Genomic DNA, 72089 nt, shown 5'->3' on the forward strand with positions numbered 1-72089 from the left:
GTGTCGTGAAAAGATCTTAGGACCTCATTTGCGGTTGTTGCGAGGTGCGTGGGCCCAGACTACGTACTGATGGACGATAATTCTCGACCTCATAGAGCACAGGTGGTTGATGTCTTCTTGGAAACGGAAGATATTGCCTGATCAATTTGAATCCCATAGATCAGGTCTGGGATGCACTAGGGAGACGGCGTGCATCACCTCAGCATCCACCAACCACTTTCCAAGAGTGCGAGCAGCTCTGCAGAAAAAAGACGTTATCGCCTCAACGTGAGACTGATGGCATCTTTCACAGCATACCCCGTCGTTTTGAGGCCTGTAATGCTGCCAGAGGTGATCACATCTCATACTGAGCACATTAAATAGTGGTCAGGATGTGTGTGCAAGCAACACACACATCCATGCCCGAGGGAGGACTCGAACCTCCGCCGGGACCAGCCGCACAAAATGGTTCAAATGGCTCTGAGCACTATGGGACTCAACATCTTAGGTCATAAGTCCCCTAGAACTTAGAACTACTTAAACCTAACTAACCTAAAGACATCACACACACCCATGCCCGAGGCAGGATTCGAACCTGCGACCGTAGCAGTCCCGCGGTTCCGGACTGCAGCGCCAGAACCGCACGGCCACCGCGGCCGGCCCAGCCGCACAGTCCATGACTGCAGCGCCTTAGACCGCTCGGCTATGCAATAGACATTTCAAGTCAGTAATGGAACATTACTGGAATAAACCCTACTCAACATTCTCCCACATGAAGGCGAGTATTTTGGAACGTTTAAACACCACAGTAGAAAACCGTAAGTAGATGAATTTAAACTTCAAGGCTCGTACAAGTGTCCTAGTCGAACTGGACATAGTACAATTAAGATGAAGCCCATTGATGTATATAATAATGCAATGACAAATACCTGCTTAAAAGTAATGCCATTATTTACTCTTTTCTCAGTATCGGCTGAGGTATTACATGCAATGCATACTACTCACTCTGTGGACTTCACTGCTTTGCTGACGGAATTTACAGCCCTCTGCCCCTAGAGAACTCCGAATGGTAGCATGTAACAGGGCTGTATATAACGTAGCTATGTCAGCGCATGAGAAACAGTGTGGTGTAATCGAGTTACTAATAGCAGAAAACGTGCTACCAATTGAAATCGGTAAAGGAAGAAATTTGTGTACGGCGATGATTGTATTGTCATCAACAACATGCGAAGTAATGAAGGAAACGGCAGTGTTAACCTGAAAATATGTGACAAAGTTGGAGTTTTTCCGAAAATTAAAGAACACTTTCGAGGATTTCACTTTGATAGTAATGAATGTTTTAAACAGAGACTAGGTTGTGTTCCCATCACGAAAATCAAATGTTCTACAGTGACGGTATCAACAGACTGGTCTCTGGTGGGAGAAATGTGTTCGTTGCCAGGGTTACTGTGTTGAGAAATATATATGTAGACATGATGTATACAGAACTCGTAGTAAGACGGTGGATCTGTGCAAGCAGAAATGCTATGTCTGAGAAGTCTCACCTGCCGAAATGGCCAACAGACATATTCACATTTTTCAAGGTGGAGTGCACAAACCCGAGAACTTACATCTTAAAGAGCAGCGATAGCGAAGAAATAGCCAAAAGATTTTACACAGACGAATTACAGAATATATATATAAGAAGTGAGACGAGGCATTGGTGTGGGGAGAACAGATATGGAAACTCGCTAACGTTCGAGTCGCTTTCACGCCAAACATTTTTTTTTTCAGTTAAAGCATAAAATTTTAATCCAGTTTACACCTGCGCAAGCCGGTATATCGTGTATTTTTTTCTGTTACTATTACCTTTAGTTAAATATTGAGACATAACATGAACTTTGTACAGACGTAAATGACCACTTTGCTTCATCCATGACACAAATAAAGTCAACAGGTAATAACAATGGATACGGTAACATCGTCTCTACTCAGTGAAGTACAAAGAGCACGAAAGGTAGGCAACACTCGATTGGACATTATGCTTCACACAATAATTCCATTATGTACGTCAAAGCCTATCTTCATAGTGCTGGCACGTAAACATACAAGCAACGTTCACTTTAGAGAAGGTGTTCAAAGCGACCACCTTGCATTTTCAAACACTCCACCGTTGGCTGGATCATACTTTGCTGGACCCCACGCATGCAACACATCAGCACAAAGCACTGCCTAAATGGCATGCCGTGAGCTATTATGACGTGTAAATACATTGTTGAAGTACTATAAACGTGTTCCTTTAAGTGTCCCCACAAATAAAACTCTAGTGGATTAAGTTCTGGGGGCCGTAGAAGTCAGAACGCTGGACCTCCGTAATCAATTAATTCCCCTTGAAACGCTTCATTCAAATAGTTACACCTGTTCACTCCAAAGATTGGACGTGTATCATCATGTGAAACCATAGTTGTCGCTGAACATCCAATGCCAAGTTTTCTAATGCGCCAGGTAAGGCATTGCAAAGAAACATGTGATACATGGGCACATCCAACTTGTCCACCTATAGGTAAGGGCTCAAACGTAATCCTCCCACGATTCAAACCCAAAGCGTGCCTGAAAGTCACGTCCGCAAGGTAACATGTGGGTTGTGCTCCGACCAATAATGGCTGTTGTGGAGGTCGAAAATACCTTCACGAATGCATCTAAATTCGCCAGCTCATGTCACGTTATTTATAACATGTTCGTTGTCTTCCACTTGGCGCAAAAACCATTCACAAAACTGCACTATTCGAATGCTGTCTTATTGCCTCTAGTGTTGAGTTAACGTGTAATTATATGGATGCAGGTCTTGATTGTACAAAACTTCAACAGCCAGTCTTTGAGGTATCTGGAGCTCCCCGGCTGTCTCACGGATACTTCTTCGAGATGGGTGGTGAACGATTTTAAGACTCGCGTCCTCTGTTTGTAGAGTACGTGTAATACTTGTTCGACTTCTATTCGTAACTTGTGGACGAAAATTACTAGTTTCCCGAAGGTGTGGCTCCAGGTAAAGGAAAACATTCTTATCGGGATGGTGCGTTTGAGGGTATCGTGTACCATATACATGAGCAGTGGCAGCGGCTTGGTTATCGGATGCACCCAGCCCCAAAATTATCTCGACGTATTTATTGTTTGTGTACTCTATCTCGAAGCCACCCTACAAGAACTTGACAGGACCAGTTATGGTTGTGCTCTGCATGGCTAGTAGACGCTTGCATGCAGTTTAATGGATCCCATTGTCATGTGATAGGCTATTGTCATGCTTACAAATAACGAAAACTAGACACCAGACGTCTAAAAAATAAAAGAAATGAATATCATAGTCCATGGTGCAATAATGGCTGGTACAGTAGTGAGGCGTGATACACGTTCCTCTGTAGATTCTGATGCACATGTGTTATCAAAATGCACCCAATCCTATTTTGTTACATAAATTTTATCTTGAATCTGGATGAGTAATCGCATCCTGACCTCAAAGTGCGGCATTTTTATTCACCCTGCATGTAATGTTACAGCCACAAAGTTTAATGTGCTTTTGTGGCCGAAACAGAAGCATAACAGCGGCAAATGAGGTAATCAGTCCCCTATACAAATATTTTCATTAAAACTTAGATAAAAATGTCAAAATATTGTTCCTTTTCCGTGATGTTGCCGCTGGGCGAAACAAAAATCTTACTATGGTTGCATTTCTTACATCTTTAATAAAAATGGGGAGATTCAAAGGCAGCTCACACATTTCCTATAAAGGGACACAGTTTTCAGCCCTGTAATAGACTTTTGGGCTAATAGAGAAAACGAAGAGAGAGAAGGAAGAAGTGCAGCACCACATGGAATGGGTAAATAGATCAAGGATAAGTCTTATTGTGTTGTTTTAATGAAAGCTCTTGACATTACAGATTTGAAAACGCAGCTGTCTAGGTTCTTTAAAAAATCCGTTGTCACAAATGGATATGAATCTCAAAATTTCTAATATTATTCTTTCACATAGAGTTCTGACATTTAAGTGAAGTACAGGTTTCAGGAACAATGTCAGGCATACTAACTTCATATTCTAGACTTATAAAACCTAATTCTGTATCACATGAATCTTTGTACATGTCTGTAGTTCCTGTAAACCTACCAAAACTACAGGATTTAAACAAGCTAAGAATACTTTTAGGACGAGAAATGCCTTGAAAGGGTACAGTACCGCCCGACATTGAAAATAGGTACAACATTCTTCGTTATTCTTGTCCGAACAACATATTTTTTGTAATAATAACTAGTTTCACGTAATACGCCGAAGCCGGATACAAGTGTAGGAAAGAATGACAACTGCACTCCCACAAAATAAATCCCTACATCCAATTTGGTGATACCTGTGAAATGAATGAACGTATGGTCGTCTGCTAACCGCAGATAGTGAATGTGCAATATATGGTCATCATTGAGACGGTCCTTTGGTGGAACCAAAGAGATGAAATGTACATGAGGTTTGAGCGCCTGAAATGTGGCTGACCAATATGGTAGCAAGGCGCTCCCCCACCTCGACCGAGTTGCGAGATGACCTGAAGAACGGCTATGTTTCAGCACTCTGGCGCTGGATCTTGTGTTGGTAAGACCTGTCTTAGAGTGGAGAGAATGGTATGCATGTGGAATACTTAAGAGTAGTTTGGAATAATTATTTCTCTATTTCAGGAACTTTTGGGGGGAGAATTAAACGACAAGCAGGTAATGTTAAGGGGATCGTAGTAATCTTCGGAAGCGACCAACAGGCACAATGAAACCACGTGTAGAAATAAGTTGAAATACTTGCGAGTGTTAGTAATAAGTGCTAAAGTTAAGCTGAATTACTGCAATGTGTACTTTAAGTTGGAAATAATTAAAAAATGGCGTGTGCAGGACTTGAAATTAGAGACGAGTACTTCCACGTGGTGAGTACTATGTGAGTCTCTGTATATGAGACAAAGGATAAAGAGAAGTACTCGTCCATGGTATCAGTTGAGGACTCGCGTGTGTGACGAATATGTTCTTAATATTACTTTGCGTGTTATGTTTCTGTGTGACGCTAGATTCAAAGTCTAATACTCTGAGAGAGAAGCAAGGTGAGTCAGCCGTCTAACCAGCAACGCCACTTGGCTTGCATTGCACAGGAAGACGTGCATATGTCCTCCAGAGTTCGTAGTAGGAAAGAAAAGTTACGAAGTGGGGCAGTGTCGTGTGAAACAGGGATGAATACTAATTGAAATGGGAAAGCTGAAAGTGAAGTGATTCTAACGTTGTGACTATTCTTTGTGATGTATTGTATGTTGCCAGTGTGATGTATTTCATGTAATTTAGGAATGTGTGGTTTGCATGGGAGAGTAGCAAGATAGGTTCACAGGCAGTTGGTTATGAATGTTCCTTTTTGTACCGCTCGGTCTGGAGGAAATTTTCGTGATGATGGGTGTGAGAGTCGAAGTGTGAGATATAGCAAAAGACCCACCATCCTATCCGGAAAGTGCACTGTAGCGTTAGATAAATACGAGACTACAAGATAGAGAATCACCAATGTAAAACCATGCCAACTGGGCGGAGTTTCTCATGTGTAATTGTTGTATAAAATGTAATGGTGTGTTTAGGTTATCTGTGAATCATAATAGAATTTATAGTAATAAAAAAGATATTGAAAAGGAGAAGATTGGTGGCCTTGTTCTTCGAACAGTGTGTAGTCATGATACCCGGAATTTATAATGTGTACGCCATTCATATTCAGTGCGATGGCCACGTGTTGGTCACAGCCGTTGGGTAAGAAAGAAAATGTGATATTGCCAGAGCGTAGTGAACAATCAGAGTTGTGTAAATTAGTAATAGTCAGAGGTGCGTTATCCGTTTCCGTTGCGTAATATTCAAACAGGACAATAATTTGTAGCTTAACTGTGGGTACTAGTGCTCATGATCAGTCATTGATGTTTTTGCGATAAATAAGAATGAATCCACTCGCTTGGCAGACCACTCATCTTGCAGGCCTGACTGCTTGATGCCACAGTATGAGCAAGGCATGTGGGTGCCTCTCAGCCTGAATAAACAGAAACACTTCAATCTGAAGAAAACGTTAAATTTGAGGTTGAAGAGGAGAAATACGTAATAAAACCACAAGCTGTTCAGTTCACAGAATCTGTCAACTGTCAAAAATGTATATAACAATAAATATTGCATGTAAAATGAAATTATAGTAAATTTTCATTATTCTGTAAGTTGTTTTAGAGTTTTATTTACTGCCAAAAATTACTTGATTATTCTATAAATACTGTTGTTTCAAACTAATTTTGTTTGCTGTGGTATCATATTCGTAGAAGTACCCAAAATTTTTATTTTCAAAAATTCATTTAAACTATGAAAATTCATTTCAAATTCGTTTAAGTTGATATATGAATCATAAATATTAAAATGTTTGTTGAGAATTGTTCTTCAATTTTGTAATACGGACTTTTACATTTTTTAAAGTTTTTCTGGATTTCCCACAAAAATTGTCTCATGGAGTTGGATCTGTCTTCAAATCGAGGATTCGGTTGAGATCTATATGTGATGTCATACAGTCTTAGTTTAAACGAGCAGTCATTGATGTTAAGAGTGAACTATTTTCCCCAACAAATCTAAGCAAGAGGGAGTTAAATTTTGCATTGCACAGTCTGGAAAACTATACTTATCATCACTAAGGTAAATTACAAAGTACATCTTGGAATGGTAGTGTTATGTTAATACTTCCTCGTTCATACGATACTGATGATTTATCCGTGTAAATAAAGTGACCTGTACAAGGCTTTAAGTTACATGCAAACGTTAATCCACTTAAAAAAAGGGATAAAAATAACAACACAACAATATCCTTTAGCCATAAAGGTTCAATAGGATCACTTTTAGGTTTCTCAGGGGGCCAAGTGTTGCCTATAATACTGATGTAATTTATGAGTCGAATCAAATTGTGAATATTCTACCTGTTGGCACGACCCATGTTGAAAGTAATGTCGCAAGAAATTTATTCCTTAATAGCAGATGAATTCACGCTATCTATGATTTTTCCCCACAGGGGGCCCACGTTAAAAATTTCTAGAGGTGCCTGGCAATCCAGTATATCTCCCAATGACTGTTCAGATATAAGATCAACTCCAACATGATATCATAGATCAGAACGGGAGTCTAACAGATTCTTGCAATGAATAAATTATAACACTTCTTCATTTGAGGCTGCACCATGGCTTTAAAGTTTAAATACAGCACACACACCCATCGGAAGACCACTTCCTAGTGGAAACATCGCGCGATATCACTTTACAATTGCTAGTTTCTTAAATCGATAGGCCCGAAGCCTCACAATGACATTACTCAAACTACAGTGACAACTCCGTTCACTATGCTCGTTGCATCATTGATCAGAAAAGTTCTCTCATTTCTTCAACAACTTTCATATTTTTATGAAACAGCGTTTCCTTTCCTTCAGCTATCAAATTTTGGTTTCTTTTAGAGGACACCGAACTAGCCACTTCTGCCATCTAAAATACATGTAATCTTCCATCTAAAATACATGTAATAGTTGTCTATCCTGACTTCCCAGTGTTGAACGTACCTACAGTGTGATACGCTTATAAGTGTAACCTCCATATTGGAGACTGCTCACGTCCTCTTTTGGTAAGTGGGCGGATTACCAGGAAATATTCCATGACTGCACGGTATATATTATTAAAGATGCTGTGTACAAAATTGAACCCAAGTGAAAAATATGTGCTGGATCGAGACTCGTATCCGAATATGTACCTTTGAAGGGCAATGCGCGACGTACTGCGGCATCAGACCAGGCAACAAGGAATTAAGCGAAGCGTCAGCTTGCTAGTAACTCATCTCCACTGTTTCGTTACTCAGTTTGACGCTACGAGTAAGAATGAGAGCCTGTAGAAGCTATCTCACGAAAGGGGTGGTTTCGGACTGAAGTAAGTTGCTGATGAAAATGCATAGATAGATAACTTATGTTGTAATTCCATGTGAAATTAATTTTCCCCAACGGTTTCAACAAAAGTCGGTGCTACTGCTCTTGGAAAATCGGTTGCTCAAGTTACTTTTACTTAACAAAAGTATATTTCATTAGCTGCGAGGAAAAAGGGGAAAAGCCAAAGGGATATTTAGAACCAGAGGTAACTGGCTGTCTCTACACAGAAATGGAATGCAGTAAGCATATACAGTTAAACGTGAGTTGATAAAATGGACTATCAGGACGTAATGTTATCCGATGTCTTATCCAGCTGAGAGAAAGTGAGAGCAAACAAGTGTGCACATTTAAAAGCTGAAATTTTTAATTGGAACTATTCATCACTTACTGTCCTAATGGAGCCGGACGCAGTGTAGACATTTTGATAAATAACAGCTGTGCTTGTGAGTTGACTAACACGAATTAACTGCATTCACTCTGCAGGGACCAACACGTATTCTGAAAACAACAGCTGTGTGAAACACAGCTCACTCTGATCGTACACGAGACCCAGAAAGCAGTAGAATCAGGCGCCTAGGTGGAGGCCGTGATCCTTGACTTCCAGAAGGCATTAGATACAGTTCTGCGCTGCAACCTAATGAACAAAATACGAGCGTACGGAATATGACGAAGTGCGTGATGGTATAGAAGAGTTTCTGGCTAACAGCATGTTAACGTGAAGAGAGGGTGCTTTCAGAAGTAAAAGTAATTTCGAGCGTGCCCTGGGGCAATGTTATATTAGCATTACTTTTACCAAAGATAGAGATGACGTAGTAGATAACGTCAAAAATTTCATGAGGACATTTCGTGGATGATGCTGTTGTATAAAAAGAAATCGTGGCATCATGCCCAAACGCAGACCGCAGACCGGTGGACGCAGTTCACACACATAGGTAGCTTCAGGAGAATGAAAGAAACACATTTTAGAGCAGAAATTAATCATTAACTTTCACCTGGAGTGACTGTAAGGTGTTAACTGGCTAATAGCCAGACAAAGACTTTTACACACAAATGTTCGCGTGTTAATTATTGGGTTCTAAGCAACTGAATCGTGCTATAGACAGACGGTACGAGGGTACGAGTAGCAGTTGTACTTGATTAAAACGTTTTAGTTTATAACGAGATAATCGTCAAAATTAGCTACAATGGAATCACAGTACGCCAAGTAGTAATCAAGTTTAAATATGCTATAGGTAGCTGGGACGACTATATTTGATAATATCATTAATATCATGTAAACGTCCGCGGGTGTTCCTTTTCGAACCAAGTTAAACTAATTTACCTAAGTTTCTGTAGAATAATTAACAAACTTGCATGCTTTCTGAGATTAAGTGGACATATCTGCAATCATCAAAACTAGAGTTAGAAAACCAAGTAACTATATTCTGGAAATTAGCAATAGTTCAGGATGGAACATTGTAGACAACGGAAAATTTTGTTTTTATTAACTTTTGGAATATTTGGTTTTTGAAAATGATAATGTGCTTATTGAAAAGAGAGCAGGAGTGATGAGGCCGGAGGGGGGGGGGGGGGGGGGGAAAGGGGACATTTGAGCCATTTATTAGCACGCTCCATTTTCTGTTCCCATGTACATTTGACTCCTACATCTTGAATATCTATTCATGCAAATTGTCTTCAAGTAATCATGTTGTATGTTGTTCTCAGTAATTGAGAAATTATGCCGTGAATAATACGAGATTATTAGATTAATCTTAAATATGAAATTTCTTGTTTTATGAAAATTCGTATATGCGTCAGATATGATATGAGATAAAATAAAGAAAAATAATACAATATTATAAGGAATAAAATAACAGAACAAGCGGACGGTTACTGTTTGCTTTGTTTCTAGCTCATCACGATGATGTATCCGAATAAACGCGATCAGAAAAGTGGTAAGACATAAGTTATTACTTAGAAAAATAGTTGCAGAAATAGAAATCAGAAAAGTTACGTCATTTTCTTACTTGCCAGAACGGTGGTGTGTGAAGTTAATAAAATGAAGTCATAGACCTAGTTCAGGGCTATCAGACTTCTTAAACCGGATGTATTCTATATTTACAGTATCTATACAATCACAATATTTTTGTGTTTTCTATTTTCATTCTTTGTATTGTGATATAGTATTTTAGTGAATCAGGGGAATTGATATCAGATTAGAGGTGGTCCAGTGATGCAGTCGGCTACAGTAATCTGTTAAATGTTTCACATCTTTCAAGCGGAAGCGCTTTTGTCGCGCTGTAGGCCTCCAACTCTCCTTCCGCTTTTCCGCTTCTTTTCAATTGTAAAAGTACGGATACAATTAAAAGTTTTCACGCGCACAATGGCAGAATGTCACAACCAGCGCCTTCTTAATACAGTGTTACAATTTCTTTCCAGACTTGTTAATTATTCATTTACTGCGTCGACGACGTTCTGTACAGTTTAAATAGCTTGTAGTACTGTTAGTATTTGTCCCCCTTCCTTGTTCAAGTCATGACTATTACACGGTAAGAAAGTCGGCATGTACATCTTATGTATAGACTGCAGTATTCGTTACATCATGAATACGCTCTCAGCGTGGTCCCTGCTAAGCGAGGGAATTATATATTTGTATAACATTGCATGTAAACAATTTCTCGATATTGAGAGGATATTCAGGGGAACCAACAAAATATCTATGTGACACTCGTATACCAGCTAAATAAGGGTCACAAATCGTGCAGATATACTTAAAAGTTTATTTTTCGATATTTTCACTCAATCTCTTCATATAACGGTCCCAGGAAAACGAACAAGACAGCGCACTGATTTGATACGACACCAAGGATCGTGGACCACTTTCTTCATTCCTAAGTCAACGCTGCTTACGATAACCATGTTTTGACGGTTTCATTTCTTACTATTAGAGTCTCGAGTTCATCTCCGCTTCCGACAGTCTAAGAAGGATGAAATTTTAATGAAAGAAATTATCAGTTTTACCCTTTATCGCATTGAGGATGCTCTGTTACTGAATAAACTGTACAAGCAACTAGTTTACGTTCCGTTATGAAGTAAATTTTATTGTTACAGTTTGAAAATGTGATGTCATTCCATACTATCCTCGCAGTCTGATTATCAAAACAAAATAAACACAGTCAAATATCGCTCCATCAAAAATTTCATAAGTGACCACGAGAAAATACTCTGATCACACCGCTGACGCCAACAACATTGAAAAATTCAATGTTTCAAGTTAAATTGTTCAGTGTTAATGGCACGATCTGTTGGATCAGTAGATCACGCATTCTGATTGGATACTCCTTTCAAATTATACAAGTACATGTAAGACGCCTACTCCGTTTCCTTTCGTGTCTTTCCGGTAGGAAATGGAGATGAGAAATTTTTCGTGTAACGAAACTTTCGTGAAGTATAAAAAGGTAAAGTCTGTCGCACACAGCCCCTGAACGAGCTTCTGGCTTGACTGCGGTTACAGTGCAGTCTGTCGTTCGCGGTGGCTATAGAGAGCGGGGGAGGGGGGGGGGGGGGGTTGGTTGGCGAGCCCTTCGTCTGGTGACCGCCTTTCACCCAAGGGAAAGATCTCCAGCCGGCGGAGTGGACCCGGAGCCGTTCTAGAGGGACTAGAACGAGTCAAAATGCACGCTGTGTCCCGGGATTCTACGTGGGATCTCCTGAGCCACAGTCTTATGCTCTACCTGCTAGACCACAGTGACCTCGTGAAGTATGTGGTTTGGTAACTTTAAAGACTACTCGCTCACGCACTGCACTTGTCACACACGTTCTTAAGTGTATATACGTCGATTTAAAACGGTGTCTAAGATCCAAACTGCTCAGTAATCCAAGGAATTTTGGGTCAGCGAAAATATGTTGGTTCAAATCGCCTATGCCGCGAATGGAAGTCTTTGCATTTAGCTACGTGTAATTATTTGATTACTTTTGATCAAATATGTTTGTGACTTTCACGCAGGTCTTGCCGTTATGAGTAGATGTTGTAGATGACATTTTTAACAGTTGCTTGTCGAGATAGAGTACTGAAGGAGCTTGAACTGAATTCTGAACCACTTGAGTGCCATCTTTGACACAGTTTGGACGTAGACAACACATTCGTACCAGAAGTACACTGACTGCAAAAACCGTCGCATTACCAAGAATGAGGTGTGCGACATAAACGAAAGTTGGTAGGCGTATTTATACATCTGAAAGATGATATATTTTAAAATTTCACGGCAGTCACCTAAGAGTGGCGCTTTTAGTGCCACTATGGGGATGCAAAACATGTTTGCTCTAAATACGCTCTGTAACGGCCGTGAGCGTTAGCTAACTTCGAGATTGAAAGTGGTGAGTTGATGTTAGTCAAGAATGCCCTTAAGGCTACAATGGCGCCATTAGCAACACCTCGCTGGGTGTGAACTAGGTCGTGTAATAGGGCTACGAAGAGCTTCATGTTCCTTCTGCGACACTTTAGACACTTCAGAAAGACTTGGCAACAATGCAGCCACTGTTGGCAGCGGTGGCCACGAGAGCGTACGGTCGCAAGAAGACCGGGCTCCTAATGGCCATGTGGCACTACGAAGACGGACGTGTTCGGCTTATAGCTCTGTCGCATCGTACTGCATCTGCAACAACAACTTCAGCAGCAGTTGGCACCACAGTGACACAGAAAACTGCTACAAATCGATTACTTCAAGGAGACATCCGAGCCACACGCTTTTTAGGGTGCGTTCCAGTGACCCCACACCACCACCACTTAAGACTTCAGTGATGTCAAGGGAGAGCTCATTGGAGGGCAGAGTGGAGGTTTGTTGTGTTTTCTGATCAAAGCTGGTTCTGCTTTGGTGCCAGTGATAGCTGCCTGTCGATTTGACAGCGACCAGTTGAGGATCTGCATTCAGCCTGTCTGCATGCTAAACGCACTGGGCCTACACCTGGAGTTATGGTTAGGGTTGTGGTTTCGTACGACAGCAGGAGCAGTTATCCCACGCACGCTGAATTCAAAATTGCACGTCTGTCTTACGATTCGACCTGTTGTACTGTCATTCTCGAACAGCATTCCAATTGGTGTTTTACATCGGGATACGCTCACTCACATACTGCTCTTGTAACCCAACATGCACTACAGAGTATCAACATTTTGCCTTGGCCTGCTCGCTCACCAGATCTGTCTCCAGTCGAGCAAATATGGAACATCATCGGACGACGACTCCAGCGTCTTTCACAAACAGCATTAAGCACCTCTGTATTACACCTGTTACTTATGTACCAGCATTTCACATTTGCAATGCCTTTTCTAGCGTTTAAAGTAACCTGTGATCCTGCGATGTTAATCTCTTAAATATGTTACCTAGAGATATCTATTCCACAAATATCATTACTCTACATTAATTATACTTTTGTATTGTGATTTTTTCCGTCAGTGTATATGGATGTCATATGATAACCGTGAGCAGTTATTGTAAATCACAAGAAAAACGTACAAACAAAGATGGGTTTCATCAGACTTCATACATCTTCTACGTTAGAGTTATCATTAATAAAGTCCATTACACTGTGTTAGTAGAAGAGTATAATGTCATGTGCACGTTCTTAATTATTTTCTTTTTGCCGACGTTTTAGCTGCTAATAGCTGCTTGTAGTAGATGAAATACAAGGGTAAGTCAATTATCATCCGCAAAGTAGTTACAAAATTATTTTGTAATCAAATAGGAAACTTATAAGAACATAATTTTTCGACATAGTCTCCTTGCATTTCAACGCACTTTTTCCATCGTTGTAGAAGCTTCCTGATGCCCTCATAAAAGAAGGTTCTCGCTTGAGCTGCGAGGCAGGAATGCACCGCTTCTTTCACTGCTTTGTCCGAGGCAAATCGACGGCCCATTAATCCCTGTTTGAGTGGACCAAACAAGTGATAGTCAGAAGGGATAAAATCGGGACTATATGGAGGATGATCCAGTACTTCTGATTTGAGTTTCTGCAGCGTTTCAGCAGTGTGGGCAGCAGTATGCGGACGGGCATTGTCATGCAACAACACAACACTTTCTGACAGCAACCATCGGCGTTTGCTTCGAATTGCAAGCTTTACCCTGGCAGTAAGTATCTCACTGTAACGTACACTGGTTATTGTTGTGTCCCTTTCCGTTCCAGTACTGGACCTTGTGCGTCCCAAAAATCCGTAAGCATCAGTTTTCCTGCGGACGGTTGGGTCTTGAACTTTTTCTTGCATGGCGAATTTGGATGTTTCAATTCCTTACTCTGCGTTTACTCTTCGGATCGTAATGATGGATCCATGTTTCGTCACCAGTGATGATCCTGTCTAAGACGTTGTCTCCTTCGTTACCACAGCGATCCAAATATTTTTGCTGCTGCCCAAGCGCGTTTGTTTATGCTACTGTGTGAGTGGTTTTGGGACCCATCTTGCACAAGCTTTGTGAAATCCAAGTCTGACGTGGATGGTTTCGTAGGCAGAACCGTGAGTAATTTGCAGACGATGCGCCACTTCGCCAATAGTTAATCGTCTGTGTAGGAGAATCATTTCACGAGAACGCTCAATGGTTTCTTCATTTGTGGCGGTAAACAGTCGCCCGGCTCCTTCATCGTGCGTAACACTTGTACGACGATTTCGGAATTTTTCAACCCATTCGTAGACACTCCGTTGAGGCAAAACACTCTTTCCGTACTGTACCGAAAGTTTTTGATACATTTCGGCCCCTGATACGCTTTCCGACCACAAAAAACGGATCACTGAACGTTGCTCTTCTTTGGTGCAAATAGACAGCGAAGTAGGCATGATTAACAGCACGGCAGCGTTAACGAAACAACCTAGGAACTTGAAAATCGCAAAGATATAAAAACAAATAAACAAAGCATGCTTCATCAAAGTAAAGCGACAGTACTACCAAAATAAACAAAAATATAACTAAATTGCGGATAATAATTGATTTACCCTCGTAAAATAGAATACAAAAAAAAATGGTTCAAATGGCTCTGAGCACTATGGGACTCAACTGCTGAGGTCATTAGTCCCCTAGAACTTAGAACTAGTTAAACCTAACTAACCTAAGGACATCACAAACATCCATGCCCGAGGCAGGATTCGAACCTGCGACCGTAGCGGTCTTGCGGTTCCAGACTGCAGCGCCTTTAACAGCACGGCCACTTCGTCCGGCAATAGAATATATTTTACGAACGCGATCACGTAGGACGTACGCTTATTTCTGATCGAATGTGAAAAACTGGGATAGTATTCGAAACTGATTACCACTCATTACAGCTAAAGTAAGTAAGTCAGAAGTCTTATACCAATGTTTGATGCATCATACTTCCATTATAACAGGGAAACGTGCCGCTTCAGTCGTCGTACTGCATGTCAGTCATTAATCGAGATTTGAGGAACGTCTTGTACGTGGAAAACTGAAAGCGCTTTCACTCGCTGGGGAACAGAGCTGTAGGCGCTAATTCGCAGCTGTCACCGACACCCGTGCGTTTTGGGCCGAGTTCTCCTATGCTTCATCCCTTAGAGAGATCTAATTTTACATCAGTCTCCCAGGCAGTCTCAATGCCGTTATAACTAGTATCACTCCTTTGAACCACACCTAAATTAATCTTTATTACGCTACTCGACGTTAATATGAAGCCTTTTCGCCCTATTTTCACTCCATGATTCCCCGTGTACCTTGCCTGCAAAGTTTTCTTATTTATTTTATTTTTATTTATTTTTTGTTAAACATCGCGTTGGTATTATAGCTTTAAATGTTTCTTTCACATGAAGACGTCAGCGTTGGGAGAAGACCGTTGTCGTCTTTGTTGATTCAATGACAGCCGAATTGGACGTGATGGTAATCAACCTAAACACAGTTCATAGCCATACAACTTGTGTTCCACCACTGTCATCATATTAAAGTTCATGTGAACACTCCGTGTGATACAGGATTTAAAGAAATTGGAAAACAACCTGAAGATCGCAATCAGAAGGTTTATCAGTTCTCTTTAATGTTGGTGAACGACATTTCTTGGCACCCACTCAGCAATAGTCTCCGGAACACTTAAGTGAGTAGCCAGAATATAGCAAAAATCTGAAGGCCAGCGATGTGATACCCACTGGCTGATAACTTAGTTAATGTGCGGAAAAGTAATTACGTTAGAGCCGAAATCTACTTTAGGATAACTAAAACCATCCAGCTGAATTAACAAAGAGTTATCAACTAAACAAATGTGTTTTGATTCAAAATGTTCCACATGCGGACAAACTCCTCGTAAACTTCTAAAGCTCAGAAGCTATGATACTTCTTTTGCACAATATATCGACCTTTATCGGCAGTTAACTTCATTTTAAGATTACTGGCCATAAATGATGTTTCGTCTTATTTAAGTTCCACTAGCAACGTGGTAAGCCACGCAAGTAGCAGACAATAAATTACACAAAGTCTCAAATATCTGAGAGGCTCTTAATTGAAACACTTCCGTAACGCTTTTCCTCTGTTAATTCACTTTGAAGTTTCTTACAAATCCTCACGCAACACGAAACTTTTCTAATACTGTCATACGAAGAAAGCAGACCTCTCTCAAAGGCTAATAGTCACGACTGAGACGACTCTCTGCAGTGCGCACAGCGTAAGGAATACCTATCTGAAGTCAGCGCAGATCCTTCACGCGCATCTAGATCTTCATTTGAGCGCTTATAGTTTCCTCGTTAGGGTGTTCCTACAGTGATACATTATATTTCTAATGCTGATCTTTTTCCACCGAAACCGGAAAGATACCAGCCCCTTCTTCCATAAATTTGATTACAAGAAATAACATTACCACAGTATGTTTCGCATCAACTGTACACTGATATAATATAGATACAAATGTATAGTTTTGTACAGATTTAGTAATTCTTAAACTGAAAGCTGTTCTGATATTTATAAATTGTAGGTGATCTGTCAAGAGTTTACCTTTTATGTTAGAAAATAATACTTTCTCAATAAATTGAAAATTGATGAAAAAATTCCTTAATAGCCTTTAGGGCTATTGTTTCACGTTACAGCACACGTGGTCTGGAAATTTCAAGTTCTTAGCTGTTTCTTGCAGTGACTCTCAAATTAACGACAAAAGCAAAAGCCTTCGAAAATAATGTTAGAAAATAAGGCAAATTGGGTATCATATATTTGATCATAGAGTTGCATTCACTGTGATAAAAATGTCTGTCGGTCACGCACGAATCGTTTTGACGACCTGTTGCTGCACAGTAAACGGCTCGCTGTGTCTACTGCAAGCAGTCCAGGCCAAAGTGCTCAAGGCTAATTAGCTCCTCCAGCGCGTGTAACAAGCCGTAATTGTTTCTGCTAAACCTCGCAGAATACGTGTTACGATTAAAAATAGAATAGCACTGCCCAGGAGGGACTGTGGTGCACAAAGGCCTGTAATGTACTACAACGTTTCAGAAGGAAAATTTTTGATATAGATGGGCAGTATTAGCTGTGTTTCGTAAATTATACTCTAAACACCTCCCGAACTGGCCATAAAGGCCCATACCTATTGAATTCGCATGCCTATTCCAGTTTCTATGGCGCTTGAGTGTATGTCCTCCTCTTTGGGGAGCTATTGCTGGATTGAGCATCAATGTTAATTGAAGCTCTGCATCAGACATGAATTGCTGCTGATGTGTCGACCCTCTAATAAATTGCCTTTACACTTTATTTAGTTGACAAAAATGGCTCAAATTCTTACAGCTTCCCAGGGAACGATTTTTGGACGCGCCCATTTCACGCTGCTGACTGTAAGGCACAAATTAAAAAAAAATTGTCTATGTATGATGTATTTTCATTCAAATAACCTCCATTCCAAACCTCTGCATGAGAACATCAGTAAAATAAAGAATTACTTGTCATCATTTTACAACATACACAGATCACCCAGAACATCACGACCATCTACGTAATAGCTGCTACGTCCATCTCTGGCACGGATACAGTCTGGAACCGCGCGATCGCTAGGTCGCAGGTTTGAATCTTGCCTCAGGCATGGATGTGTGTGATGTCCTTAGGTTGGTTAGGTTTAAGTAGTTCTAAGTTCTAGGGGACTGATGCCCTCAGAAGTTAAGTCCCATAGTGCTCAGACCCATTTGAACCATTTTTTTTCCTGCACGGATAATAGCGGAGTCACATCGTGGCATGAAAGCAGTGAGACCATGGTAACTCGCTGGAGTGAGCTGGGACCACATCTGCACGCATAGGTCGCCTAACTGCCGCAAATTCCGGGTGGAACATTAATCTGCTGAAATATGCCACTACTCTCGGGAAACATGAACACCATTAAGGGGTATACGTGGTTCGCAACTGGTGTAGATACTCCTTGGACGCCATGGTGGCTCTCACGAGCTACACTGGACCAGTGGATGACAACGAGAATGTTTCCCAGAGCATAATGGAGCGGCTACCCTGCTTGTCTCCGTCCTGCAGTACAAGAGTCAAGGAACTGTTCCGCTGGAAGACGACGAATTCGCGTCTTCCCATTGGCATGATGAAGAAGGCACCGGTATCTGGATTCATGAGATCGTGCAACGCTGTGTTAATACGCCTACGTCCGGTGGTGATGGTCACGTGCCCATTTCAGTCGTAGTTTTCCGATGACGTGGTGCTAAAATTGTCACATGCATGGGTCGTCGGCTGCGGAGGCCCACCGTTCGGAGTGTTGCTTGTGTCTGACTAGCAGTTATTCCTCACCAGATGACGCTGCTAACGCCTGGACGGGTTTATATCGATAGCAGGTCGGTTTTCATAATTTTCTGGCAAATGAGTGTGAATCCCCTGTCAGCACACATTACTATTTTTACAGTGAAATATACGGCAGAAACCAACAAACTGTCTATCATTATAAAATGTTACATTTTAATTACCAAATTTTACATTTTCAGTCTCTCTATAAGTCATTTCTCCCGTATATCAGATTACACTTTACGGTTTACCACAGTACTAAGTATGACTTTATTTTCCTAATGCAGAAGGTATTTACTAGTGTAGAGTTGGAAATCACAACGATACATCCTTCTGATAACTTTAAAACTTTTTACGTATTCACTTTTAAGTACACGTTTTATCGAGAAATGTTTGCTTTTATTCCAGAAGTTCACTTGATAGTCTTGTGTTAATGAACGATTTTTCTTCCATTTATAGCAGTGTTTTGGGGTATTTAATATACTGTGGGGGGAAAAAAATTCTATGGTTGTGTCAGAGAATGCAAGAGATTTATATGCATGTAATTCTAGTCTGTATTCGTAAATATTTGTTGTAGTTTTTTACTTCTTTTTATTATTTCTGTAATACGCTGTCATATTGCATATCAGTAGCTGATCATGATCCACTGAAAAACTTAACCATAGAGGTTGCTGTATGATTGTCCAGTATGGATGTATATACAAACATGTTATTACTGATACTGATACCCATAACCATAAATGAAGATTGTAAGGCGGAGGGTACTCTGCTCATAATTACAATACATTCTGGAACAGCTCAAGAACGGCTATACTCCATAAAATATAAATGTGGGTACCTATTGGTTACTACTGAGTACTGTCTAGAAGTAAATGAGCTTAATAAAAAATTTTACTTTTTTCATAGATAGCTCTAACCATCCAACTGAAATCTCGTATACTGCGAATTAATATGCTAATTTTTCACGACTGTTGCACTTGGTTAGAACGAGCTTGGTGAATCGACAAGCGTCTCGCGTGGATCTTCACGGAGATAACTTGTTCTCCGATGTGTGATGGAGTTCGCGGCAGTTGTTGCTTTGCCTCCCATGCACGCTGATGTAATGCGTCCTCACGTGTTGATTGCCTTCAGGGGTGTTTCCTCAGCACAGTCCTGCAGTGCTAGCTAGGCAGCTAGTAGGTGTGGCCATCTGGTGGTGACGCTGTGCGGCAGTTTGCGGCCCAGCGTCCGGATTTGGTTGTTGTCTGACCGACCAGCACGTTCGTAAAAGGTGCGGGCGGTCGTCTTGAAGAGGCCACGGAGCAGAGGTACTTCCGCGATGTCGTGAAGATGAGTGCTTGGGAAGTCGTAAGGCAGGTGTAAGGCCAGCCGTAGTGTGCGATTCTGCAGTGCCTCCAGCTTCTTCAGGTTGGTGTCGGCGGCGTTTCCCCAGACGACGGCGGCGTATTGTAGTACAGGGTGGAGCAGCGCCCTGTACAGAGTGATGACCAGCCGTGGTGGCAGTTGGGAACTGGAGTTCAGCACCGGGAAGAGTTTGCGGAGCCTGTTCCACACTTTGTTCTTCACTTCATGGATGTGGGGACGCCACGTGAGTCGGCGGTCGATGGTGACGCCGAGGTAATGCGCCGTTGGACGCCACGGGACAGTGCTTCCACCGACGGTGAGCGATCGCAGGCCTGCAGGAACGAGTCTTCTGGTGACGATCAGGAGCTGTGTCTTTGCCCCATTGAACTGTAGACGTCACTTGACTGCCAGGCTGCCAGGGTGTCAACGGCGAGCTGCAGACGGCGGCGCATGACGGTGGCGTTGAGGCTTCTCGTATATAGAGCCGTGTCATCCGCGTACAAGGCGAGCCGCATACGGTCGATCTTCGGTGCATCAGAAGTGTACAGCGAGTACAGGAGTGGCCCCAATACCGTGCCCTGTGGCACACCGGCGTTGATGCGGCGTACGGTGGACAAACCAAGGTCCGATCTCCAAGATAGGAACGGATGAGACGGACGTGCGACCCCGGCACCCCAAATTCAAAAAGTTTGAATAAGAGGCCACGGTGCCACACACTGTCGAAAGCACGCGACACGTCCAGGAACACCGGGCCGAAGAACTAGCGCTGCTCGAGTGCAACGAACGCATCTTCCACCAGCCGAAGTAGTTGGTGAACTGCCGAGTGGCCCCTGCGAAATCCGAACTGCTCTTCGAGCAGGAGGCCTTCCTCGTCAACGTGGCGCTGCAGTCGCCTGATGTACGTCCGTTCAATGACCTTGGAGACGGCCAGCAGTAAACTAATAGGCATGTAGTTCGCGGCCCGGCGCAGATCTTTCCCCATCTTCAGAATCACCACGATCTCTGCATGCTTCCAGGGCTGAGGAAAACAGCAGGACCGGAGGATTTCCTTAAAGATGTTGGCTAGATGAGTAACAACCACTGGCGGCAACTTCTTGGGAAGGGCGTTGGAAACTTCGTCAGGGCCAGCAGCCTTCCTGGGGTGGAGGGCGCGCAGGATGGACGAGACCTCTGCCGCCGTCGTCTCTTCAGTGACGTCATCGTCGTCGCGTGCCTCCAAGTAGCGCGGGAGCCGGTCAGCAACCAGATCGTCTTGTACAGCATCAGTCGGGTCTTCTATCGGCGTAAACGCAGCCTCGAAGGCGTCTGCTAGGGCATCCGCTTTCGCAGCTGGATCGCAGACAGCCTGACCATTGACCATCAGCGGGGGGATACGTTGTGTGCGGCGTAGGAAACGCTTCATCGTTCGCCAGGCCTTGCCGTCGTGGTGACCTAGTTATTCCAATCGCGATGGCGATGGTTATCAATGGCGGCTCGGACGTCCCGACGCATCCTGTTGAAGAGGCGCTTGGTGTTGGCATTTTGTGTCCTCTGCCACTCCCTGTAGATCCGGTTCTTCTCAGTGATGACCGCAAGGATGTCCGGCGGCAGCTGTCGGGAGTAGTCAGGCGGAGTCCGTGGTAGGGGCGGCGTTGCTGCCTTGGCCGCGTCTACCGTGGTGGCCGCGAAGTGCAGTAGTGCTGCGTCCGCTCCAGCGTCCGCAGGGGGCTGGGCGGCGGCGAGCGAGTCCGTCACGACTGCTTGAAACCTGTCCCAGTTGATGCCAGCAAGCGAGATGCCTCTCCTGGGCTGTTGGAGGGCGTCCAGATCTTTGTCAAAAACCACGGGGACATGATCAGAAGACAGTGCCGTCCTCGTCGTGGAAGTTATCTGATGAGGAATGCCCTTGACGACCGCGATGTCTATTATGTCCGGTTGGCCACGGGCAGGGAAGATAGTCGGGTCGTACGGCCCCACCACAAGCCTGTGGTGACGTTCTGCCATCCTGAGCAGGCAGCGTCCAGTGGCATTGGTGATCCTGGAGTTCCAGGCGACATGTCTGCTATTGAGGTCCCCAGCAACGAACACCTGCCCGCTCAGGGAGAGCAGAGCATCGACGTCAGCAGGGTCCAGCGGACGGGACGGCGGTCTATAGGCAGTGACGAACGTGATGGCGCCTGCCGAGGTATGAACGACGACACCAGTGGCCCCCAGCGTTGCCAGTGGTGGAAGTTGTATCACGTGATGACGAACGCCATTGCGGACGTAAACGGCTGTCCCTCCGGCCGCCGCCAGTCGATCGGTGCGGTAGCTGGAGTAGTTCGCCGCCCTGACGTCGACCCCAGGCGTCAGGTGCGTTTCATTGATAAGACAGATGTCGACGGCTTCGTCGCGAAGAAATTGGCGGATTAACTGGCTTGGGTGCGGATGCCATTGGCATTCCATGCGACGACCGTAAGCCCTCTAACGCTTCCCATGGTGCACCTGTGGCGGGTTGACAGCGGTAGTGGCCGGTGTGGCCGTCGGCAATGCAGTGATGAGTTGCTGCGACAGGACCTCGATCAACTTCGTGGCGCTGGTCACGAGGGCAGTGAGCTGTGCGACGAGGTTGGCCAGGTCAGCAGTGGAGGCAGCAGGCGCGGCCCCGTCGCTGGAAGGGGGAGGCGCGGCTGCCTCGCTGTGAGAGGCCACCTGGGGCTGCCCGACTGACGTTGCCGATCGCTGGGTACTCACGGGGGCGTGGCCTGGTCGACGCCGTGGGTGAGGCAGTTCTCGGTTCCGCCACTGTCGTCTGCAGTGGAGGCGCAGTGGCCTCAGGTGTCGGCACGGCCTCGGAGGCGGCGGGAGTAGAAGCGTCCGACGCTGTCGGGAGGGAGGAGGGCACCTCCGACGCTGCCGCTGCGAATGAGACGCCAGGCCGTCTCGTTGCTGGCTTCTTCGGACGCGGCGCGGGTGTTTGGCCACGTTGGCGAGCTATGGCATGCTTCCACACCTCACACCCACGATAACTGGCCACCGTCACAGAGTGCACATGTCGGTTTCTCAGTGGGTGGACGGGGGCACGCTCGTCCTGCGTGGGCGCCGGCGCATTTAACACACCTGTCGGGCATAGAGCAGTGGCGCCCGACGTGATTTATCCCCTGGCAGCGAAAGCACTGCACTGGGCCTCTCCTGGAGCGAAGATCTTGGGTCCGAACCTGGACGTCGGCGACCCGTTGCAATTGGTAGAGCTAGCGGTTCTCCACGGTGTGGGAGCAGACGGCCAGGAAGAGCGGCATATCATCATGTGATTTAGGGGACTTCATCTTCACGACTGCCCGAATGTAGAAGCCCAGGTCAGCGAGTTCGCGATGCAAGTGATCGGCTTCCGTGTTGAATGGGCGGTCGCGTATTACAATCTTCAAGACCTTGTCGGGTGCGGAAGTGTGGGTGCAGAAGGGGATACCACGCTCAGACGCCTCCTGAGTGACCCGGCGATAATCGCCAGCAGTGCGGAGTGTGACCCTGTACAGGTCACGCCCGGCAGGCTTCACGGTGTACACGGCCGTTGTCCAGCTGCGCAACAACTTCTGCGGTTCCCCATAAGGCGGCCGAAACTGGAGGACCACCGGCGGGAGATGGGAGTCATTCTTCCGCGCAGGATCGCGCGGCAGCTGTTCTGGAGCGTCAGCGAGCGCGTCGAATGAGTTGGCGACGGCTGGTGGAAGCGTCATCGATGACTGCCTGCGTCTTGCAGTTCGCCGGGCCGGGACAAAACCGTCGGCGTCAGGGGCGAAATCTTGCATGGCCCTCTTCTCGATCGGCGAGCTGCGAACAGCGGACGTCGCGGCTGTTGCCCTCCTCTTCTGTTTCCCGCTTCGTCCGCGTGGCTGAGGCGCGGTGGAGCTCTCATCTTCAGAACCGGGGAGCGGAGCAGACAGCGCTGTCTTCAAGGTTTCCGTAGCTGTGTCCATCAAATCCGTAGATATAGCACTGGCCGTCCTAACTGGGGGGCCAGATGGGGCCGCCGACGGCGCGAGCGCGGCCGGACGGCGATCTGCCACACCCTTAGCGTCGCTAGCAAGCGCAGGTGCGTCCTTCCCGCGGCTGCACATCCCAGCGACTACGTCGTGCGTCGTGCGTGTGTTCGACAAGCGTCGCTCTGCAATGAGTATTAAATCATTCCATCAGCCCCAGAAAAGTGTGGGAAGAGTTTCTGGTAATAACTGCTATGCTGTAGCACAGGTACCTCAAACGAAGGCTTCATACAAATAATGACGCACTGTTTGTATGCGGTCTCTGCTACGATAATAAATGTGTCCCTTTCTGTCGCTACAGTGCATTAATAGAGAGACACTTCCACAGAACAGAAAGGTACAGCTGTATGGTGTAACGAATCCTCCTGTACCTAAATAAATTGAAAAGGTAAGAGAGGTAGGGGACATGTGGACAGCAGCAGAGGCGGATCGTGGTGAATGAGCAACAACTCTTCATTAGTTCTGTACTAATTCATACAGTTCAGACATTCTTCTGATTGTGCCCCATTCTCTGGAGCGCTCCGAAGTTCCCTCGTAAAAATCCGGCATCGTAATTGCAGACGTCGACATCAGACGGGCGGCATGCCCGTGCTGCTCGGGAGACAGAGCGCTGTGCTGGCGTCTCCGAAGTGCGAGGCGAGCTGACAAGGAAACGGCACGACCATGGGGTCGGGGATTTGTCCGAAATTTTGTGTGGTGAAAGAGGACCCCTGACACCTCAAGTGGTTAAAATATTAGGACGCACTACTCTGAAAATCCCGGGAAAAATCGATCGAAAGTTTCTTAGGTGCCTTGTGAGTATAAAATGTCAGTCTATTGGCGACACGCCGTCTGGCCTACATGGTTTGCGCTCGGACCCTTACGCCAGAGGTATCGAGTTCGATTCCTCCTCCGGCAGTTTTTTTATTTTCTTCTGTTGCTTCCAAAATTGCAGCGTATTGTTACAAAGAATCGTGAAATTAATTCCCGGGATGATTGTATAAAAATTCATTCTATAATTCACCGCCAGTTATCGCCACCAATATTCCGAAACATGGTTCAATATGCCTGGTTTGCCTCAAAATTATCAGAAACTCAAAACATTTTCGTAAATGTTAATGGGGCATGTTTCTGTACAGATTTATTGCAAACGCCCTGTGATTGAAAAAAAAATCCGCTTTTATATGTTGCGCAAGATGTCGCAAAAATTATTACTTTGTTTGTTTTTACGATAATTACCACTGCGGTTCTTGTTTATAATTATTATATGTATAAAAACTAAATGTTTCCCAACCGACTTTGTTATTCTGATTAAAAACCCAATGTTTCCTCTCATATAATTTACAATTAAAAATGGAAAGCCCACCGCCATGAATTGTGTTGTTGGACAAAAAGAAAATAATTTTTATTCAATAATGTAACTAATTTGTTAAAGACAATGTAGGTTTGGGAAACTTTCTGAATAATTGGTGGAATAACAAATGAAAATGAAACAGATGAAAAAAGGGTGCCAGAGGAGGTATCGAACCCGAGACCTATGGCATAAGACTCCGAGGCCTAAACATCAAGGCCAGACGGCGGCTTGGGTTGGACTAACATTTTATACTCATAAGGCACCTAAGAAACTTTGGATCGATTTTTCCCGGCATTTTCCGGGTATTGCGTCCTAATATTTTAACCACGTGAGGTGTTAGCGGTCCTCTTTCACCACACATAATTTCGGACAAATCCCCGACCCCACGGTCGTGCCGTCTCCTTGTGAGACGGACAGATGCGACAGCGCTGCTGTCACGGGCGGCCACCATATCTTCTCTAATGTGTAAGGCCGCGTCGTTCCAGTGGCACGGCGATGGCGCTGCCCAGAGTCGAAGTCTGGAGCGACGGTGTGGAACAGGGCAGGGAGGATGGCGGTCTGGGCAGAGAGGCGATGGTCCCTCCTTCTCGGACTGGTAGTGGCAGAGTTCACAGCGGGGATTCTCGGGAGTGGCCCTGTCGTGCCGAACATGACGTACTCGGCTGGGCTAGCGTTTAATTGCTGGTTCCTGGCGCTGAATTCGTGGAAGGCCTGCTTTTGTGGGCCGCTTTGAACCATCTGCAAGTGGTTAATGACGGGGCTCTGGTGTAATCGTCGATGACGCAGAAGTCAATTGGGCCGCAGTGGCTTCTCGAAGGTTGGCCACAGGGCATTGCCACCCGGCACGGTGTCACGGAAGCCTTGCTGCTGCTGAGGGGTGCTGTTGAAGCAGGAACGACGGCCGGCTGCGGCCGATGTCCGTGGCTTGTGACCTGAATTCGGCGCTCGTTGTCAAAGACACGAGTGCCCATCGCGCAGTTCAATGACCAACATCTAGTGTCTGACTGCGGTCTCGTTGCAGTTTTGTGCTCTGACTTCTGTTCCAAATTCTCCTTTAGTTTTGTCTCGTTATTGTCTCCTCCCCTCTGCGAAGAAAATGCGCCTTCGACTTTTACTGAAATAAAAACACTACATAATTTATAATTTTATACTTTGTATTTGTTCCTCCACTCACGGTATCACATGGTACATTATTTGTCTGCGTTCACCAGCCACTACCTATACCTTCATACAACCACTGATTCCATGTGTTTTCATTTGCACTTTGATGACGTTAGTTAACTTTCAGTTCTGTTAGCTGCTACACCATTCCTCTCGTAGGGGTATAATGGAAATCAGGAAGGCCTTCTAACCTTATTTTCTGCATGTTAAATTCGCGTTTCCCACATTCACCTATCCCACATTCCACTATAACGCAAGATACACAAACAATACGACCCACTACCAGGCGCTAATATCAAGAACCCCACACATTTGATGACCGATACAATTCCCATTTCGTTAAGTTATACCGTTAATTTTTCACTGTGACCTAGAAAATAATAAAATCCATCCTATGTGAAAGAGAAGTGACCCTTCTCTGCCTCGTGATGACTGGGTGTTGCGTGATGTCCTTAGGTTAGTTAGTTTTAAGTAGTTCTAAGTTCTAGGGGACTGATGACCATAGATGTTAAGTCCCATAGTGCTCAGAGCCATTTGAACCATTTTTGAAGAAGTGACCTATGCAAACACAATAATTTGTGCACTGCCCTACTGCTACTCGCCTGTGTGAACTCTGATTTGCACACTGTCCTTTTGCTCCACATTCTCATTTCTTAGCAATTATATAAAGTTCATTTACAACAGTAGGTGATCCATAGCAACGTTGCTTTGGTCGCGGCTTCAAGATATCCTGAGCTGGGAAGGTATCCGAACTTACTTCCTCAGAAAATGGCAATATAAGAACGTAATACTCCATGATACTTATAATTCTAGCTTCTCATAGTTCACAATAAACCTCAGTACCTCAACAGACAGATACCTCCCATTCTGAGTGAAAACAAGAATCCAATCTTCTTTCTTCCTTCCTAAAACAAGTAATCCAAGCTTCAATAGCACTCCGATATCACTGACCCAGCTACAGGCTGTATAACATGTGCACCTATGCTGTGTACAAACTTGACATTTTCGCAACCACACGCCCTATATCAGTACCACCTGTGGCGTACGATAAAAAATCCCTTTAGTTCCTGCTCATCTCTTCCAACATCTGAAGGATTGTCCCGCTATGACACTTCTTTCGCCTTGTCGGCTGGTACTGCTGGTTTTACCAATTACCAATGTAATGAACATTACTTTTCGAGCGTTCAGGAGTAGTTTAACTGACGACGTCACGGACAATGACGTATATCGCATTCGTGTGGTATCTCAGCGCTTCGGCTGATTTGATAGAATGCAACATTATGTTAAGACAGTGACTCCTAGCTAAACAATACCGTTGCGACACTTGAATCTAGTCCTGATCCATCGCCACTGTACCAGGACTTACCAATCTTAACGAACTAAGTAATAACTGCTAATCGTTTTGCGTGGGCGTCACATTCTTCAGGTTATGTCTCCTAATATTCCTGGCTTAGCCATGATCTTGAATCCTATATTATGCCTATCTTTGATCACTATTAGGCATGTTACTCCTATAGTACTTTCTCCTCCTAAAACGGATAATTTTTGCTATAGAACCATGGCGCTGACTGCTGTCTTCCTGACTGACCAACTTCATGTCCACCTTCAACAGTCCGTCTGACAACAATGTGAAGGTGGCACGGTGATGCCTTTTAGGGAGTCGAAGTCTGAACTGACGGTGAGGAGCAGGGGCGAGCCGATGGCGAAGTGTTGCCCGCTCGGGCTGGACAGACATTCTATTGTCCCTCCCTCGCGGTCCGGTGGTGGCAGAGTTCACAGCGAGGATTCCCGGTTTACACATGGTAGGCCTGCCGAACATAACGTACTCGGCTGGTCAAGCGTTTAAATGCTGGTTCCCCGTGCTGAATTCGCGGAAGGGCTGAGTTTGTGGGCCATTGCGAACCATCTGGACCAGGGAAATGGCCGGGCTTTGGCACAATGGTCAATGACGCAAAAGTCAATCGTGGCGGAGTGGCTTCTGGAAGGCCGGCCCCAGGGCACTTACACCCGGGAGGCTGTCAAAGAGGTCTTGCTGCTGTTGAGCGGTGATGATCAAGTAGGAGCGAAGGCCGGCTGCGGCCGATGTCCGTGGCTTGTGGCCTGTTTTTGCCGCTCGTGGTTTGGTGACAAGATAGCCGATCGCGCAGTTTAGTGACTAGCATCTGCTATCTGCTGCGGCCAAGTTGTTGTCCTGGGCTCTCACTTCTGCTCCAAGTTCTCGTACAATTTTGTCAGGTTAATAAACATTGCTTTTCCCGGCTGACTCCCGCAACTGTCATGAATCCACCCATAAATGTTCCGAAATAGTTATGTTACTTCTTCATAATAGCTTTGTTACTTAATGTCTCTAATGTTGTAACGATGATTTCTTAGGTTAAGCGTGTAATTCATTATATTGCCATAGGAATTTTGTACTTATCTTTTCAAGATGGCTTCGGTGTCTAGGTATCTTCTCCTGCTGGGTAATATTATACAAAGAAGGTCCTAGACGTTACCATAAACATGTTTCAGTTTTACATAACTGTTTAATTTAATCTTTTACTTAATCACACATATTTTCACAATTATTTCATACAGGTTTTCAAATGCAAGACATGAAAAATGTATCTTGTCCGAAGACTTAAATCTAAAAACTGTCCAGACCAAACTCTAGAACTGTTAGTCCAACTCCAATAAAGTCTAACACAATCCTGACACGCTTGGCGCCAAAAATATTATATATGTTACGAAACCAGCTTTCAGCACCTTCTGGAAGAGGTGTTAAGCCTATTGAGCATTAAGGTAACTTTGTAATTGAAGTTGTTTATCATTTTTAATTTATATATTGTTTCCTGAAAGTAATTAATTGAATATTGATGAACGTAACGGTTAATAATAGACTGAACATTTTCAATATATGAAAATCAGTAGCTTCTTGTTACTTTATCGAGTTCGCTACCGATAGCAAAATTAATAAAATTATAAATGGAGAGAAATATTTTGTGTACAGATGACACTGAAGAATAAAAGTTAATGTAACTAACGTGGACTTCTTTACAGATCATTTGTTTTTTAAATTGTTACATGTATGTGATACACATTTACGGAAAAGCCATATTTGGCAGCTATAAAACATTATAAGCTTTCGTAGGTTAAGAAAAAAATTACGTAAGAAAATTAGCTCGAGCCTGACTAAAATGTAGCTGGTATTCAACATTTAGGACTAGATTCATTATAGTGGGATACGACGTACAACTGAATAAGAGCCGGCCGGTGTGGCCGAGCGGTTCTAGGCGCTTCAGTCTGGAAGCGCGCGACCGCTACGGTCGCAGGTTCCAATCCTGCCTCGGGCATGGATGTGTGTGATGTCCTTAGGTTAGTTAGGTTTAAGTTAAACCTTGCCTATTTACCCATATAATTTCATGAAGAGGTGATCAAGTGATCGACATAATCCCTGCCCACACCATTAGAAATTCTCCTCGAAATCGGTCTCCTTCCACAAAGTTTGGGTCTCGAAATTGTGTTCAACGTTGCCTTCAGATGCGAATCCGTTGAGAAGCACTCTCCAGGCCACATCGGGACTCATCTTTGACAGGAAACTGTCCGGCCTGGGTGGCCGAGCGGTTCTAGGCGCTAGTCTGGAACCGCGCGACCGCTACGGTCGCAGGATCGAATCCTGCCTCGGGCATGGATGTGTGTGATGTCCTTAGGTTAGTTAAGTTCAAGTAGTTCTAAGTTCTAGGGGACTGATGACCTTAGCAGTTACGTCTCATAGTGCTCAGAGCCATTTGAACCATTTTCTATAAACCGTCACCACATCCGAGAAACAACAGAACGATTCACATGAAGCCATCGAACCACATCAGTTTGGGACTGTCCTGCTTCAAATGTTCAAATGTGTGTGAAATCTTACGGGACTTAACTGCTAAGGTCATCACACTACTTAACCTAAATTATCCTAAGGACAAGCACACACACTCATGGCCGAGGGAGGACTCGAACCTCCGCCGGTACCAGCCGTGTCCTGCTTCCCCTCTTCCTACTGCCCTCCACCGCAGAGGGTCTGGTAGGTGTCTTCTATGTGCCTTACTGCACCGTTTTTGACTGTGTACACAGCGATTATGGATGTGAGATTATCCGGAAAACACCACCCCATTTTATAAATACCCTAAAATCATCGTTGGCGTGGTGGTCCATTGACCGGAATGCCGTCTTCCGTGTAGAACACGATCGTACAGACATCTCTTGACATTTTGTATGATTGTATCGTGAATTAGACACAGGACTGGACAACGGTTTGTTGATTTAATTTTGGACACCAGTGTACACATACCTCGTGAAAAGACCAGTAAAGTGCAATAGACTGATTCGAGTTCACATGGGAGCTTACCAATAATAATTTTTCCCGCGTACCTTTCGCGAGTAGACTGGACATGGTGGAAGTGACAATAGTACACCAAGTATCCTCTGCCACTCACTGTTCAAATGGTTCAAATGGCTCTTAGCACTATGGGACTTAACATGTGAGGTCATCAGTCCCCTAGACTTAGTACTACTTATACATACCCGACTGAAGCGCCTAGAACCGCTCGGCCACAGTGGCCGGCCCACACACCGTGAAGTGACTTTCACAGTGGAGGTATGGATGTGGATGAATATTCAAAATTAATTCGTATTTTTTCTCTAAATTATTATGTTTGGAACATTCAACTCTCTTACACTGTGGCACAACTAAAGCTGGCACACCAGTTTTGAGACAGATCCTCTGGATTGATGATAGCGGTATACTACAAAACGAACTAACTTTGACCATTATTACAGATGGTGATTGGGGTATATACTAGTACACATTTCTGGCAGCAAGTTTAGGTCATACTGTCTGGTGGGAGGCCACGCCCACCTACAGAAGAGGAATGCACCATTCCCTCTATCAAGTTGTCCCCAGTGAGCTTCGTTGCTAAAATGAAACGTCTTTAGCTCCCATACTTTAATTCGTTGTTGCCACACAAGATAATATTTTTTGAGCAATTCAAATCACGCACAAAGAATAAACGAGCCTCTTGGCTTATACTTGATTTTCATTCTTGAAGTTAAGATGAGCTTATGTTTAATAAACCGGAGATTCTTACATTAAGGTCACATTATTTCTGCCGTCCCATGAGATGTGTGAAGGCTATCTAATCTTCTTTAAAAAGTCACTACAAAACTGAAAACAATCTTGTGAACTGTGAACAAATTCTTCACTATTGTGTAAGAAAGTGGGCAACACATAGAAACGTATATTTTCAGTATGTTCGGCAAAAACGAAAGGTATCCCGGTCGAAGCAGAAAAATTTTCTCTCAGAATGTGCAGAATAATTTTTCGCACATTAATTTTTTGTTTTCTTTTTGTTTTGAGTATGTTATTTACTGGAATGAACGAAATACTCATGTACACAGTTTATGCGTTACTCCAGGGCGTGTTTGTTTATGCACTGGAAACTCAATGTAGGGTAGATAATGCTTGTATATCTGATATAGGTGTACAGTACTTCGTATAATCCAAAACGTTAGAGAGTAGAAACATAACATCTCACTACATCAGGCAAATCATATCCAATATGGCCGCATGTAGTTAGTAACACCGAAATAACGAAAACGTTTCATGTTCGAATCTCTGTGCTACGACACGAGTTAAGCACTCCGTCTTCAGGCCACGAGTGGCCTACCGGGACCATCCGACCGCCGTGTCATCCTCCGAGGAGAATGCGGGTAGGAGGGGCGTGGGGTCAGCACACCGCTCTCCCAGTCGTTATGATGATATTCTTGACCGAAGCCGCTACTATTCGGTCGAGTAGCTCCCCAGTTGGCATCACGAGGCTGAGTGCACCCCGAAAAATGGCAACAGCGCATGGCGGCTGAATGGTCACCCATCCAAGTACCGCCCACGCCCGACAGCGCTTAACTTCGGCGATCTCACGGGAACCGGTGTATCCCCTGTGGCAAGGCCGTTGCCACACGAGTTAAGGCTTCGATAAAAATATAGATGAACAGCAACATAAATTTCAAGTAATATGTATAAAAATTAACAGGAAACGTAACTACAAAAACCCGAAAGGTTACAAAAATAAGCAAGATTTGGATAAAAATAATGGTACTAGGCATGGAAGTATGTGGCTGGTGAAGGGTTCCTTTTCCTTCGCGTTCCACTCCCAAATAGAGCGAGGGACAAATAACTTCGTATATGCCTCCGTATGAGCCCCGTTTTGTCTTATCTTAGTGGTCATTACGCGAAATTTACGTTGGCGGCAGTAGAATCGTTCTGTAGTCAGCTTCAGATGACGATTCTCTGAATTTTCTCAATAGAGTTCCTCGAGAAGAACGTCGCCTACCATCCAGCGATTCCTATTTCAGTTTCCGAACCTTCTCCATAATATCTGCGTGTCGATCGAGCCTACGGGTAGCATATCTAGCAACCCGCCTCTGAATTGTGTCGATATAATCCTTTAATCCATCCTGATGGGGATCACAAACACTTGAGCAGTACTCAACAGTGGATTGTACTAGCGCTCTACACGCGGTCTCCATTACAGATGAACCATACTTTCTTAAAATTCTCAGAACCATCCGAAGACGAGTATTCATCTTCCCTACTACAATCCTTAAATGCTCGTTCCCTTTCATATCGCTTTGCAACGTTGCACCCAGATATTTAGTCGACCTGACTGTCAATCAGCGTACTACTAATGCTGTATTCGAACATTAAGGGAATACTATACCTATTCATCTACATTAACTTACATTTTTCTACGTTTAGAGTTAGCTGTCATTCATCGCACCAACTGTATACGTGAGTATTTCGTTCATTTCAGTAACTAACATAACCGAAACAAAAATTTAAATAGATGAAAAATTATCATGCAAGCAGAGGGAGAAGCTGAAGAAGACAAAAAATTTTCCGCTTTGATTCCACCTTCAGTCACTTAACGACGACACCTCCCCGTACACCACAACGCCATCAGCAAAGAGCCGCAAATTGCAGCTCACACAGTTCGTCATATCGTTTACTTATATCGATAATAACAGCGGTCCTATCACCTTCGTAGGGGCACTCCCGACGATACCCTTGTCTCTGATGAACACACGTCGTGGAGGAAACGTACTGGATTCGATTACGTAAGGTGTCTTAGAACCACTCACTTATAAAGGAACCTATTCTGTTTGCTCATACCTTAATTAACAGACTACAGTGAGGTTCGATGTCAAGCTCTTTACGGAAAGCTAGGGATAAGAATCCGCCTGGTTCCCGTCATCCATAATTCGCTGGACATCAGGTAAGAAAAGTGCAAGCTGAAATTCGGAGGAGCTATGTTTTCTAAAAGTGAGCTAATTTGTGGGCAGAAAGTTTTCTGTCTTAAGGGAACTTATTACATCCGAAAAATTCTGCACCAACCGGTGTGAAAGATATTGGCCTGTAATCCTGCGGATCCTTTCCTTTAGCTTTCTTATATACAGGGGTCTCGTTCACTTTTCCTCTCTCGCTTGGACTTTACGCTAGGCGAGAGATTCGCGATAAATTCCCAATACGTAAGGTGCCTATGCCGTACAATATTGTTTGTAAAATCGATCTGGGATTTCATCTGGGCCGGTGATTTAATTTTTTTCAACTCTTTGAGTTGCTTCTCTACACCTGGGGTGCATATTACTATCTCCTCAACACTGGAATCTGTGCGAGGCTCAAACGACGGTATGTTTGTATGATTCCCATGCCTGATCGATTTCTTAAATGCGGGATTTAAAACTTCACCTTTCCTTTTCCTGTCTTCTATTGCCACACCAGGTTGGTCAACGAGTGACTGAACAGGAGCCTTTGGCCCTAGTAAAGATTTTATGTAGGATCATTTTCTCTAGTTCTCGGCAAGATATCTTTCTGAGGTGTCATGGTGGTAGTAGCTGCGTGCTTCGTGCATCAAAGCCTCTACTAAATTTTCCTGCTGTCATTAATTCCGTTTTCCTTTGAACCGAGAGTCCGACGGTCTTTGGTTTCTCAGAACCTTCAGATTATCGTTGTTAAATCACAGTGGGTATTTTCCATCATTAATTAACTTCCTCGGCACATACTTCCTACTGCGCGATTTACAATCCGTTTCAACTCTGCCCGCAATTCCTCTACGTCCGTCACACTGGAACTGAATTGTGCCCATTCATTGTGTAGCGGAACAAAACAACAGGAGAATTTGAAGCAGAAGTCAGAGCCTAGAATCGTAATGGAGTCAGAGCCAGACATTATACACTCCTCATTGATCTGCGTAATCAGCACATGTGTCGTGAGACCAGGAGCGCCCGACGTCGCGTAATCGACACAATCTGCCGACCTACTGCTGGTTACCCCACACCTTCCAGACATCGACACGCTTCAGACGCTTCCTCACGAACCAGAAACACCACTCTTACTGTGGAATAAACAGAGGGAAGCAGTATTTAACCATGGCCCAACCAGCTCGTCATCGTTTGAGTAGCTGGGCAGCACGTGATCTGAGTCAGTCTGGGCCGTCTCCATAACTCTAACGCAACCTGGTCGTGAAGCAACGACCGCCACCTGTCTGCCCACACTGAGCAGCCAAAACCGCGCCAGCCGCTCACCCCTAATATCCAGTCGTTGATCCACAGATCTACATCTACATCTAAATCTACATTTATACTCCGCAATCCACCCAACGGTGTGTGGCGGAGGGCACCTTACCTCCCTTTCCTGTTCCAGTCGCGTATGGTTCGCGGGAAGAACGACTGCCGGAAAGCCTCCGTGAGCGCTCGAATCTCTCTTATTTTGTATTCGTGATCTCCTCGGGAGGTATAAGTACGGGGAAGCTATATATTCGATACCTCATCCAGAAACGCACCCTCTCGAAACCTGGACAGCAAGCTACACCGCGATGCAGAGCGCCTGTCTTGCTGAGTCTGCCACTTGAGGTTGCTTATCATCTCCGTAACGCTATCACGATTACCAAATAACCCTGTGACGAAACGCGCCGCTCTTCTTTGGATCTTCTCTATCTCCTCTGTCAACCCGACCTGGTACGGATCCCACACTGATGAGCAATATTCAAGTAATGGTCGAACGAGTGTTTTGTAAGCCACATCCTTTGTTGATGGACTACATTTTCAAAGGACTCTCCCAATGAATCTCAACCTGGTACCCGCCTTACCAACAATTAATTTTATATGATCATTCCACTTCAAATCGTTCCGTACGTTTACTCCCAGATATTTTACAGAAGTAACTGCTGCCAGTGGTTTGTTCTGCTATCATATAATCATACAATAAAGGATCCTTCTTTCTGTGTATTCCCAATACATTACTTTTGTCTATGTTAAGGGTCAGTTGCCACTCCCTGCACCAAGTGCCTATCCGCTGCAGATCTTCCTGCATTTCGCTGCAATTTTCTGATGCTGTAACTTCTCTGTATACTACAGAACCATCCGCGAAAAGCCGCATGAAACTTCCGACACTATCTACTAGGTCATTTATATATATTGTGAAAAGCAATGGTCCCATAACACTCTCCTGTGGCACGCCAGAGGTTACTTTAACGTCTGTAGACGTCTCTCCATTGAGAACAACATGCTGTGTCCTGTTTGCTAAAAACTCTTCAATCCAGCCACACAGCTGGTCTGATATTCCGTAGGCTCTTACTTTGTTTATCGGGTGACAGTGTGGAACTGTTTCGAACGCCTTCCGGAAGTCAAGGAAAATGGCATCTACCTGGGAGCCTGTATCTAATATTTTCTGGGTCTCATGAACATATAAAGCGAGTTGGGTCTCACACGGTCGCTTTTTCCGGAATCCATGTTGATCCCTACAGAAATGACATGATACGCGAGCAAAAAACATGTTCTAAAATTCTACAGCAGATCGATGTCAGAGATATAGGCCTATAAAATGGCTCTGAGCACTATGGGACTCAACTACTGAGGTCAACAGTCCCCTAGAACTTAGAACTACTTAAACCTAACTAACCTAAGGACATCACACACATCCATGCCGGAGGCAGGATTCGAACCTGCGACCGTAGCGGTCGCGCGGTTCCAGACTATAGCGCCTAGAACCACTCAGCCACTCCAGCCGGCTATAGGCCTATAGTTTTGCGCATCTACTCGTCGACCCTTCTTGAAAAGTGGAACTATCTGTGCTCTTTTCGAATCATTTGGAACCTTCCGCTCCTTTAGAGACTTGCGGTACACGGTTGTTAGAAGGGGGCAAGTTCTTCGCGTGCGAGGATTTAGAGAAGGAACTGCAGTGCGGTCTTCCTCTGTGAAACAGCTTTGGAAAAAGGTGTTTAGTACTTCAGCTTTACGCGTGTCATCCTCTGTATCGATGACATTATCATCCCAGAGTGTCTGGATATGCTGTTTCGATCCACTTATCGATTTATTGTGAGACCAAAACTTCCTAGGATCGACTCGACCAACGCCATCTCCGGGTCGCCGGAAACTCGGCGGCCTGCAGTAAAGACAGGTGACGATTCTGACTGGCCTTGCTCTCCAACGCAGCCGTATCAACAGTCAAAGACTCGTGCGACATCCATGGCATCGTCGCCGAGTCACTGACGGGGTCGACACTCCACTGAGTAAGCAGCTCCACTTCTCTACCCCACTGGCCGTGGCGACTCCTGACGCTCAGCGCACAATACTACGTGAAGAAGGAGATGCAATGACTGCACTAGGCGAATGGAATAATTAAAGATTTGTTCATGTTAATGTAGGATTCAAGTTGATTGAATAAAGGACTGTGTATATATCCACCCATGGTCTCCCCTTTCCCCCAAATCATGTATGGACCTTACCACGCTTACAGGACTTGATCCCATTCTGAAAAGCAATAACTGTTTGGCTTCGTTTTTTTCACAAATACACCAATACCACTACGATTGTGTATTTTGGATGCCAACAACTGTATATCTGCACCTCCTATCACTAATACTCTCCTCCCAAAATGGCTCATATGGCACTCATGACTATGGGACTTAACTGCTGAGGTCATCAGTCCCCTAGAAAGTTGAACTACTTAAACCTAACTAACCTAAGGACATTATACACATCCATGCCCGAGGCAGCATTCGAACCTGTGACCGTAGCGGTCGCGCGGTTCCAGACTGTAGCGCCTAGAACCGCTCGGCCACAACGGCCGGCACTCTCCTCACATTATGGATTCATTTATTAATCTTCATAGCAATCGTCCTTATGATGACATAATGAACACAATCCCTGTCTTTATACTCACACTGTCGATAGGTTCAGACTTGTTGGTACATGAAAGGTCTGAAACATTTCCATTACTTGTGGGCCTGTGGAGCTAGCTGTTCATCATACTTTTCAGAAAAGTGTTCAAAAGTTCTTTGCAAGACTGCCTGGCAAAATCTCTTGCAAATAAATCTATAGATGTCCAAGGCTGAAGTCGCCTCCAAAGAATACTGCAAGATCTGGATATTTCTATGCTACTGAAGGTATCCTTTCTTTGAAGGACTCTAACTCTGTCATGGCAGAATTGAGTCACCGGAAAAAATCCAATAATTTACTTGATTTCGCCTAGACCGTCACTCCCATATTCTATCTGAATATAGACAATATTTTTTTCGATTGCAAGGGGAATTCCTCCTATGGCTTCTAATCCGTCTTTCCGATAAACGTTCCATGCCTCGATAAATGTGTCAGATATGTCTACTTCGGATTTCAGCCACCTCTCGGTCCTTAGAAGAATTTGAGTGCTCAAATATCCGTGAGGGTAGTAAATTCGAGAAATTTGTTACGATTACTCCAACAATTCACTGATAAAACTTTGACAGTCGAAGTGTCTTTGTTCTGTACGTGGTCTAATTTCGCTATCTGCATCCTGAGTCGCAAGTGCCGACCGGAGTGGCCGAGCTGTTCTAGACGCTACAGTCTGGTACCGCGCGACCGCTACGGTCGCAGGTTTGAATCCTGCCTCGGTCATGGACGTGTGTGATGTCCTTAGGTTAGTTAGGTTTATGTAGTTCTAAATTCTATTGGACTGATGGCCTTGGAAGTTAAGTCCCATGGTGCTCAGAGCAATTTGACACTTTTTTTTTTTTTTGAGTCGCAAGTGTTCATCACAGTACCTCTATCACCTAGCCTAAAAACGAAAGAAGACCTTTTACATACCTCAAGAACTCTACAACCCGAGTATCTGCTTCCATTGCCAATTGTACCCCTTACCTATCACAGGGAAAGCTACATTTCCACACCCGATACCGCAGGTATAGAAATCTGCAGCCAAGACCGTCACAGAGTCGACGAAGCATTTAGTTTAGACACCATACTCTGCTCCACATCTATGGGAACAATGCTACAAACTGCGAGCTTTGCTGGCACCCCGTGTGCCAGGCCATCTGCCTTCACCACTTCCTCCTGGCAGACATACCAAGTGCACACTGGCTTTCCTCCTGGTCGCCGGCCGCGGTGGTCTCGCGGTTCTAGGCGCGCAGTCCGGCACCGCGCGACTGCTACGGTCGCAGGTTCGAATCCTGCCTCGGGCATGGATGTGTGTGATGTCCTTAGGTTAGTTAGGTTTAAGTAGTTCTAAGTTCTAGGGGACTGATGACCACAGCTGTTAAGTCCCATAGTGCTCAGAGCCACGTATCCTCCTGGTCCTGGACGCTATTTCCTTGAGAGGCTCCGTAATGCACCTAACACTGGAGCTCCCTATAGCTAGTAAACTCCTGCCCACGTGTGTCTGCAAGGTCCTGCTAAATGAGCGGCCACCTGCTCACTCGGGGTTAATGGGCTAGGCCAGACGACAAGCCTCCACAGTCGTTTCCCAACTAGAGCGACGAGAATGAGTTACTTTCTGCCACATACCGTGAGGTGAGGCAGATCCGCTGCTTTGGGTAGACTGGAAGGTGCCTCGGTATCAGAGCCTGTGAGCGAAAAAAGCGACACCTCAGGGGATCCATGCGACGCCACCGCTACATCCCGAGGCAGCAGATGGAAGACAGCTGACAGTAACCAAAAGCTCCTTCAGCTGTTCCTGAACTGCGACCAGCTCCTCCCGCGTCCTCACACGGTATGGACACATCCAATTCATCAAAGCAAGACTAACTTAAGAAGTAAACAATAAATCACACAGACATACCTAAAGATACAGCTTGCTACCCTCCTGACGTGTCATCAATGGAAGCAGACTCCTTAATGCACTGTGCAGCTGGTAGTTCAAAGGAAATAGCAACTGTATCACAGACTGCGTGACTCTACTCTTGAAAATAACAAAAACGTGAGATTACATCGCCCTAATAGAAAAACTTGCATGGAATTTAAGAAATAAACTGCCGAGAAAACGCACAAAAAGCTAAATACGTATCATGGAGCTCCACAGAAGTATATCTGGCGACAATTAGAACTAATTAGTTGGTTCAAGCAGCAGTGTTGTCATTCTTGTACAGAGTGAAGGGTTGGATGAGAAGGGATTTATTTACAAATGAAAGCTCCCTTCACAGCGTATATTTACATGCTGTTAACGACGAAATAGCAGAATAAAGAGATAGGTGGAAACAGCATGAAGATAGAAGCGGGAAACCCTGAACTACGAGCCGAAAGCAAGGAGAGACACAGAGCGCCCAAGGAGACAATGAACATAAGATTTGTGACAGCGGTACAGGTAATGCTAAACCACCGCATGGAAGACGACGATTATTGTTATTGTTGTTTCCACTGTTCTGACGTTTCTTAAGTTATATTTTGTTATTATTAACACTAGCCTTCATATCTAGGATATCATCTGCCCATGTACTTCAACAGCTTTCTGTATATGCCCTTGTCTGAAAACTATCATGACATGATAAACTGTAGAGAACATTTTAATTTCTTGAAAAGACTATTTGTATATACAGGGCGGTCCCTTGATCGTGACCGGGCCAAATATCTCACGAAATAAGCGTCAAACGAAAAAAACCACAAAGAACGAAACTTGTCTAGCCTGAAGGGGGAAACCAGATGGCGTTATGGTTGGCCCGCTACATGTCGCTGCCATAGGTCAAATGGATATCAACTGCGTTTTTTTTAAAAATAGGGGACCCCATTATTTATTAATATAAATATGAATGTTTTACTAGGACCACTTTTTTCGCTTTGTGGATGATAGCGCTGTCATAGTCTCAAACATATGGCTCACAATTTTAGACGAACAGTTGGTAACAGGTAGGTTTTTTAAATTAAAATACAGAACGTAGGTACGTTTGAACATTTTATTTCGGTTGTTCCAGTGTGATACATCTACTTTTGTTAACTTATCATTTCTGAGAACACTTGATGTTACAGCGTGATTACCTATAGCCGGCCGGAGTGGCCGAGCGGTTCTAGGCGCTATAGTCTGGAACCGCGCGACCGCTACGGTCGCAGGTTCGAATCCTGCCTCGGGCGTGGATGTGTGTGATGTCCTTAGGTTAATTAGGTTTAAGTAGTTCTAAGTCTAGGAGGCTGATGACCTCAGATGTGAAGTCCCATAGGGCTCAGAGCCATTTGAACCATTTGATTACCTGTAAATACCACATTCATGCAATAAATGCTCAAAATGATGTCCGTCAGGAAATCAGCATACAGTGCATCATTTAGATTGCCATTGATAAAATGGGGGCCAATTATCCTTCCTCCCATAATGCCGCCCCATATATTAACACGCCAAGGTCGCTCATGTTCCACTTGTCGCAGCCATCGTGGATTTTCCGCTGCCCAATAGTGCATATTATCCCGGTTTACGTTACCGCTGTTGGTGAATGACACTTCGTCGCTAAATAGAACGAGTGCAAAAAATCTGTCATAGTCCCGTAATTTCTCTTGTACCCAGTGGCAGAACTGTACACGACGTTCAAAGTCGTCGCCATGCAATTCATGGTGCACAGAAATATGGTACGGGTGCAGTCGATGTTGATGTAGCATTCTCAGCACCGACGTTTTTGAGATTCCCGATTCTCGCGTAATTTGTCTGCTACTGATGTGTCGGATTAGCCGCGACAGCAGCTAAAACACCTACTAGAGCATCATCATTTGTTGCAGGTCGTGGTTGACGTTTCACATGTGGCTGAACACTTCCTGTTTCCTTAAATAACGTAACTATCCGGCGAACGTTCCGGACACATGTATGATGTCGTCCAGGATACCGAGCAACATACATAGCACACGCCCGTTGGGCATTTTGATCACAATAGCCATACATCAACACGAATCGACCTTTCCCGCTATTGGTAAGCGGTCCATTTTAACACGGGTAATGTATCAAGAAGCAAATATCGTCCGCACTGGCGGAATGTTACGTGATACCACGTACTTACACGTTTGTGACTATTACAGCGCCGTCTATCACAAAGCGAAAAACTTCCAGCTAAAACATTCATATTTCTTTACGTACTACACGAATATGAAACTAAAAAATGGGGGTTCCTATTTAAGAAAACACAGTTGATATCCGTTTGACCTATGGCAGCGCCATATACCGGGTCAACCATAGCGCCATCTGGTTTCCCCCTTCAAGCTAGAAGAGTTTCGTTCTTTGTAGTTTTATCGTTTGATGCTTATTTCCTGATATATTTGGCCCGGTCACTATCAATGGACCACCCTGTGTACTGCTGGTAATTTGCCGTTAAATTTTACGTTGGTTTACGCATGTAGTAGAATTGCATTACATATACGTTTATGCTATACTGAAAATTGGGTGTTGAATACTAATTTGTAATTAGATACTATATAGGTGGTCTTAGAGCGGATGGTTACAATTAAAGTGTACGCACTGACAGAAGTCCAGTGTGGGGCTTTAATTATCGTATAGCAGCTTAACTTCTTAGATATTCAAAAGCGTTAATGTGGGAGCGATTTACGTTGGAAAAATGTAGCTCTAATTTTGACTTCCAGGTGCAAATCTGGCGTTATGAATGCAACAAGAACGTACTAAAATGTTTCCATATGTACTGGAGAGAACGGGACGCCGGAGCAAGAAGTCAAAAAAGTGATGAACATATAATCTTGATTTAATTGCTAACCGCCACTTACACAATTTGTTCATTAGGAACAGCGAAGATATCGGCGAGATGCTACACCCGTAAACGACGGGATGGACAGATGCTCGCAGCAGTTCCGTTCGAACCTGAGCAACGTATTCTTGTTTACTGGCCTTCAGATCAGGTAGAGACCGAAAGTGTCCCAGGTAAATGCATCCTTTTGGATATCCGCAGAGCCGAAGGTCACATGGATTGAGATCGGGTGATCTTGCGGGCCATTCATCCTGAAACCTCTGGAGATAACATTTCCGTGGAACGTTGCTGTAGGCAGATATTTCACTGGGCGAGCTACGTGAGGTGATGCCCCATCTTGCATGAAAACAGTAGTTTCCACAGAGATTCTCTAATCCAAGGCAGGATCCGCGTGCTGTACAGGGAAGTCTCGATAACGTGGAGCGTCACAGTAGACCTGAGAGACACTCTGGGTGTATGCTCTTGAAAGCACAACGGACTGAGACTATAGGTGCTTATGAATCCACAACTGCCATTTGGCAAGAAGGCAGCTTGGAGGAGGAGGTATTCAGACAGTTACACTTTGCGTATATGCAGTAGGTTTGACCAGCTGTCAGAGTTTACTGGAGAGGAGCCTCTTGTAGCTGTAGGTGTAGGGAACATGTAGCAGTCCTCAGAAGTTAGGAGGTCTAGGTCAGTTGCAAAGTCTAGTAGAAAGAAGAAAGTTCTGCTTCTATGTAGTTCGCACAGCAGAGATGTGAGCCAGCAGTTGTAGGAAGTCTTGGGAAGTGAGTAGCAGGTCACCAGCATCATCTAGCCTAGTGCAGCGTTGGCTCAGGTTATAGGGGAGTTATGTAGGAATTTTACGAAGAAGGATCAGGTAGTGAAAGTGGGCGGAGCAGGGAACAATCTTAATAGGGTCGGGGAATATGATGTAGGTGGCAACATGATAAAGATAGCTATTAGATCTACATCTACATCTACATAGTTACTCTGCAATTCACACTTAAGTGCCTGGCAGAGGGTACATCGAACCATTTTCATACCACTTCTCTACCATTCAACTCTCGAATGGCGCATGGGAAAAAGAAACACCTAAATCTTTCCGTTCGAGCTCTAATTTCTCTTATTTTATTATTATGATCATTTCTCCCTACGTAGATGGGTGTCAACAAAATATTTTCGCATTCGGAAGAGAATGTTGGTGATTGAAATTTCGCAAGTAGATATCGCTGCAAAGAAAACCGCCTTTGTTTCAGCGACTGCCACACCAACTCGCGTATCATATCAGTGACACTCCCACCCCTACTGCGCGATAACAAGAAACGAGCTGCCCTTCTTTGCACTATTTCGATATCCTCCGTCAACCCCACCTGGTAAGGATCCCACACGGCGCAGCAATATTCTAGCAGAGGACGGACAAGTGTAATGTAGGCTGTCTCTGAAGTGGGTTTTGCCGCATCCTCTAAGTGTTCTGCCAACAAAGTGCTGTCTTCGTTTCGCCTTCCCCACAATATTATCTAATATTATCTATGTGGTCTTTCCAATGTAAGTTGTTCGTAATTGTAATTCCTAGGTACCAAAATGTTCAAATGCATGTGAAATCTTATGGGACTTAAGTGATAAGGTCGTCAGTCGCTAAGCTTACACACTACTTAACCTAAATAATACTAAGGACCAACACACACACATGCCCGAGGGAGGACTCGAACCTTCGCCGGGACCAGCCGCACAGTCCATAATTCCTAGGTATTTAGTCGAATTGACAGCCCTTAGATTTGTGCGATTTATCGTATACCCAAAATTTATCGGGTTTTTTTAGTACCCATGTGGATGACCTCGCACTTTTCTTTGTTTAGTGCTAATTGCCACTTTTCGCAGCATACAGAAATTCTCTCTAGATAATTTTGTAATTGGAATTGATCGTCTGATGATTTTACTAGACGGTAAATCACGGCGTGCAAACAGTCTAAGGGTGCTGCTCAGATTATCACCTAGATCATTTATGTAAATCAGGAACAGCAGAGGACCCATGACATTACCTTGCGGAACGCCAGATATCAGTTATGTTCTACTCGATAATTTACCGTCCATCCCTACGAACTGTAACCTCTCAGAGAGGAAATCAGGAATCCAGTCACACAACCGAGACGATACTCCATATGCACGCAATTTTATTAATAGTCGATTGTGAGGAACGGTATCAAAAGCCTTCTGGAAATTTAGAAATATGGAATCGATATGAGATCCCTTGTCGACAGCACTCATTACTTCTTGGGAATAAAGAGCTAGCTGTGTTGCACAAGAGCGATATTTTCTGAATCCGTGTTGATTATGTATCAATAAGTCATTTTCTTCAAGGTGATTCATAATGTTCGAGTACAGTATATGCTCCAAAATCCTACTGCAAATTGAGGTCGGTTATATGGGTTTGTTATTCAATGGGTTACTCCTATTTCCTATCTTGAATATTGGTGTGACCTGTGCTACTTTCCAGTCTTTAGGAACAGACCTTTCGTCAAGTGAGCGGTTGTGTATGATTGCTAAGAAGGGCGCTATTGTGTCTGCATACTCTGAAAGGAGTATACCATCTGGACCAGAAGACTTGCCTTTCTTAAGGGATTTGAGTTGTTTCGCAACACCTAAGATATCTACTTTAATTCTGGAATATTTAATTCGTCTTCTTTCGTGAAGGAATTACGGATAACTGTATTTCCATCGCTATCGCGCAGTGATGGTATTGACTGTTCTTTTTCCGCTGGTGTACTTTACATACGACTACAATCTCTTTGGGTTTTCTACCATATTTTGAGACAATTTTTCATTGTGGAAACTATTAAAAGCATCTCGCATTGACGTCCGCACTAAATTTCGAGCTTCGGTGAAACTTAGCCAGTCTTGGGGATTTTGCGTTCTTCTGAATTTGGCATGGAACAGTGTTCTGACGTGTTTTGTTGTTCCAAGGTGGATCAGTCCCATCTTCCTATCTCTTATTAACTTGTGCGGTATGAATCTATCTATTGCTGTTGATACTGTATCTTTGAATTTGAGCCATATCTGGTCTACACTTACATAATTAGCTTGGAAGGAATGGAGACTCTCTTTTAGGAAGGCATCAAGCGAATTTTTATCTGCAGCTTTAAATAGATATATTTTGCGCTTATTTTTAGTGGTTCTAGTTAATATGGGTTTGAGCCTCGCTACAATGACTTTGTGTACGCTAATCCAGGTATCCGTCATGACGCTCTCTATTAGATCAGGATTATTTGTGGCTAAGAGGTCATGTGTGTTTCCGCAACCATTTAAAATTCGTGTGGGCTCGTGATCTAATTGTTCGAAGTAATTATCAGAGAAAGCATTTAGTACAATTTCGGAAGTTGTTTTCTGTCCAGCACGGGCTTTTTACATTCATTTTCGCCACAAGTCGAGGGTAGATTGAAGTCTCCACCAACTGTATGAGTGGGATACTTATTTGCAATGAGATTCAAGTTTTCTTTGAACCGTTCAGCTATTATATCATCTGAGTCGGGGGGTCGGTAGAAGGAGCCAATTATTATTTTGGTACAGCTGTTGAGTATATCCTCTACTCATAGTAATTCGCAGCAACTATCTATTTCAACTTCACTACAAGATAAACTACTACCAAGAGACACATACACACGACCGCCTACTTTATTTAATCTCCCAATGGCAAACAATCCCACCCTCTGCGCTTGTCCGGACCTCTCAGGTTGACCGGCCACTGCCGCAACGGGCGAGGCCGCCCTTGCTGGCTCAGAAGTACTTTTAGTAGTGGGCAGTACCTCAAACCTGTCACGCAGGCGTAAGGGTACAGCCTTGCGGCCAGCACCAACTTTCGCCTTCCGCTCAGGGATTCGCGACCCCGCCACGGTTCGCCATCACCGTCAGGCAAGAGTCGACCGGCAGGGACGTCCGATCTCGAGGGCGCAGTGGCATCAGAGATCCCAGGCGATGCTACAGGTTCCAGAGGCACCAAAGCGCTCGCCTCAAGTGTCCCACTGCCACCGCGGACCAGGGCAACAGCCTAGATCCTGTCGACCAGGGCCAACACAGCTTCCAGCTGTTTACGGACGGTGGCCAATTCCCCCTGAATCCGTACACAAGAGGCGCAGTCCCTATCCATCACTAACAATTTTTTTCCTCTCTTATACCGCACAAGCGGTTCAAATGGTTCAAATGGCTCTGAGCACTATGGGACTTAACTTCTACGAATTAAACTATGAAACAAATAAGTGAGCTAAGAGTACGACTTTCTGCTGGCTGCTGGAGGCACTAATGTGCATTTCGTGCAACTGTTTCAGCGTCATGATCGGCCTCATCTTAATACGGCTATTAGGCGCGTTAACATGGGGCTGGAGAAGGCACTGATGGCAGAGGGCATGGGTCACATTTCAGTGGTGCCAGTTGAGGCTAACAGTATGGGAGGGGAAACTGCCAAAGTTTATAGTTAACAGTGTAGTAGGTGGTGGTGGGATCACTCATGGAAAAATTCCTGTAGTAGTTGGTGTTAGAGCTGCACCTTTCTTTTAAAGTCAGCTGATAGGTATACCTGCTTAAAGGAAGTCCCTCTAACTAAGGGCCCACCTTCAGAAGACGACTTGTCTCCAAGCAGAGAAGGAATTAGCATATTTCATGAAAATATAAGAGGTATTAGAGATAAAGTTAATGAACTGCTTATAGATGTTGACTCTGAAATTTTTGATATATCGGAGCACCACTTACGTAATTTGACAATTCAGGATGCTTCCTTTATCAGGATACAGATTAGCCGGCTGTTTCTCAAGAAGTTCCTTGTGGTATTCCATTTGAGTCAGTAAACGTATCACGGCACTGAGCTGAAGAGAGATTTGAGTGTTGTGTAGGAGCAGTAGAATTTAGTGAAACTAAACATTTAATTGTTGTTTATAGGTCCCCTAACTCGAACTTCAGACCATTTCTGCTCAAACTAGAGAGGGTTCTTGAATAACTGTATAATAAGTACCAGAAATTAGTTACACGTAGTGATTTCAATATTAATTTTGTATATGACTGTGCAACAAAGATGATGTTGGTAGATCTCCTAAATTCATATGATTTGATGCAGACTGTCTTTTTCCCAACTAGGATGCAGGAGAACAGTAGCACAGCCATAGACAATTTTTTTATTTATTCTTCATTACTAGATGGGCATCCTGTTAGTAAAAGAATGAACGGCCCTTCAGACCATGCTGCACAGATTTTAACACTGAAAGGCTACTCAAACAAATGTCACATATATTTACAAACTATGTAGGAAAGTTACTCCAACAGAAATAGAAGGTTTTTTAAACCTCGTCAAGGAACAAAGTGGCAGAATGTTTATAGTGCCGACAACATAGATGACAAATATAATGCTTTCCTTAAGGGGCTCCGGAACGCCCTATACTTGCAATGTTAAAATAACGCTCATAAATTACATCTTTCCTCACAAAGTATTTGAGGTAGGTAGTTGAACTTTTTACAGATTATTTATTGGAATATGGGCTACAACTTAACACAGGGATTTTACAAAATTTTAGTTCAGTTATTAAAGATGATTTTTTTTCAATTGTAATGAAAATTCACAACATTTTTTTGCAATTATTTATTTATGTATTCAAAAATATACAGAGTTTTGGAAAAAGGCTGTGTTAAATTATGCACTATGTAACATTTACTGAAAGTTTGAAACAAATATGTTTGGAAGATCCTTAGAAAACATGTAATTAGTATGAGAAAATAAAAGTTTTGGGAATCGAGCGACAAAGATTGGATTAACGTTTTAGTGCATTCCAAGTCCATAGGATGGATTATCTTTATCCTCTGCAAACTCCTCCTCCAGCTTCCTCTTGTTCCTCCTCCTGTTTACTCTTGCTTGTATTTCTAGACTCTTTACAGCCCTGTCTGCAGCCCGAAGGCGTTCCTTGTGTGCTTTATTATGGAGAGTTCCAGACCAAATACACTACAATGAATACATCTTACACAGTTTGAAAAAATTCCTTTGAGAACCGACATATCAAATATTTCATTCACATCCGATTCGCCCATAAAACATTCATAGTTTTCACTCATTGAACCAAGCTTCTTCTGTGAAGTATTTTCTTTCCCACTTTGACTGCTATGGGCAGGTGTACTTGAGAGGTTAGGTTCACGCACTTGATTATCGTCTTTATTGTTTACAGTAATAACACATACCTTTGGCATTCCAACATTTCTCCTTTTCTTAAAAGCCTTCAGAGGATTTCTAATAACTTTACTTTTACTCATTATTATACTTCAACAAAACAGAGACTCAACAAACAGAATTAATTACGAATATTTTCGAGTAAATAAACATGAAACAATCGACAATCACACCAGCGATATATATTGAACCATCACAGGTTAGCCACAACACATACTTTATCTCACATCACTAAAATGTACCCGATGAACACGGACGTTAATAATAACACCATTTGACAGCAGTTTAACAGCGCCACAGTGGGTCACGCCCATGTAGAACACATTTCAAAAAAATTTTAAAAATAGTCGTAGTCTTCGGAATTGAATAAATTATATATCTATTAAAAGGTAATAGTCTGCAGATTCAGAAAACGCAAAAAAGTAAAAATTGAAGTTTTCATGATTTTGAGCCTTTCCGGAGCCCCTTAACACATTTCTCATGCTGTTTGAGAGTTGCTATCCATAGAACGTTCTAAACGAGGTATTAGCAGTAAAAGGCAGCCTGGGCGGCTGACTTGTGCAATAAGGATATCCTGTAGAACAAAGCGGGAATTATATCAAAATTTCAGATGCAGTCACAATCAAGCAACAATAACCCATTACAAACAGTATTGTATGGTGCTTAAATGTTATAAGGAAGGCAAAGAGTATGTGTTATGCAACTAGAATACCTAATTCACAGGATAAAATTAAAAACATATGGTCAGTTGTGAAGGAAGTGTCTGGTCACTGATATAAAATCAGTTCGCAGTAAAAATATTTCTGTTATATAAGTACAGTAATTAACAATCATTTTGTGAGCATTGCTGGTGAATTAAATAAAAATTTTGTTTCTACAGGGGATGATATAGCTCTCTTGCAAATGTCTTTCAGAGATTGATGTCTGAAATACTCCTCTGTGACACAGACACGGGGGAGACTGAGTCAATAATTAAATCACTGAAGACTAAGTACTCTCATGGACATGATGGAGTGCCTAGCAGAATGTTAAAGTACTGTGCTGCGCATATTAGCCTGTATTTAGCCGTATTTGTAATTTTTCCTTTAGGAATGGTCAGTTTTCTGAACGATTACAGCACTCAGTTGTAAAGCCGCTCTTAAAAAATGAATAAGGGGATAATGTAGACAATTTTACACCTATTTCTATGTCATCAGTGTTTGCTAAAGTTATTGAAAACGCTGTGTATGTAAGAATAATTGATCATTTTATATCACACGATTTGCTATCAAATGGACAGTTCGGCTTTAGAAGTCGTTTAGCGACTGAAAGTACTATTTTCTCTTTTCTCTGTGAGGTATTGTAGGCATATTTTTTGATTTAACTAAGGCGTAGATTGCGATGATCACAAAATATTGCTCCAGAAGTTGGACCATTACGGAATACGGTAGTAGCTCACAACTGGTTCACCTCTTACTTTAGCAACAGACAGCGAAAGGTCATTATTCACAGTGTTGAGAATGGCTGTGACGTGGGGTACGGTCAAATAGGGGGTGCCGCAGGAATCAGTGTTGGGGCGTCTTCTTTTCCTTATTTCTATAAATAATATACCCTCTAGTATTACGGGTAACTCTAAAATATTTCTGTTTGTTGATGAAACTAGCTTGGTAGTAAAGGATGTTGTGTGCAACATTGGCTTGGTTTTAAGTAGTGCAGTTCATGACACAAGTTCATGGCTTGTATTAAATAAACTAACGCTAAATAACAGTAAGACTCAGTTTTTACAGTTTCTAACACACAATTCAACAAAACCTGGCGTTTTAATTTCACAGAGTGAGCATATGATTAGTGAAACTGAAAAGTTCTGATTTCTAGGTGTGCAGATAGATAGTAAACTGTCGTCGATAGCCCATGTTCAGCATCTTGTTCAAAGACTTAATGATGCCATTTTTACTATTCGAACAGTATCTGAAGTGAGTAATCGTTCGACACGAAAATTAGTCTACTTTTCTTATTTTCATTCGCTTACATTACCTTATTCCCAAGAACGAGCAGCTTTCACTCAGTTAATACTCGGCAGAAATCAAACCTGCGTTTGGATCGGACTTCCGTAACTCTTGTGCAGATAGGTGTGCAGTATACTACTGCATCCATTTTCAATATGTTACCAACAGAATTCATAAATCTTAGCAGTAATCCACGCGTTTTCAAGTCGGAGCTGAAGAGTTTCCTCATGGGTTACTAGTTCTATTCTGTCGAGGAACAATTTACTTAAACTAATGGCGTTACATTTTTCGGTTTCATAAGCATTTTATTTTTGTCTGTTATTACTTTTATGTTGTAATTTCATGTACTGACACGTTCCATGACCTTGGAGATTTGCTCCTCACTTTGGTCCTAAATAAAAATAAAAATAACATGTGGCGAGCGGAGTGGCTATTGGTGCACAGCACACTGTCTAAAAGTACCCCAAATTCGGTATTTCTGTGAATTCATTGGAACCTGTCGTGTTGTCCCTCGTCCTTCCATAGAACACTGCCCGGCCCCAATGATGATGATGATGATAATGATGATGTTTGGATTGTGGGGCGCTCAACTGCGCGGTTATCAGCGCCCGTACAAATTCCAACCTTTGCTCAGCCCAATCTCGCCACTTTCATGAATGATGATGAAATGATGAGGACAACACACACCGAGCGGTTCTAGGCGCTACAGTCTGGAACCGCGCGACCGCTACGGTCGCAGGTTCGAATCCTGCCTCGGGCATGGATGTGTGTGATGTCCTTAGGTTAGTTAGGTTTAAGTAGTTCTAAGTTCTAGGGGACTGATGACCACAGCAGTTAAGTCCCATACTGCTCAGAGCCATTTGAACCATTTGACAACACACACACCCAGTCATCTTGAGGCAGGATAAAATCCCTGACCCCACCTGGAATCGAACCCGGGACCCCGTGCTCGGGAAGCGAGAACGCAACCGCAAGACAACGAGCTGCGGATCCCGGCCACAAGTCATCAACTTCGATCCGTGCCAGAAACCGAAGATCAGATTCAGAACATTCCTGCGGATCATGAGGTTTCATTAGCTGCACCAGTCTAAATAGACCGCAAACTTCCTGTACCGTTGGCCATGGTGTGGACAACTCTCGTCACAATGCACGAACACTAGCAGTACTCGGGGCACGTACTGCGTGGTCAATTACAGCAGACCCAACCTCGTCAATACCTTCCACTTGAATACGAAGCCGTCCTCTTCCAGATGCCACACTAAGCTCACCCGTCTTTTCAAATTTAATTATCGTCGTCTTTAAAACATTTAATTCCATCGGGTCTCTCCCCTGACCTTTCAGTCGGTGACACTCTGTCAATACAGCACTGTCATTGCTGGTGTTCACATAAAACAATTTCACTAGCAGCGCACTGTCTCTCTTCTCGATAGTGATACTGTTCACTCACGTTATGGTTTGTAAAACGACAGCGTGGATGCCATACCGTTATACAAACAGTGTACTTCGCGAGGCTTGCACCTGGAGGCCAAAATCGGAACTTTTTTCACCGTTTTCCGCATTAATGCATTAGCATATTGTGGTGTCACCGCCAGACACCACACTTGCTAGGTGGTAGATTAAATCGGCCGCGGTCCATTTAGTACATGTCGGACCCGCGTGTCGCCACTGTGTAATCGCAGACCTAGCGCCACCACAAGGCAGGTCTCGTGATACGAACAAGCACTCGCCCAGTTGTACGGACGACCTAGCTAGCGACTAGATGTACGAAGCCTTTCTCTCTCATTAGCCGAGAGACAGAATAGCCTTCAGCTAAGTTAATGGCTACGAACTAGCAAGGCGCCATTAGCCTTACAGTGATTGTAATTAAAGTCTCCTGTGTATAGTCAAGAGCGATGTACCACAATGATTGATTAAAGATGAGTATTAATCCAGCTACGTACTTTTCTTTATAGCATTAATTACGTAGCCTGTTCCAGTACTTCACGCCCGTCTGCGTTAGTCTAGCGTGCATTTTCAGCCATCTCGATCTACAAGGTGTTGGCCCAGCTGCCGACACATCACATATCAATCAAGTTTCGCTGCCATACCATAACTACAGTTGCCACTGAACCTCCGTGAGTAGCTCAACTTTAATTATAACCAACCAGTATCTCTCAAAACCGTCAGTTACTTTAGGCTCTTAGTTTTGAATGCCCCATGCATTCTACAGCATGTCCTCTGTCAACAACCTAACATTTATCTTTCTCGCTTCTTCATCTATTAGTGACGGAAAATCACTCTATCGGAGCGCGTTTTAATTGCTGTTCTTGTACGAGGACTATTCAGAAAGTGACGTCTGACAGGTCGCGAAATGGAAACGACGGTGAAAATTCGATAAAGCTATGCGCGGATGTGTTGGGCAGTGACTCTAGTATGCCTGTCCATCGCGTCACGTCGCTCTTTTCAGTTCTGAGCGCACAGTGAGCACACAAAGATGCCTAGAACAATAGAGTTTCCCCACCAGGTATGGATGCCCTCTACGAGGTTGTGCAACCCCACATAACGAATAACTATTCCCGTTCGCGCTTTACAGGGGCAATGAGGACACCCCTGCAGAGAATTAAAGGGGAAGTGTTTGATCACCGACTATACAGGCCAAATTTGTCTCACTCTGATGTTCGTCTCTGCTCACATAAACCACTGGCTATGAAGACAACATTTTGCCACAGACAACGAACTGTAGACCATTGTAGATATGTGGCGGAGGGCACAGCCTTCTATGACGAGGGTACTGGAAAACCGATTCAGTGTTACGACAAATATTGAAGTCGGTGTAGCGGCAATGTACAGCTGTAGCTTTAGGGTGTGGCAAATTGTTATGAAATGAAACATTTCTGATTTTCACTGTGGTTTTGCATTTCGTGACAGATCGGACCTTACATTCCGAATAACTCTCGTATAAAAGTCGCGTAATGTTGGGAACATGACGTGGAGAGTCTTCCCGTTGGCTGTGAGTCCTGACGCGTGAGCCATGCCTCTTTATTCAGAAAGCGCGTGCAGGTACTGCATCCTCCGCCGTTTACAAAGAACGAGTTCATCAGACTCGCAGAGCATAGCTACGAAAATGCAACGCAGCCCCGCGCCGATCATCCGCGACAAGCAATATGTGCGCTCGCCATTCCGCCACTCGCCACATCGATTTCCAATGCGCCAGGCCGGGCGACAGGAAATTATTCCGCGGCCACAGTTATCAGCAATTAATCCGGCTGCATCTCAGTCGCTGTCATGTCCCACTATCGGGACACACTCTGGCTCTGACCAACGGTGCGGGAAAAAGTCGGCAAGGGGTTATACGAAGAATTAATGTATCCCGCAACATAATAAAACAGAGGACTCCAGACGACGACTTATTCGGTCGTGTCTGCCGAAGGTTTCGGAACATAGCCTTATCAGGTCATAAAGAATTGCGTGGATATCAAAATCAGCTGTTTATGAGCAATAGGCTTTTGCTTAAGCTTATCAGGTATTTCCTGTAAGACTGATTTAGTTAATAGTCTCTTTGACAACGCTTTTATCTTTTCCTATATTAATATTATATGTATGTTTTACGGTACAGGTATGTTGAGTATTGTAAACTGACGCGCATATTTTAATGATTTTCTTTTTCTATTTTTATTATTTAGTGTTTTAACCGATGCTGCCAGCAACATGCGGTGTTTTACTTACCTCTAATGAGCCAGCTATTTCGAAGGCGGTGAAATTAGATAATTAGAAGTAATGAAACCAAGAAAAATAAGAAAACATTGTACTAAGGAAATATTTTCTTTCAAAAAATGATGTTTAACAGATCAACAAGATAGCAATGTTCTGTGAACATGTTTACTCTAACAGTGTAATTATTATATGACAAACAGTATCATCTTGAAATATTCTGTTCTAAATTTCACGGTGCATATCACAGGTCGAACATGACACGATTTCCAAAGGTAACAATTGAATATGTGCTCAGTCAAATCACGAAGTCAGTAGAGACTGTGCGCACGTTCAGTTGTTATCTAAGGAAATGGTGTCATGATCGATCTATGAATTCAGAACAGGGTAGCTAAAGTTTATATGGCTTTGTGATAAACTGCCCAGTCACATTAAAATGACAACCAGTCAAAAAGCCGAATAACCATTTTTCGTAACACAGATCGCTGCAAGACTTTAAGAAATACAGTGTGTGAGGTTCTGGAAAGTACCAACAGGGATCTGGCGCCATTCTAACTCCAATGCGTGACTAGCTGCGCTACGTTTCTCGGATGAAGATACATGGCGCATACAGCCCTGTCGATATGGCTCCACAGTTTCTCGATTGGGTTTCATTCCTGGGAGACCTGTGGCCAGGGGTGTACCGTAAACTCATCCTGCTGCACTTCGAACCACGCACGTACACCGCAAGTAGTGTGACACGCTGCATTGTCCTGCTGGTAGATGCCATAGCGCCGAGGACAAAAAAGTGCGCATTGGGAAGAACATGGTCTCCGAGGATAGACGCATACTTATGTTGATTCACTGTGTCTTCCAGGCCACCCAGGGAATGCCACGAAACATTCTCCAGACGATATCGTTCCCTGCTCCGTCCTGGACCCTCCCGTCAATTTTTGCAGGGTGTTTGCTTTCAAACTTTCAAGTCGTACGCGCCAAAGGCCATCTGTCCGATGGAGCATAAAACTTGATTCAAGTCTTAAGTCCACCTGTCGCCACACAGTGGACGTCCAGATTATCAGATGTTCCTTACTCAGCCCACGAATTCCGTATTTTTAAGCTCAGTCTTTTCATTCAAAATGTACCCTGGCAGGTATTTGAACGCCCTATAAACTTCGATCTCTTGTAAGTAATGAAGTTGTTTTCCTTACCGATTCTATGGAAAATTTCTAAAGAGTTTTCGATGTTGTCTACATTTGTTTAGTCACTCGGGTATGGTTCGCAAACGATTATTAATTTACCGTTACCACTGGTGTTATTGCGTGCTCTAAACTGAACGTTTAAACCTATACTCGTTTGTCCTATATAAAAGTTTTGGCTTTCTCCACAGTTTCCACAGTTGATTTTATAAACTCCAGAATATATGAAAGATTTAGTATGTCGGATATATGTCATATGGTTAGACGTAATGTGTTTTCAGTAGCGGACGATCTGGTGCATTCGTTAGCACACTGGGCTCGCATTCGGCAGGATGATGGTTCATACCAGCGTCCGGCCATCCCGATTTACGTTTCCCATGATTTCCTTAAATCGCTCCAGGAAAATTCTGGAATGGTTCCCTTGAAAGGGGACAGCCGATTTCCTCCCCTATCCTTGACACAATCCGAGCTCGTGCTCCGTTCTTCCTTCCTTCTTGTTGTCAACACGTAAGACTGTTCTCAATCTAGCGTTACGAAATTGTTAAGCTGTTCTTTCAGAAACAGCTATATAGTAGTCACAAATTTTTATTTGTAGGGTCTTCTGCAATGTGATCTCATCAGTAACACTGTAGTTAAGTATTTCTCAAGAAAACATTTTATCAATCATTTGTGCAGTGAAACCTTTGTCCAGTGCTATAAGTCTAAGGACCTCTAGTTTTGTCAATTTCGTTTTGTTCTAGGGGATGAACTGATTAGTCTTTCAGTCATAGAGTGGAGAAACACCTTCTTGTGGTTCATGGGTGGCAGGAATTACTGTGGATGACATCATCAGTGCAAGCAGCCTGCTTCAGGAACATCTTTTAATCTAATGTTTTTTTGAAATGACTGACTTCAGCCGTGTTAATCCTGGCAAATATTCCACATCATGCTACACTCATTATTACTTAGCACGTGTGTCTCTCCTCCTTTTGTGTATTACTTGGGCTTGATTTGCATCTGTGAACCGCTACTTTTATCTATATCTAGGAGTTTAGGCCCTCTTCTGTAAGTATATATTGTGGGTACCGTTTTACTGCGACTTGATAATCATGTTATATTTTTATCTACTTTTAATCTATGTTCTCAGTGTCATATCTGGATTACGGTTTTATTTAACACATATTCCCGTCACTTTCCTCCTTTATGAGCACACATTTTACAAACCACATGATGTCGACTCCATATACCTGCATCTTTGAACTCCATAACTCATACTCATTGAATGTTTACATCTTTGCCGCATTTGTAATACACTTACCAAGCATGCTACACGAGATTTAGAATTAAGTATTATATCACCAGCTTTCTGAGCTGTAGGGCATGGGGAACAAAAGATAAAACCACATTCAACAGCTCTCACACAGCACGTGACACATTTATTTTATTGAGTGGGCTACAGCATCCCACTTAAGTTGCTTTGAAATTTTCATTTTCAACGTTTTTCAGTTTAATATCTATGCGTATTACATTTGACGAATGATTGCTTTCAAAACGCTTGAAAATGACCATGTGCCGAAATGGCAGTCTCAATCAATAATGTTTCAACAGCCTAAAGCGGAGTGATTTCATTTAAGAAGCTTAATATATATTCTTATTTCATTCTTAAATAAAGACGTACACTTTTTGTGTGCTGCAATCTTCTGCGAAAACAAAAAAATTGTATAAGAAATTTTTCCAAACATATCTAGGAACAAATATTCGATTGAAATTTAAATGTGTCGCAGTGGAGAAAGTATTAATGGTCCATTATATTATTACCATGTTACACATTAATAATCAGTACGAAATCGGATTAAACAGAATTATTATAAAAGATGATTTAAAAGTTATATACTCCTTGAAGTAGACTAACACAAATTTACATTTCCAAGACAATTGAAATTGTTAAGACATTAAAAATCTCATTTAATTTGCAAGTATCACATGTTATATGACGAAAGACCTCCTTCTGTGTCAAGATACAAGGTGATGGGCGAGTGAAAAAAGCATTTCTTAGGTGTCGTGTTACAAAAACAGATCTTAAATTATGTAGCATTTTACTCACCATAAAATTCTGTACCTGAAGAATTAGTAAAATATCGCAAATGGCTTTAATGTGTTGTACAGCACTTAAACGCGTAGATGCCGCAAAGTTTACGAACCTTTCACAAATTACAGCCTCATATCTAACAACAATAGTAACTGTAGAAAGTGTTGAAAACTGATTAGGACGGTCACTGGTGCGCATTCATTCTTAGAACCAGACACGAGAATGAAATACCGACCCCTTCCCCACGAAAAAAGGCTGTTCGTCGGTAGACTGTCTTTTAGGTACAACACTCTTCCCTACATGCAAGCAACACAACATCAGTCCCACAAGATCTCCTGATATTAAAGTTAGTGTTAACTTTAATATAGTTATTAAAATACGACGGTTAATAACTATATTTAATAAATGTTGGAGTCATAGTGGAAAAATTTGCTTTTACGTTAACTGTAATCGAATATCTGATATGAACTGTGAAAGGTGTAAGTCTTACTGCAGCGCACAACTGAAAAACTTACATGTTCCCATCTAGCAGACCAGTAATTTCGTTTATGCCTCCCGATATCTTGGGACTGATTAATAGTTTCGTTCATGATGGTACAGCGGTTAGCTGAATATTTGTAGCATGGTGCTCTCGTCAATTTCATTAGACCTCACTCAATATTTTTTGTAAGATTTCTTCATGTCTTCACCTGCCATTCTCTTTATTTCACGTACGATTGTACAATTTCGGCCTTAGGCCATTTTAAAGTATTTTATGGATGATTTTTTTAGTAATAAATTATGTCATGTATGTCGTTGTTCCTATGACTCCCTTTTATACTCATAAAATAAATCCGAGATGTTCACGCTATTTTAGGAGCATATCTCGTGACCATCTCGGATTTATTTAATGAGTATAACATGGAGTTATAGGAGCAGCGACATACATGACATAACTTACTACTAAAAAATCATCCATAAAATACTTGAAAATGGCCTAAGGCCGAAATTTTACCATCGTACATGAAATAAAGAGAATGGCTGCTCAAGGCAACAAGAAATCTATTAAAAAATTCATCACAGTTGTGGACCCTATCGCATTTAAAATTAATCGGAATATTACCTCCTTCGACTAGATAAGTTGATGGCCGGCTGCGTTCTGACTTTTAGACTAAAGTTTAACATGACACAAGTTTGTCGAGCTGAGCCTCTATTTCGCTTGTACGTTCTCTTCTGTACACATGCTCACACGAAGATTTAATTCCTACGGTAACTTCACAAAATGTTTTCAAGCCGTTTCGTTTTTTACACTGAATTATTATTACTCTCTCGTACCTATCTTTCTCACGAATGTAGCAGAGTCCGTTAACGAAATCGTCCAATCACGATTTGACAAAGGTTTTGTTTTTTAGTTTTATCGTTTGTTTCGAGTCTCTTCCTGTCATTACCACAATCAGTTATCCACCGGGAAGAGAGTAGTGTGGGCCATCTGTCTCTGGATTTTAGAAATACCGTTCTGTATACAGGGTGTTACAAAAAGGTACGGCCAAACTTTCAGGAAACATTCCTCACACACAAAGAAAGAAAATATGTTATGTGGACATGTGTCCGGAAACGCTTACTTTCCATGTTAGAGCTCATTTTATTACTTCTTTTCAAATCACATTAATCATGGAATGGAAACACACAGCAACAGAATGTACCAGCGTGACTTCAAACACTTTGTTACAGGAAATGTTCAAAATGTCCTCCGTTAGCGAGGATACATGCATCCACTCTCCGTCGCGTGGAATCCCTGATGCGCTGATGCAGCCCTGGAGAATGGCGTATTGCATCACAGCCGTCCACAATACGAGCACGAAGAGTCTCTACATTTGGTACCGGGGTTGCGTAGACAAGAGCTTTCAAATGTCCCCATAAATGAAAGTCAAAAGGGTTGAGGTCAGAAGAGCGTGGAGGCCATGGAATTGGTCCGCCTCTACCAATCCATCGGTCACCGAATCTGTCGTTGAGAAGCGTACGAACACCTCGACTGAAATGTGCAGGAGCTCCATCGTGCATGAACCACATGTTGTGTCGTACTTGTAAAGGCACATGTTCTAGCAGCACAGATAGAGTATCCCGTATGAAATCATGATAACGTGCTCCATTGAGCGTAGGTGGAAGAACATGGGGCCCAATCAAGATATCACCAACAATGCCTGCCCAAACGTTCACAGAAAATCTGTGTTGATGACGTGATCGTACAATTGCGTGGAGATTCTCGTCAGCCCACACATGTTTATTGTGAAAATTTACAATTTGATAACGTTGGAATGAAGCCTCATCCGTAAAGAGAACATTTGTACTGAAATGAGGATTGACACATTGTTGGATGAACCATTCCCAGAAGTTTACCCGTGGAGGCCAATCAGCTGCTGATAGTGCCTGCACACGCTGTACATGGTACGGAAACAACTGGTTCTCCCGTAGCACTCTCCATACAGTGACGTGGTCAACGTTACCTTGTACAGCAGCAACTTGTCTGACGCTGACATTAAGGTTATCGTCAACTGCAGGAGGAATTGCCTCGTCCATTGCAGGTGTCCTCGTCGTTCTAGGTCTTCCCCAGTCGCGAGTCATAGGCTGGAATGTTCCGTGCTCCCTAAGACGCCGATCAATTGCTTCGAACGTCTTCCTGTCGGGACACCTTCGTTCTGGAAATCAGTCTCGATACAAACGTACCGCGCCACGGCTCTTGCCCCGTGCTAATCCATACATCAAATGGGCATCTGCCAACTCCGCGCCGGCCGAAGTGGCCGTGCGGTTAAAGGCGCTGCAGCCTGGAACCGCAAGACCGCTACGGTCGCAGGTTCGAATCCTGCCTCGGGCATGGATGTTTGTGATGTCCTTAGGTTAGTTAGATTTAACTAGTTCTAAGTTCTAGGAGCCTAATGACCTCAGCATTTGAGTCCCATAGTGCTCAGAGCCATCTGAACCATTTTTTGAACCAACTCCGCATTTGTAAACATTGCACTGACTGCAAAACCACGTTCATGATGCACACTAACCTGTTGATGCTACGTACTGATGTGCTTGATGCTAGTACTGTAGAGCAATGAGTCGCATGTCAACACAAGCACCGAAGTCAACATTACCTTCCTTCAATTGGGCCAACTGGCGGTGAATCGAGGAAGTACAGTACATACTGACGAAACTAAAATGAGCTCTAACATGGAAATTAAGCTTTTCCGGACACATGTCCACATAACATCTTTTCTTTATTTGTGTGTGAGGAATGTTTCCTGAATGTTTGGCCGTACCTTTTTGTAACACCCTGTATATTCGCCTGTAACGCCTATATAAACTGTTCCAAACGCGGAGCCAAAAGCCGGTCGAGGTGTTAGACACAACAAGGACCAGGCTAACTGGCGTATCTGATCAACCGTAGCTGAAGGGAATGAAGCACATTTATTTAAGAAGTAGCTGTCGGCACAATCCACACGTTGTGCTCAGCCTCATCGTATCCAAATATTTTAAATATTACTTGAACAAGACATAAGGTTTAACCACACAAGGGTCGTACTTTTTGCCTTAAAACAAATTTTGGACTAACTCGATTTGTGGCTTCCCGATTCGTCCACGTTTACTGGCATATACGATTGTTTCAAGGGTCTCGTACAGACACGTACCGGTACACAGAATTTATCTCAATACGAAGTTCTTATCACATTACATTCATTGCAAAACAAGGCTTGCATGTCACTGTAATCAAAATGCCAACCACATGACAATCTACTCGCCCGATATGTAACATGTAAATTTTCTATGTCGAAGAGTATGGTAAAAAATCACCCCTCAACTCAGTGATCATGAACTCGGGCTCGAAAAGGCAGTACTTGTAAAATATGTGAAGAGAATCGTGTCCCTAGTCTGCGATGTACCGAGTAAACACAGACACATACTGAAAAATGCATTTTTGTTTTTCTTAAATAATTTTATTTATTCATCAATATCAACTTCGTCTTCTTCAAAGTAATCCGTTTCAGATATAATACACTTGCGCCAGCGCCTTTCCAATCTTGGAAGCGCATCTGCAACTCACTTTACGTTATGGTGTTCAGCTCCTTCAGCGATTCTGCTTTTATCTAATCGGTGGTGGCAAAACAATGTCCTTTCATGATTCTTTTCAGCCTCGGGCATAGAAATAAGTCGCACTGGGTTATGTCTGACAAATACGATATCTGAGGCTAAAAACTGTTTTTCTTGTTTTGTTTTGCCAGGAAACCACGAACAAGCATCGAGTTGCGAGCTTCAGCATTATCTTGATACAATTTCCACGAATGGTTTCGCCACACTCTAGTCGTTTTAGTCAGACTGCTTTCCGCAAACGGAACATAACATCTAGATAGTATTTCTTATTGATCGCACAATCATAAGGCAGGAACTCACTGTATTCGAAGAACATACTGAGGAAAACCTTCACGTGTGATCAGCCTTGTCGAATATTTTTCGGTTTTGGCTCATCAGGCAGTTTTTACTGGGATGATTGGGCCCTGGTTTCGACACCATAGCCGTATACCCATGATTCGCTACATGTTATACCCTTCTTTAGAAGTTCTGGATCGTTGTTGACTTCATTCATCAATTCCAGAGCCATGTCTGCGCGACGTCGTTTTTGGTCGAAATTCAACAAGTCCAGAACCAACTTTGCTGATAATCGTCTCATGATAAAAACACCCGAAAAAATTGCTTGCCTTAAGCCAAAGAATATGCCGATACCATCAGTAACAACTCTGAGTGTAATTCAGCTATTTTCCAGAACTGTTTCCTTTAGTTCCTTCCACTTTTCGTCAATAACTGATGTGCTGGGACGTCTAGGGCGGTCATCATATTCAAAGTCTTCACAACTCTCTTCGAAACGTTTATACCGCTCGGCAAACTATTTTCTTACTTATAGCAGATTCACCCAAAACCATATTCAACATTTTGAATGCGGTGCTGCACTTTATTCCACTTTTCAAGCCAAATATAATGCAAATTCTTTGATCCATCTTGCTCGAAAACTATAAGTAAAACTTTTAGATTTTCAGCAATGAACTAGATATTCAAACCAGCTGAAAATGCAAGCTTACATTAAGAAGATGAGCACCAAAAGATAAGAAGCTTTTGAAAATCGGTTGTACGAAGCCCACGAAATTAAAAATTTCCTGTTGCTTTTTGATCACACTTCGTATATTGAGGATGGGGAAAATAAAAGTAGCTCGGACGGATGGATACTGTTGGGCATGAATGTATCCATATAGCCACACCCCGTGACTCACACACCAAGTGTACGTCCACCACTTGATCCACACCGGCTGAGGGCATAGTGCGGGTGGTGTCAGTGTGTATGGAGCAGTGCAAATGGGACGATGGTACTCACAGTGGAACAGCGGGTGCTCATTGTGGTTCTAATGCTTCAAATGGCTCTGAGTACTATGGGACTTAACTTCTGAGGTCATCAGTCCCCTAGAACGTAGAACTACTTAAACCTAACTAACCTAAGGACATCACACACACCCAAGCCCGAGGCAGGATTCTAACCTGCAACCGTAGCAGTCGCGCGATTCCAGACTGTAGCGCCTAGAACCACTCGGCCACACCGGCCGCCTGCTCATTGTGGAAAGTTACGTGACAACAAAGTCACGGAAATAGTGTGATCGGTCGTTTTCCTGAAAAGTTTAAGAGTGCCATGCAACGTTTAGTCCGAAAATGGCATCACGAAGGATTTGTTTTGAACATGTCAAAAAACATTCCGAAGCGTGCCCGCACAGCAGAAAATGTGGCTGCATTTCACCAGAAAATGCTTCTTTCAACATCTGCTACAATCAGGTTAATACTGCATTTCCTGTCCTTTGCTGTGTTTCTTTGTTCCCTGAAACTGTTCCCGGGCCATTTTTATTTGTCCCATCTCGTATACATACATATGGTGTCCCTCCTGGAAACGCCAGCCTCATTTTCTCTTGTTTTTCATAAGATATTTCCAGTTTCGTTTCGGCACTGTGACGGTGGAGTCAGGCCAAACATACAGCACTCATCACATTTTTCCTGTGACGCCCAGTGGTGATGGAAAGCGTCGGTTTCTTTGTCGATGCAAATAAAATGATTTTAAAAGCGGAATTTTACGTCCCGTTTCGATAGAACGGTACCGGATTAGTCTAGTGCGACATTTGTTTTATATCTGTGTATTGACACAGCAAAACTCGAAGAGTAACAAGTACTCCACCAGCTTCAGCACTGGTCCCGCCCGAGCTAATTGCTACCGCCAAGCATACAGAGCTACTGAGTCGCCGCTGACTTATTGTTTATTCTTCCTGTTTTACTGTCAGTTTTCATACATACCGATAAATCAAACATCGAACTAGACTAATATGAGACCGCCATATCGTATGGGCACGTGAAATCCCGCTATAACGGGAAGCAAATCAGTGCTTTCCGTCGATACCGGGCATCACATGAAAGACATGATGAGGACTATATGTTACACAATCAAAAAATGGAGTTGCAAATATCTGCTGAAATACCAGAGGAAATGCGCCTGACGACTCTTACGAGAGACAGTCTCTATATAAAATATTGGTAGTAACCGACACAAGAATTTTTAGTCGCCACATTAAGAAATAAAACTTAATGTCCTCAGTACTCAATGCTGAAAAAGCTAAGGCCCATGTAACTGTTTAATCAAGAACCAGACTGAAAAGCAAACAAGTATATGCCTGAAACAATAGAAATCGATAGCTATAACTCACACAAGAGAATGAGCGTAGTACAATTTATACTTACCCTAATAGATCAGAGAGTCTTTCGGGACAGACAGAAATGGCATGTAATGAAACAACCTCAGATGGTTGTCATAGTAAAAGTGGAGAATTATCATTCATCGGCAGCAGTGGGCTTCACAAAAGGGTAGAAAGACAGAAGACGGTTACCTGCGTCAGAGATAGATATTTACATGACATTCTAGTCTCTCTGGGATGAGGAGACGTAATTCTGTATCCATGGCCTGAAGATAAACCCTCGGGTAGCTTCGGCCGTTTGTGCATGCAGCTCTTGGAACGATTGGCCATTGTATCCACTGAGAATAAATTCAGGTATGGTTAATCAATGATATGAAAAATCTGAGCAAGCATTTATATTAGTGGCATTGGGAGGGGCTCATACATACTTCACAACAGCATGATCGATGAAATTTGTAAAACTGTCGCCGAGAAAACAAAATATATCATTACAATAACAAGTAAAACCATGACTGCTGAAGAAATGTTCCGCGTAAAAAGACGTTCAATATGTGAAAACACAGCAAAAATACAAGGTAACCGATAATCAGATACATTCTGTGGTGTCACGGCCAGACAGCGGTGGTGGTGGTAGCCTTTAAATCGGCCGCGGTCCGTTAGTATACATAGGACCCGCGTGTGGCCACTATCAGTGGTTGCAGACCGAGCGCCGCCACACGGCAGGTCTAGAGAGGCTCCCTAGCACTCGCCCCAGTTGTACAGCCGACTTTGCTGGCGATGTTTCACTGTCTACATACGCTCTCATTTGCAGAGACGACAGTTTAGCATAGCCTTCAGCTACGTCATTTGCTACGACCTAGCAAGGCGCCATATTCAGTTACTATTGATATTGTGTAAGTAGGCTGTTTATGTTTTCTTATTGGCAACGTTACGTAGTGCTCTGTATGAAAATCACTGGCTGTGCTGTGTGCAGTCTGTGACTAGTTTGCATTGTTGTCTGCCATTGTAGTGTTGGGCAGCTGGATGTGAACAGCGCGTAGCGTTGCGCAGTTGGAGGTGAGCCGCCAGCTGTCGTGGATGTGGGGAGAGAAATGGCGGAGTTTTGAAATTTGTAAGACTGGATGTCGTGAACTGCTATGTATATTATGATTTTTCAACACTGTTAATGTAAATACATTGTTTGTCCTCTATTAAAATCTTTCATTTGCTAACTGCCTATCAGTAGTTAGTGCCTTCCGTAGCTTGAATCTTTTATTTAGCTGGCAGTAGTGGCGCTCGCTGTATTGCAGTAGTTCGAGTAACGAAGATTTTTGTGAGGTAAGTGATTTGTGAAACGTATAGGTTAATGTTAGTCAGGGCCATTCTTTTGTAGGGATTTTTGAAAGTCAGATTGCGTTGCGCTAAAAATATTGTGTCTCAGTTTAAGCACAGTCATGTATAATTGTTCTAAGTAAGAGGACGTTTCCGTTAGCCGAGGATACCTCACTGGAATCTTCTGAATTTTTCTTGTAGTTTGTGTAATTAGTGTAGCTTTTGTTTATTGCTAGCGCGTAATTATAGAGAGAATTTCCTTTTTAGTTGTAGTTTTTCATTGTCGTACACAGTTGTGGCATGCATGTAGATTTGCACCAAGAATTTCGCAGCTGCGCTTGCAATTAACTAGATATTATTTTCAATGCTATGTTAATGTGTTTTGTTATTTTGCTCTTCAAATTGTGCTTTTCTGTGTTGTCGTGTGAAATATTGTGACAATAATGGCGTGTGAAAAACGTAATACTAGGCTTCAAAGTAAACTGAGAAATGACAGTGAAGACGAAAGCAGTGTGTTAGCGCCGCAGAGTAATGAATTAACTAATGTTGAAAGTAAGGGCTCTGGCTCTGAGCAGTATGCTACTTAACTTCTGAGGTCATCAGTCTGTTCAAAGTAGTAATTTGGTAATTGTGCATAGGGAAATGGAGCGGGCTGCAAACAATGTTGTAGGCAGTGAAACAATTAGTGAACAAGGAAGCATTATCGATCGATCGGTCGGCAACAGCTCGCCTCAGGAATCCGAAACGACAGAACACAATATTGAAAATACTGTAGACTCAGGTTTTGGGTCCTCACCGTTTTCTCAAATGAGTCTAGACACATTTTCTGCTTGTCAAAACGTGAATGTTGCCGATGAAAATACACTGCCAAAAAGCATAGAGAAACACATTCCAGACACTAATACATTATTATTGCAATTAATGTAACAAATGGAACAAAATCAGAGACAAACACAGCAAAAGCTTCAAAAGTTAGACACAATGGAACAACACCAGAGACAAACACAGCAACAGTTAGACACAACGGAACAAAATCTTCAAAAGTTAGACACAATGGAACAAAATATTCGGAAGTTAGACACCACACTTGAACAAACACGTGAAGATTTAACTACTGAGTTACATAACATAGAATCGAAATGCCTAAAAGTGTGTAATGACGTAAAAACACAAATTTGTGAGCACTTAGAACCTATTTTTTCGCGTCATGAAAATGCATTACAGAATCGCGAAGCAGCCATAAAAGAACTGCAAACTATTGTTCATGAAAATCACGACACATTGCAAGCTAAAATTGACTCAGTTGCATCTACCGATTCAGTTACGCAACTTGCAAAAACTCAGGAAAACTTGAAGGACACAGTAGATACAATTTCAACACAAATGGACACTCTGAAACTTGGTTCAGAAAAACATACAGAGGAAATAATTTCACTAGCTGATAAAGTAGCCGAACTTTCAGATCAGTTCACTAACTTATCTACAAAGGTAGATGATGATCTGAATGACACAAGAAATGTAGCCTTCACGGACACTGAAGAGTATGAACAAATTAGAACATTCAAACAAAATCAAAATCAAATCAATACACAGTACAAAAGAGAAATCCGGGAAGTACAAGATCAGTTGGCACAGGTAATACAAGAATTACATATTTCAGAGGACACTCGCGCTCCAGTATGGGAAGAGGGACATAGAAATACGGAAAAACCACAAAATAATAACACAGGACACTTCGGAAATTATGAAAGAAATTGGCAAGGTACACCGAATTTTGAGATGGAACCGCCGAAACGAAGTAACAATGACGGAAATGCGACTTGCCGACATGATGATTTTGACTATAAGCTGTTCATTACTACACGTAAATTCAAAACATTTAAGAATTCCGGCAACGACATTCATCCACATCAGTTCACTCATTGTTTTCCTCCAAACTGGTCATTAGAGCGCAGATCAGAATTTATGTGTGGCTATTTAGAGAATGAACCAGTTGTAAGAATGCGATCGGTCATTCACGATTGTCACAGTGAAGGAGAATTTTATCATGCCTTCCTCTCAGCATATTGGTCTCAAGCTACACAAGACCGAGTAAAACATAGCATCATAATGATGAAACATTTCGAACAATCTGAATTTTCCAGTCTTCTGAAATATTTCGAAGACATGGTGCACAAGAATCAGTACCTGTCAAACCCATACAGCCCCTCAGAACTCATCCACATTTGCTTAATTGAATTACCTGAACATTTACGACATATTATTTCGGCAGGACGTTGCAAAGACGACATTGAAGCTTTTCAGGGACTCTTATAAGAATTAGAAATTGACACTGGCAATCGCGGGACGCGAAAACAGGAGCACAACAATTACAGGTCACATCCGTCACAATTCCGCGATGAAAGAAATAATAACTGGACACGACAAGGCTATTCTCACAACACATATCGTGACCAAAACAGACACCACCCGTATGACAACCGTTGGCAGAGTAGTAATAATTACAGGGAAAGATCACCTCTCCACGGTAGTGACTATCACAGAGACAATCAGAGAAACAGACAGTCTAGGAACCAAAATAATTATTATCAAGGGAGACAAAATAACTTTAGACGCAACGGTCCAGCGCGCAGTTACGATTCAGGGAGAAATTCTCCACCACGTGACCGACAAGAAAGAAACTATGGAATCTACCGACATGACGACTGACGATATGATCGTAACGACAGACCTGAATTGCATCCGAACTGGCGGGATTCAAACAGAGCAGGGCCCTCTCGACAAGGTGAATTTGTAGAAGTTAGGTCTCCAAATCCCAATAACGACGCTCGCCAACAAAGAGACAATAGGCATATGAAACGTCCCCTTACTTAGAACAATTATACATGACTGTGCTTAAACTGACACACAATATTTTTAGCGCAACGCAATCTGACTTTCAATAATCCCTACAAAAGAATGGCCCTGACTAACATTAACCTATACGTTTCACAAATCACTTACCTCAAAAAATCTTCGTTACTCGAACTACTGCAATACAGCGAGCGCCACTACTGCCAGCAAAATAAAAGATTCAAACTACGGAAGGCACTAACTGCTGATAGGCATAGTTAGCAAATGAAAGATTTTAATAGAGAACAAACAATGTATTTACCTTAATAGTGTTGAAAAATCATAATATACATAGCAGTTCATGACATCCAGTCTTACAAATTTCAGGGGACGTTTCATATGTCGACCCTTACCCGAGGATACCTCACTGGAATCTTCTGATTTTTTCTTGTAGTTTGTGTAATTAGTGTAGCTTTTGTTTATTGCTAGCGCGTAATTATAGAGAGAATTTCCTTTGTAGTTGTAGTTTTTCATTGTCGGACACAGTTGTGGCATGCATGTAGATTTGCACCAAGTATTTCGCAGCTGCGCTTGCAATTAAATAGATATTATTTTCAGTGCTATGTTAATGTGTTCTCTTATTTTTGCTCTTCAAATTGTCTTTTTCTGTGTTGTCGTGTGAAATATTGTGACAATAATGGCGTGTGAAAAACGTAATACTAGGCTCCAAAGTAAACTGAGAAATGACAGTGAAGACAAAAGCAGTGTGTTAGCGCCACCGTGTAATGAATTAACTAATGTTCAACATTGTAATTTGGTAATTGTGCATAGGGAAATGGAGCGGGCGTCAAATAATGGTGTAAACAGTGAAACAGGTAGTGAACAGGGAAGCATTATCGATCGATCGGTCGGCAACAGCTCGCCTCAGGAATCGGGAATGACAGAACCCCATATTGCAAATACTGTAGATTCAGGTTTTGCGTCCTCGCCGTTTTCTCAAATAAGTCAAGACACATTTCCTGCTTTTCAAAATGCGAATATTGCCGGTTCAAATGCATTGTCGAATAGCACTGAGGAACATGTTTCAGACACCAGTGCATTGTTATTACAATTAATGCAACAAATGGGACAAAAGCTTCAAAAGTTAGACACAATGGAACAACACCAGAGACAAACACAGCAACAGTTAGACACAATGGAACAAAATCTTCAAAAGTTAGACACAATGGAACAAAATCAGAGACAAACACAGCAAAAGCTTCTAAAGTTAGACGCAATGTAACAAAATCTTCACACCACGCTTGAACAAACACGTGAAGATTTAACTACTGAGTTACATAAAATCGAATTGAAATGTCAAAAAGTCTGTAACGACGTAAAAACACAAATTTGTGAACATTTTCAACCTATTTTTTCGCGGCATGAAAATGCATTACAGAATCACGAAGCAGCCGTAAAAGAACTGCAAATTATTGTTCATGAAAATCATGAGACCTTGCAAGCTAAAATTGACTCAGTTGCATCTACCGATTCGGTTACGCAACTTGCAAAAACTCAGGAAAACTTAAAGGACACAGTAGAAAGACACATGGAGGAAATTAGTTCATTATCAGAGAAAGTAGTTGAACTTTCGGATCAGCTAAATAATTTATCTACGAATGTAGATGATAATCTGAAAGACACAAAACCGCTAGTCTTTAATGACATAGAAGAGTGCGAACAAATTAGGAAATTCAAACAAAGTCAGAATCAAATTATTATCAACACCAAAGAGAAATACGGGAAGTACAAGATCAGCTGACACAAGTAATACAAAAATTACATATTTCAGAGGACACTCGCGCTCCAACACGGGAAGAGGGGCTTAGAAAAATGGAACAACCACAAAATAATAACACAGGACACTTCGGAAATTATGAAAGAAATTGGCAAGTCACACCGAATTTTGAGATGGAACCGCGGAAACGATGTAACAATGACCGACATGTGACACGCCGACATGATGATTTTGACTATAAGGTGTTCCTTACTACACGTAAATTCAAAACATTTAAGAATTCTGGCAACGACATTCATCCACGAGCATGACTCCATCAATTCTCTCATTGTTTTCCACCCAACTGGTCATTAGAGCACAGATTAGAATTTATGTGTGGCTATTTAGAGAATGAACCAGCTGTAAGAATGCGATCGGTCATTCATGATTGTCACAAAAATGGTTCAAATGGCTCTGAGCACTATGGGACTCAACTGCTGAGGTCATTAGTCCCCTAGAACTTAGAACTAGTTAAACCTAACTAACCTAAGGACATCACAAACATCCATGCCCGAGGCAGGATTCGAACCTGCGACCGTAGCGGTCTTACGGTTCCAGACTGCAGCGCCTTTAACCGCACGGCCACTTCGGTCGGCCATGATTGTCACAGTGAAGGAGAATTTTATCATGCCTTCTGTAGTGATGTATCAAGACTGTTACGCCACACTAAAGTAGCCGAAAGAAAGGCACGCGTACACACACGCCGACGGGCGTCAAGTCTGGAACAGGATAACTATTGAATGGTAGCAAGAAAAGTACGTAGCTGCTTTATACTTAACTTTAATTATCCTTGTGATACATCTCTCTTGACTATACAAATGCGACTCGTAAGATACATGCACTGTTACAATTGGCGCCTTGCTAGGTCGTAGCCATGGACTTAGCAGAAGGCTATTCTAACTGTCTCTCGGCAAATGAGAGGAAGGCTTCGTCCGTATTGTCGCTAGCAATGTCGTCCGTACAACTGGGGCGAGTGCTCGTTCATATATTGAGACCTGCCTTGTGGTGGCGCTAGGTCTGCGATCACACAGTGGCGACACGCGGGTGCGACATGTACTAATTGGACCGCGGCCAATTTAAACTACCACCTAGCAAGTGTGGTGTCTGGCGGTGACACCACACCTTCCTCTCAACATATTGGTCTCAAGCTACACAAGACCGAGTAAAACATAGCATCATAATGATGAAACATTTCGAACAATCTGAATTTTCCAGTCTTGTGAAATATTTCGAAGACATGTTGCACAATAATCAGTACCTGTCAATAATTACACAAACTACAAGAAAAAATCAGAAGATTCCAGTGAGATATCCTGGCAGGGTCGCCATATGAAACGTCCCCTTTCTTAGAACAATTATACATGACTGTGCTTAAACTGACACACAATATTTTTAGCGCAACGCAATCTGACTTTCAAAATTCCCTACAAAAGAATGGCCCCGACTAACATTAACCTATACGTTTCACAAATCACTTACCTCACAAAAATCTTCGTTACTCGAACTACAGCAATACAGCGAGCGCCACTACTGCCAGCTAAATAAAAGATTCAAACTATGGAAGGCACTAACTACTGACAGGCATAGTTAGCAAATGAAAGATTTCAATAGAGAACAAACAATGTATTTACCTTAATAGTGTTGAAAAATCGTAATATACATAGCAGTTCATGACATCCAGTCTTACAAATTTCAAAACTCCGCCATTTCTCTCCCCACATCCACCACTGCTGGCGGCTCACCTCCAACTGCGCAACGCTACGCGCTGTTCACATCCAGCTGCCCAGCACTACAATGGCAGACAACAATGCAAACTAG

The 72089-nt window shown here is 43.1% G+C and overlaps 2 protein-coding genes across 2 annotated transcripts; both read right to left on the reverse strand.

Annotated features, from left to right (window-relative positions):
- Positions 1–21423: 21423 nt before the first annotated feature.
- LOC124722166 lies at positions 21424–22416 on the reverse strand. The gene has a single exon (XM_047247368.1). The coding sequence runs from the start codon at positions 22414–22416 to the stop codon at positions 21424–21426; it is 993 nt and encodes a 330-aa protein (XP_047103324.1).
- Positions 22417–22588: 172 nt separating this feature from the next.
- LOC124722167 lies at positions 22589–24065 on the reverse strand. The gene is made up of 2 exons (XM_047247369.1): positions 23417–24065; positions 22589–22869 (listed from the first exon to the last, which is right to left on the reverse strand). Exons 1-2 carry the CDS (start codon positions 24063–24065, stop codon positions 22589–22591), a joined length of 930 nt encoding a protein of 309 aa, XP_047103325.1.
- Between the last annotated feature and the right edge of the window lie 48024 nt (positions 24066–72089).

Source organism: Schistocerca piceifrons, chromosome X (genome assembly GCF_021461385.2).
Source record: "Schistocerca piceifrons isolate TAMUIC-IGC-003096 chromosome X, iqSchPice1.1, whole genome shotgun sequence".
In the NCBI taxonomy this organism is placed as follows: Eukaryota; Metazoa; Arthropoda; class Insecta; order Orthoptera; family Acrididae; genus Schistocerca; species Schistocerca piceifrons.

Bases quoted from the DNA above. Each gene is read 5' to 3' on its own strand.
- LOC124722166 (XM_047247368.1), bottom strand. From the start codon at position 22,416: ATGGAATGCCAATGGCATCCGCACCCAAGCCAGTTAATCCGCCAATTT.
- LOC124722167 (XM_047247369.1), bottom strand. From the start codon at position 24,065: ATGTGCAGCCGCGGGAAGGACGCACCTGCGCTTGCTAGCGACGCTAAG. The intron at 22,870-23,416 runs GTATCCCCTTCT...TCTCATTCGCAG, and splicing joins TCAGGAGGCGTCTGAGCGTG to CGGCAGCGTCGGAGGTGCCC.